The sequence below is a fragment of the Miscanthus floridulus genome, chromosome 16 (genome assembly GCF_019320115.1).
Source record: "Miscanthus floridulus cultivar M001 chromosome 16, ASM1932011v1, whole genome shotgun sequence".
NCBI classification, from domain to species: Eukaryota; Viridiplantae; Streptophyta; class Magnoliopsida; order Poales; family Poaceae; genus Miscanthus; species Miscanthus floridulus.
Window position 1 is genome coordinate 95,120,156 of NC_089595.1, and position 72,089 is coordinate 95,192,244.

The following is a 72,089-nucleotide window of genomic DNA, read 5'->3' on the forward strand; positions in this document are numbered from 1 at the left end:
GAAACCATGGGCTAGGCGAATTTGAAAGGTAGGGCGCGGTGCCCAGGCTGAGGCCACGTCGTGGGGAAAAGCATGCGGATGAGCTCGAGCGGTAGGGTGTGTTAAAGCGGGGCTCCGGTCGGCGGTGGCAGAGCGAGCTCATGCACAAAGGTGACGAGACCAGGCGGCTTGGCGTGACGTTCATAGCAACAAGCTGCAAGACCCAAGCGAGATTGCCTGTGTCGGCTAGCGGGCAAAACAGGGCAGGGAAGCGTCCCATCGCCGCTGCGTCTGGCCCTCGACTCATCACGACGGCAAGGTTCTAGCTTAAGGACTAGGCGGGATAGGTAGGACGAGGGATGGGGCGAGCACCATGTCGATCGCGTGATGCAGCCGCAACCACGGCGTGACCCAGCAGCCAGTCGTGCGAGCGCGGTGCGTGTGCAACAGCGGGACCAACCGCAGCTAGCTGGGAATGGCCGTCGCACAGGGCAAGGCCGCGCGGTGTCTGCCAGCCGTAAGCTGGCTAGAGGTAGTGGCCCGGCCATAGTTGGAACTCGGTAGCGGCAACGCTCGTGCTCGGATGGTGACCGTGCCCATGAGACCAACGGTGCTAAGCACGGTTTTTAAAGCGAGCCAAAAACTGCTAACGATCCCGGATGAAGTTCAACTAATTTCCCTATCCTACAGCCAGCAGCGCCAACTATCTGGTGAAGCAATCACCAAAAGCAGGGAGCAACTAGAGGAGAAGATAGATGTATGCCAACATGGGCTCGTCGCTCTGAACGTCCGTTCATGAACGGAGCGCCAACAACACTATTCAGACACGTTTTAACGAAGTTAGAGCAAATTTACGAGGGTATCGTAACACCCAACACCACTACAACCTAAGCCATGCTCAAGTCCACACTCAGGGACAACCAATAGTACCACTACTACAGATTTGATATCTTGTCCCGGTTGGGAACTGGTTTTAGTCCCGGTTTTCCAACCGGGACTAGCGATCCGAGACTAAACTGTTGTTCTTTAGTCCCGGTTTGCCACAACCGGGACTAAAGATCCTCTCAGCTTTAAAAAAAATACCTCCCACCGCTGCGCCCCCTGAGATTCGAACCCAAGACCTCATGCACTGCCTCGCGCGGAGCTTACCACCCCACCTACACAACACATCTAACAATGGATGGGATGCTTTCCTTTTGAACTAACCCATCGGAGGACCTTTAGTCCCGGTTGGTGTTACCAACCGGGACTAAAGGGTCCTTTAGTCCGGGTTGGTGTTACCAACCGGGACTAAAGGGTCTCCCTTTAGTCTGGGTTGGTATTATCAACCGGGACTAAAGGTTGGAGGACTTTTTAGTCCCTGTTGGTGGCTCCAACTGGGAATAAAAGAACATTTAGTCCCGGTTGGTATTACTAACCGGGATTAAAGGTCCTTTAGTCCCGGGGGCAAAAAATGTCGAGGCTAATGCTAAATTGAGACATCGTTCTAAAGTCTGTTCTCTAGTAGTGTACAAGAATGTGAAGTTGGTGCCTAACAATTTTTGTTAGAATTTGGATGTCAAAACGGCATTGTCTATTTCCTTTTTCCGACTTTGAAAAGTTGAAAGCTTCGATTGGAGCTAAGCAACTTTTAACACTTTTGCCCTAATTTCTAAAAGGCCTAACCCTATTGAAAGGTCCTAATGGCTAGAGGGGGTGAATAGCCTAATAAAATTTCTACAACAACACTTAACAAAATGGTTAGACAATTATGAGGCGAAGCAAGTGTTGCGCTAGCCTACTCAAAATGCAAGTCACCTACCACAATTCTAGTTTAGATAGTATCTATTCAAACAATAGCTATGACACTACCCTATGTTAGTGTGCTCTCAAAGGCTAACTAAAGAGCCACACTAACCAAGCAAGCAAGCTCTCACAACTAGCTACACTAAAGAGCTTGACAACTAGTTTGCGGTAATATAAAGCGAGTGATCAAGAAGGTTATACCATTGTGTAGATGAAGGAACCAATCAATCATAAGGATGAATAACAATGAAGATCAATCACCTTGGAATCAATGATGAACACAATGATTTTTTACCGAGGTTCACTTGCTTGCCGGCAAGCTAGTCCTCGTTATGGCGATTCACTCACTTGGAGGTTCACGCGCTAATTGGATTCACACGCCAAACCCTCAATAGGGTGCTGCACAACCAACACAAGATGAGGATCACACAAGCCACGAGCAATCCACTAGAGTACCTTTTGGCTCTCCGCCGGGGAAAGGTCAAGAACCCCTCACAATCACCACGATCGAAGCCAAAGACAATCACCACCCTCTGCTCGACGATCCTCGCTGCTCTAAGCCGTCTAGGTGGCGGCAACCACCAAGAGTAACAAGTGAATCCCGTAGCGAAACACGAACACCAAGTGTCTCTAGATGCAATCACTCAAGCAATGCACTTGGATTCTCTCTCAATCTCACAAAGATGATGAATCAATGATGGAGATGAGTGGGAGGGCTTTGGCTAAGCTCACAAGGTTGCTATGTCAATGCAAATGGCCAAGAGGGTGAGCTTGAACTGGCCATGGTGCTTAAATAGAAGCCCCCACGAAATAGAGCCATTGTACCCCTTCACTGGGCACAACACGGGCTGACCGGACGCTCTGGTCATGTTGACCGGACGCTGGACCTCAGCGTCCGGTCGTTCGACAACAGCCACATGTCTCGATCTCAACGGTCACTTGAGTTGACCAGATGTTGCGCTATAACTGACCGGACGCTGAGCCACCAACGTCCGGTCGTTTCCAGTAAGGTTCCAGAAATGCATTTTGCCCATCGGACGTGTTCGGTCATGCATGACTGGACCCTGCCAGCGTCCGGTCAGAGACCCTAGCCTCTGTGCGTTGCTCGACAATAGGACTGGACCTTGTTTCCAGCGTCCGGTCACTGAGCGACCCAGCGTCCGGTCATGAGATCGAAACGCACACCCTCTGCTGCCACTGACCGGACGCGCCGGTCCAACCGAGACCAGCGTCCGGTCACTTACAGTGACCTCCGTCTTTTCTGTCTAGGGCGCTGGTGGCACCGTCGGACTATCCGCACTCTACGGGCGGACACTCCGCCGATGAAGTTCCTAACCCTTTCTCAAATGTGCCAACCACCAAGTGTATCACCTTGTGCACATGTGTTAGCATATTTTCACAAACATTTTCAAGGGTGTTAGCACTCCATTAGATCCTAAATGCATATGCAATGAGTTAGAGCATCTAGTGGCACTTTGATAACTGCATTTCAATACGAGTTTCACCCCTCTTAATAGTACGGCTATCAAACCTAAATGTGATCACACTCTCTAAGTGTCTTGATCACCAAAACAAAATAACTCCTACCATTTATACCTTTGCCTTGAGCTTTTTGTTTTTCTCTTTCTTCTTTCCAAGTCCAAGCACTTGATCATCGTCATGGCATCATCATCATCATGCTATGATCTTCATTTGCTTCACCACTTGGAATGTGCTACCTATCTCATGATCACTTGATAAACTAGGTTAGCACTTAGGGTTTCATCAATTCACCAAAACCAAACTAGAGCTTTCACCTATTAACCTCGACCAACCCGTACTCCCTGCAATAGCCCATACTTCCTACTAACCCATAGGAGCAAAACATCTTAGCACCTTTTAACTATTTTACTCAATTTAATTCGTCAAAAATGATATTTTAAACACAATCCAAATTCTTGCCGATTCAACGAAAGTTCCCGTTAAATCATGGATTCGATGTTTGAGCTCCCAAAAACCCTAGTTACAATATTCACTTCCGAAAATTACAGTTGCATTCTTATCTACCCTATTCGCTCATCATTTTACACAAACACTATACACAAGTTATATCTTGTTTTGTTTACCGAGATCGCTTTCCCGTTTCATAGGTGTTCTAACTTGTTAAAAATTTGAAAACCTGTTCGGCTTGATTTCTCCGAGACGTTAACTTAGGTGCTAAGTTAGCTCGTAACACCCGAGGTGTTACAGCTAGATGGTTGCGGCATGGTGAGGGTGAGGGACAGGACGCAAGCGAGGTGGAGAGTGCTGATGGGGTGGTAGACGAAGATGAAGAATTTGGGGAAAGTAAAGTCATGAGTGCGGCCGCGAAATATTGAACCCCTCCCATGGGCTTTCTTTCTGTAGCCGCGCGTAGCACGCTTCCTCTGTTGTGTGGGCCAGATGCCTGCTTGCAGCGCGCGAACAAAGCCATAATTGATGGTCAAACTCCCCGTGACAGCGCCAACAGACGGGAGGGACTTTTCCTGACGGGATTTTAGTGCACGCGAGGGATGGTCGTGAGCCCCTGATAGAAGACGCAGAGTCGAAGGGGAAGGTACCTACCGACGGGAGAAAACCAGTCTGGTAGATTTGCAAACTCATCACAAAAATCTTCTTGATTGGTTGATTTGCAAACTAGTTTGGTAGATTTTCCTGACGGGATTTTTCTAAACTCATCACAAAAATCTTGATTGGTTGATCCAAATATGATGTCATCAACATAGATTTACAACACAAACAAATCTTTTCCAATTTTCTTGATGAAAAGAGTGGTGTCAACCTTGCCCATTGTGAATCCTTTAGAGAGTAGAAAATCCCTCAATCCCTTATACCATGCTCTAGGCGCTTGTTTCAATCCATACAAAGTCTTCTTCAACTTATATACATGGTTGGGCTTCTTGTCATCTTCAAAACCGGGAGGTTGCTCAACATATACTTCTTCATTGATGTAGCCATTTATAAATACACTCTTAACATCCATTTGATAGAGCTTGATGTTGTGGGCACAAGCATAGGCTAGCAAGATTCTAATTGCTTTCAATCTAGCAACCGGGACATATGTTTCTCCAAAGTCAAGACCTTCAACTTATGTATATCCTTGTGCTACCAATCTTGCTTTGTTCCTTACTACTATCCCATCTTGATCTTGCTTGTTTCTAAAGACCCATTTGGTTCAAATCACATTGTGTCTCTTTGGTCTTTCTACCAACTCCCATACTTGATTTCTTGTAAAGTTATTCAATTCTTCATGCATAGCATTTACCCAATCAACATTCTTCAATGCTTCATCTATCTTCTTTGGTTCAATGGATGACACAAATAAGAAATGCTCACAAAATGAAGCCAATCTTGATCTAGTTTGCACACCTCTTGAAATATCACCAATGATAGTGTCCAATGGGTGATCCCTTGCAATATTGGTTAGTTGGAGGATTGAAACTTGATTGCTTGCACTTGCTTGATCATTGGGTTGAGATGATGTACTAGCCACTTGATCTTGTTCATTATCATGAGATCCACTTGCACTAATTTGATTTGTATCATCTTGTACATTTGAGTTAGAGAGCACTTGCACTTGATCATCTTCATCATCATTCACTTGCCTAGACCTCAATTTACTAATATCCATGTTCTTCATGGCATTTGAAAGTTGAATGCCTCTAACATCTTCCAAGTTCTCATTCTCTACTTGTGAACCCTTGGTTTCATCAAATTCAATATCATGAACTTCCTCAAGAGTACCACTATCCAAATTCCAAACTCTATATGCTTTGCTTATAGTGGAATAACCAAGTAGGAATCCTTCATCACATTTCTTGTCAAACTTGCCCAATCTACACTACTGGATTAAGGCGCTTTGCCGGGTGCCGAATGCACCCGGCAAAGCCTTTGCCCGGTGCAGCACTCGGCAAAGAGCCTCCGGCAAAAAATTAGTCGGCAAAGATTTCTTTGCCGGGTGCTTTTTATCGGGCACTCGGCAAAGACTTTGCCGAGTACAAACCCGGCACCCGGCAAAGAAAAGTGGTCGTTACGGCGCCGGCTCCGTCATCCCTTGCTTTGCCGGGTGCCATGTCAGAGGCACCCGGCAAAGATTTTTTTAATTTTTTTTTCAAATTTTCTTTGCCGGGTGCCGTGCTGGGAGGCACCCGGCAAACAATTTTTTATTTTTTTTAATAATTTCTTTGCCGGGTGTCGCACCGCGGGGGCACCCGGCAAAGAGTTTTTTATTTTTTTCGTAATTTCTTTGCCGGGTGCCAGATCATAGGGCACCCGGCAAAGAATTTTTTTTTTTGAAAAAACTTTGCCGGGTGCCCTGGCCCTGGCACTCGGCAAAGCTGGGAATTCCTTTCAGAGAATTCCCAGCTTTGCCGAGTGCCAGGGCCAGGGCACCCGGCAAAGCCTCAAAAATTAATTTTTTTTATTTTGTTTTTTGATTCTATAATCACAAACACAGCATATAAAAGATATATATCACATCTGAAGCATCACAAAGACAATATAGCATATATATATCACATCCATCTCATCACAAACTCAATACCACACATATATATCACATCGCGAATACAATACCTCACATACACGACATCACAAACATAATAGGTCCAATTACCATCGAAACAAGTCGATAGTGGATCACAGTGCATCACATGTCCATCAAGCGGTGAAAAAGAGATACAAACTAAAGGTGGGGAGGAAACTGAGTGCCTGGTGAAGGAAACTCGGCACCGCCTGCTTGCGCCTGAGATGGGTCATTCGAACCCGCCGACGGAGGCTGCATAAAGGACAAGATATTCAGGCGGTTAGAGTGGGTCATCTAATGAAAGCACTAGTCGAAGCAATATGGATTCATACTCACTGGACTAGCTACAACTGGCGGCGGCGCTGGAGCGAACATCGGCACAGGTACACCGTTCACTTGCCCAAAGTTCTGCAGGAACATCGTAATCTCCGCCAGCTGCTTGGCCTGTCTCTCCCGCTCGGCCCGCTCGGCTTGTCTTTCCCGCTCGGCCACCTCGGTCCTCGCCGCCAGGTCCCGCAGCTCCTGAGCCATCCTTTCGTTATCGGCCTGCAACATTTCAATCGAATGTTTTAGTAATGTAAAGGTAACTAAGTTATGTAAAGATCAATGTACGAAGAGTTAAACTGGACTAACCTGGAGTGCGTCGACCCGCTGCTGTGAAGGGGACGGCCGTTGGCGTATGGCCGGGCCTCCGCTCGGGGTACTTGCTCGGATCTGGGAGAGGGAGGGAACAGAGACGGACTCGAGGGTGCCATCGCCAAGCCAGTACCGCCCATGCTTCTTGCCCTGTCCGATCCTCATGACAGTCGTGCCATCAATGTCGTCGGTGATCACATGTGGAGATGTCTGGGTTTTAGGCAGCCGACGTCGCAACTTACTCGAAACTTTCTCAATTTTTAACCAGGGCCTCCACATGTGATAACAAGACACATCGACAAGTTTCGTGATTTTCGGACATCGTTTGGATTTTATATAATTTAAATAAACTTCCCCCGCGAGTACATCGTCATGTTACGACAACATGATGCGCGACATTTCATGCCACTTCCTGCATACGGCCTCAACATAGCCTAAATATCATGAATACTATTTTTTGAATGATGAAATTCTATTATTTCATGTACCTGCAGTTCAAATTTGGAATAGTCGGAAAAATTCAATGCAACGGAAAAAATTAAGGAAATATTGTTAAAGAACTCATAATTGTCCCAAATTTTGAAACAGGGATATATTTACTGTAGCAAGTCCCCACAAAAAAAATGGGGTAAAAAAAAACAAAAAAATAATAATAATTTGCCGGGTGCCACCCAGGGCACCCGGCAAAGAATTTTTTTAATTTTTTTTAAAATTTCTTTGCCGGGTGCCACGCCGTTAGGCACCCGGCAAAGAATTTTTTTAATTTTTTTTTAAATTTCTTTGCCGGGTGCCCCATGACCTGGCACCCGGCAAAGGATTCTTTGCCGGGTGCCCCGGGTGGCACCCGGCAAATTATTATTATTTTTTTGTTTTTTTGACCCCATTTTTTTTGTGGGGACTTGCTACAGTAAATATATCCCTGTTTCAAAATTTGGGACAATTATGAGTTCTTTAACAATATTTCCTTAATTTTTTCCGTTGCATTGAATTTTTCCGACTATTCCAAATTTGAACTGCAGGTACATGAAATAATGGAATTTCATCATTCAAAAAATAGTATTCATGATATTTAGGCTATGTTGAGGCCGTATGCAGGAAGTGGCATGAAATGTCGCGCATCATGTTGTCGTAACATGACGATGTACTCGCGGGGGAAGTTTATTTAAATTATATAAAATCCAAACGATGTCCGAAAATCACGAAACTTGTCGATGTGTCTTGTTATCACATGTGGAGGCCCTGGTTAAAAATTGAGAAAGTTTCAAGTAAGTTGCGACGTCGGCTGCCTAAAACCCAGACATCTCCACATGTGATCACCGACGACATTGATGGCACGACTGTCATGAGGATCGGACAGGGCAAGAAGCATGGGCGGTACTGGCTTGGCGATGGCACCCTCGAGTCCGGCTCTGTTCCCTCCCTCTCCCAGATCCGAGCAAGTACCCCGAGCGGAGGCCCGGCCATACGCCAACGGCCGTCCCCTTCACAGCAGCGGGTCGACGCACTCCAGGTTAGTCCAGTTTAACTCTTCGTACATTGATCTTTACATAACTTAGTTACCTTTACATTACTAAAACATTCGATTGAAATGTTGCAGGCCGATAACGAAAGGATGGCTCAGGAGCTGCGGGACCTGGCGGCGAGGACCGAGGTGGCCGAGCGGGAAAGACAAGCCGAGCGGGCCGAGCGGGAGAGACAGGCCAAGCAGCTGGCGGAGATTACGATGTTCCTGCAGAACTTTGGGCAAGTGAACGGTGTACCTGTGCCGATGTTCGCTCCAGCGCCGCCGCCAGTTGTAGCTAGTCCAGTGAGTATGAATCCATATTGCTTCGACTAGTGCTTTCATTAGATGACCCACTCTAACCGCCTGAATATCTTGTCCTTTATGCAGCCTCCGTCGGCGGGTTCGAATGACCCATCTCAGGCGCAAGCAGGCGGTGCCGAGTTTCCTTCACCAGGCACTCAGTTTCCTCCCCACCTTTAGTTTGTATCTCTTTTTCACCGCTTGATGGACATGTGATGCACTGTGATCCACTATCGACTTGTTTCGATGGTAATTGGACCTATTATGTTTGTGATGTCGTGTATGTGAGGTATTGTATTCGCGATGTGATATATATGTGTGGTATTGAGTTTGTGATGAGATGGATGTGATATATATATGCTATATTGTCTTTGTGATGCTTCAGATGTGATATATATCTTTTATATGCTGTGTTTGTGATTATAGAATCAAAAAACAAAATAAAAAAATTAATTTTTGAGGCTTTGCCGGGTGCCCTGGCCCTGGCACTCGGCAAAGCTGGGAATTCTCTGAAAGGAATTCCCAGCTTTGCCGAGTGCCAGGGCCAGGGCACCCGGCAAAGTTTTTTCAAAAAAAAAAAATTCTTTGCCGGGTGCCCTATGATCTGGCACCCGGCAAAGAAATTACGAAAAAAATAAAAAACTCTTTGCCGGGTGCCCCCGCGGTGCGACACCCGGCAAAGAAATTATTAAAAAAAAATAAAAAAATGTTTGCCAGGTGCCTCCCGGCACGGCACCCGGCAAAGAAAATTTGAAAAAAAAATTAAAAAAATCTTTGCTGGGTGCCTCTGACATGGCACCCGGCAAAGCAAGGGATGACGGAGCCGGCGCCGTAACGACCACTTTTCTTTGCCGGGTGCCGGGTTTGCACTCGGCAAAGTCTTTGCCGAGTGCCCGATAAAAAGCACCCGGCAAAGAAATCTTTGCCGACTAATTTTTTGCCGGAGGCTCTTTGCCGAGTGCTGCACCGGGCAAAGGCTTTGCCGAGTGCAAAGTAGGCTTTGCCGGGTGCATTCGGCACCCGGCAAAGCGCCTTAATCCAGTAGTGCCAGCAGTAATAATCCACGATCGTTTCAGCCGAAACGAGTAGTATAGTAGAATTGACACCACAGGGATGAACGTGCTAACGTGCAGGTACCAGGCAACAATGCAGCCAACCACTAAGAGCGATGGGTACAGTTTCGGCGTGGTGCTGCTAGAGGTGGTCACAGGGAGGCTTCCTATCTTGCACAGCCCTCAGCCCACCAGCGTCATCCAGTGGACACGGCAGCACCTGGTGGCACGCGGCGACATCGAGGGCGTGGTGGACGCGTCCATGGGAGGCGACCATGATGTCAACAGCGTGTGGAAAGCCACGGAGATCGCGCTCCAGTGCACCGAGCAGGCGTCGGCGCAGCGCCCCACCATGACCGACGTGGTGGCGCAGCTCCTGGAGTGCCTCGACCTCGAGAAGGGGCGCACAGGCAGCGACGCCAACAAAAGCTTCTTCTCCAACCGAGACAGCGGCGACAAGACCTTGGGTTACAATGCGCACGTTGCTAACCAATCCACTGACGTTAGCCAGAGCAGTGCATTTGAAATGGTGCCAATGATGGCTACATGTCCTGCCACGAGGTAAAGACTAGTTGCCTGTTTCACCAAGGCACATGGAAATGTTCAGGCATTTTTTATGAAGAACTTTTCGTTCAATGTAGTGTGAAATAAGAAAATCCCTGCAACCACATATATACCAAGCTAGTACATATATAGCCATTAGCCCATTACATATGAAATTAAAAGGACCAAAAAGAAAAGAAACGAGGAGGACCAATTGATATATATGCACGAAGCCATACCGAATCATATGCCAAAGCATGCGGAAACATGTTCAGACAGTTGGAGTGTCTTCGATTTACAAATTTTCATTGTAAGACCATGTAATCGATGTATTTGTCTTGAATTTGCTTTTCACGGTGAGACACTTCCCCTTTTGTTCTTTAGTGATAAATATCCTGTTGCTCGCTGGATCTAGATCTCTTTGTTGGAATTAGCTGATCCAAATGTTTTTTTTGGCAAAATCCATGAAACCAGGGGAGGAGCTTTCAAATGGCAAGGTATGGTGCTCACCGTACCGTTCCTAGCAACTCCCTTTTTGCTATCACGAACGCTTCCATATATAAAGGGTCTGTTTGGTAGAGTTCTAGCTTTGAAAATAGTTCTAGAGCATCAGCTCCATCATTGAGCAACTGTACGGTGGAGTTGGAATTCCACTAATGTGTTTGGTAGAGCTCAAGCTCCAACATTTCTCACCCTGTCTCACTGCCACCCTAGGCCCGTGCGTCAGTCTCTTCATTCCCTTCCTCCAGTTTGGAGCATAGTAGGAGGGGCTAGGCCAGACGCGCCCGCGCCAATGACGGTGAGGCGGAGGCTAGGCGGCATCAAGGGACGTCAGGGCAGGGAGGGAGGGCAGCAGCCTTATGGTGGTGGAGCTGGGTCGCATAGCGGCATGTCATTCGCACGCCAGGGCTCTCGAGCACTCGTGGATCTGATAGGATGTGAGGCAGCAGGTCCTGGTGTAAGAAAAATGGCACCTAGCATGGGCCATGGATGATTTTGGTGGTTGATTGATACCATGATCAAATGGACTAATGTCGGCTGCTAGTATATAAGGTTTAGTTCATTTGGATGCAAGGATGGATTGGACCCAAGCGACGTGAAGATCAAGTGATCAACACCTCAAGGAAGACTATGGAGCAGTTCAGAAAATCATACAAAACATGCTAGAAGTCCAAGACATCAAGTAGAAGAAGCCCGAACACGAAGCCACGAAGAAACTCATTGAAGGGGGTTCACAGAGTGCACCGAGTAACTCTGGTGCTGCTGTGCAGGCATCGAAGAAAGAGGTGCAGTACATAAGATTCAGCGGCTCCAGAATCACCGGATAACTCTTGTGCATCGAAGACATCAACATCAGAGCTTAGGGCATCAGGCTACAGAAGGGTTTTACAGCCACCGCAAAACTCTGGTGGTACCAGGGGCAAAGTACTAGAGGAAGCGTGCATCCCCGACAGTTTTGCAGAAGTTTCTATGCTCACCGGAAAGATCCAGTGGCATCAAGAGGGCTCACTGGATAAAGGGTGATCCAAAAGTTGGTAGAAGATCCAACGGCAGCTAACTCCTACCACACGGTACTTCTCGCTACCTCTATCAAGTGGTGCTCCAAACTGTGTTCTGTTGAGCGGTGGCTCCTATTGTCGGTGACGAACATGACTAGGAAAACCTTGTAAAGACCATAGTGTAATTTCTATTTTCGTGAATGATGTCTTTGTGAGGAATCCAATGTAACTGATTTATATGTATCGATGTAATAATAATCGATAATACTCTTGTCAGGGCATCCGTCCAAGCATCTCCGTTTGGACGCCCCATTCTAGGCCTGAGCAGCCATCGGGGCCCAACATCAATAAATTTGCGGCCTCTTCAAGTCTTCAACTGATTCCACTCCCTAACTCATCTGTCTGAGCGTGGTGCAGAACACTACCCACTCCCTAACCATCGCGGCTGCTTTCACAGTGTCGTCCGCCCGCAACGGCCGCGTTCACCGCGCACTCCGCCCGTAGCGGCCGCATCCACGTGCCATCTGCCCGCCGTGTCCGCGATGCGCCTCTGCTCGCCCCACTCTACCTCGCCAGCTGCAGCCATCTCCTACCGTGCCCCATCCCGAGGTCATGCCTGTCTCAATCTTGTGCCGCGCCATGCGGGCGTCCCTCACCGCTCCCCCATCCACCTGAGGCGTGTGGGTGTCCCTCGCCTCGCCACGGCGTGCACCGTGCCACCACCACCCCAGTGCCACTAGGAGGAGGTCGCCGCTGGTTCCAAGTTCTCCACACATGTAAGCCGTGACTGCGAGGGCGTATGTTGTGTTTCAAGCGTTCACCAAGATCTACTTTTGAAACATTCAAATGAAACATTTGAAACAAACGTCTGAAAAACAATTGAAACATAGGCTTGCAATATGCGTATATTGCCATTGCAACATATGCAACATCCCATATAGACTTTTGCAACATCCAGATAAAACACTTGAACAAAAGTATGAAACGCTTGAAACACAACATACGCCCTCGCGGTCACGGCTTACATGTGTGGAGAACTTGGAACCAGCGGCGACCTCCTCCTAGTGGCGCTGGGGTGGTGGTGGCACGGTGCACGCCGTGGCGAGGCGAGGGACACCCACACGCCTCAGGTGGATGGGGGAGCGGTGAGGGACGCCCGCATGGCGCGGCACAAGATTGAGACAGGCATGACCTCGGGATGGGGCACGGTAGGAGATGGCTGCAGCTGGCGAGGTAGAGTGGGGCGAGCAGAGGCGCATCGCGGACACGGCGGGCAGATGGCACGTGGATGCGGCCGCTACGGGCGGAGTGCGCGGTGAACGCGGCCGCTGCGGGCGGACGACACTGTGAAAGCAGCCGCGATGGTTAGGGAGTGGGTAGTGTTCTGCACCACGCTCAGACAGATGAGTTAGGGAGTGGAATCAGTTGAAGACTTGAAGAGGCCGCAAATTTATTGATGTTGGGCCCCGATGGCTGCTCAGGCCTAGAATGGGGCGTCCAAACGGAGATGCTCGGACGGATGCCCTGACAAGAGTATTATCGATTATTATTACATCGATACATATAAATCAGTTACATTGGATTCCTCACAAAGACATCATTCACGAAAATAGAAATTACACTATGGTCTTTACAAGGTTTTCCTAGTCATGTTCGTCACCGACAATAGGAGCCACCGCTCAACAGAACACAGTTTGGAGCACCACTTGATAGAGGTAGCGAGAAGTACCGTGTGGTAGGAGTTAGCTGCCGTTGGATCTTCTACCAACTTTTGGATCACCCTTTATCCAGTGAGCCCTCTTGATGCCACTGGATCTTTCCGGTGAGCATAGAAACTTCTGCAAAACTGTCGAGGATGCACGCTTCCTCTAGTACTTTGCCCCTGGTACCACCAGAGTTTTGCGGTGGCTGTAAAACCCTTCTGCAGCCTGATGCCCTAAGCTCTGATGTTGATGTCTTCGATGCACAAGAGTTATCCAGTGATTCTGGAGCCGCTGAATCTTATGTACTGCACCTCTTTCTTCGATGCCTGCACAGCAGCACCAGAGTTACTCGGTGCACTCTGTGAACCCCCTTCAATGAGTTTCTTCGTGGCTTCGTGTTCGGGCTTCTTCTACTTGATGTCTTGGACTTCTAGCATGTTTTGTATGATTTTCTGAACTGCTCCATAGTCTTCCTTGAGGTGTTGATCACTTGATCTTCACGTCGCCTGGGTCCAATCCATCCTTGCATCCAAATGAACTAAACCTTATATACTAGCAGCCGACATTAGTCCATTTGATCATGGTATCAATCAACCACCAAAATCATCCATGGCCCATGCTAGGTGCCATTTTTCTTACACCAGGACCTGCTGCCTCACATCCTATCAGATCCACGAGTGCTCGAGAGCCCTGGCGTGCGAATGACATGCCGCTATGCGACCCAGCTCCACCACCATGAGGCTGCTGCCCTCCCTCCCTGCCCTGACGTCCCTTGATGCCGCCTAGCCTCCGCCTCACCGTCATTGGCGCGGGCGCGTCTGGCCTAGCCCCTCCTACTATGCTCCAAACTGGAGGAAGGGAATGAAGAGACCGACGCACGGGCCTAGGGTGGCAGTGAGACAGGGTGAGAAATGTTGGAGCTTGAGCTCTACCAAACACATTAGTGGAATTCCAACTCCACCGTACAGTTGCTCAATGATGGAGCTGATGCTCTAGAACTATTTTCAAAGCTAGAACTCTACCAAACAGACCCTTTATATATGGAAGCGTTCGTGATAGCAAAAAGGGAGTTGCTAGGAACGGTACGGTGAGCACCATACCTTGCCATTTGAAAGCTCCTCCCCTGGTTTCATGGATTTTGCCAAAAAAAACATTTGGATCAGCTAATTCCAACAAAGAGATCTAGATCCAGCGAGCAACAGGATATTTATCACTAAAGAACAAAAGGGGAAGTGTCTCACCGTGAAAAGCAAATTCAAGACAAATACATCGATTACATGGTCTTACAATGAAAATTTGTAAATCGAAGACACTCCAACTGTCTGAACATGTTTCCGCATGCTTTGGCATATGATTCGGTATGGCTTCGTGCATATATATCAATTGGTCCTCCTCGTTTCTTTTCTTTTTGGTCCTTTTAATTTCATATGTAATGGGCTAATGGCTATATATGTACTAGCTTGGTATATATGTGGTTGCAGGGATTTTCTTATTTCACACTACATTGAACGAAAAGTTCTTCATAAAAAATGCCTGAACATTTCCATGTGCCTTGGTGAAACAGGCAACTAGTCTTTACCTCGTGGCAGGACATGTAGCCATCATTGGCACCATTTCAAATGCACTGCTCTGGCTAACGTCAGTGGATTGGTTAGCAACGTGCGCATTGTAACCCAAGGTCTTGTCGCCGCTGTCTCGGTTGGAGAAGAAGCTTTTGTTGGCGTCGCTGCCTGTGCGCCCCTTCTCGAGGTCGAGGCACTCCAGGAGCTGCGCCACCACGTCGGTCATGGTGGGGCGCTGCGCCGACGCCTGCTCGGTGCACTGGAGCGCGATCTCCGTGGCTTTCCACACGCTGTTGACATCATGGTCGCCTCCCATGGACGCGTCCACCACGCCCTCGATGTCGCCGCGTGCCACCAGGTGCTGCCGTGTCCACTGGATGACGCTGGTGGGCTGAGGGCTGTGCAAGATAGGAAGCCTCCCTGTGACCACCTCTAGCAGCACCACGCCGAAACTGTACCCATCGCTCTTAGTGGTTGGCTGCATTGTTGCCTGGTACCTGCACGTTAGCACGTTCATCCCTGTGGTGTCAATTCTACTGTACTACTCGTTTCGGCTGAAACGATCGTGGATTATTACTGCTGGCACTACTGGATTAAGGCGCTTTGCCGGGTGCCGAATGCACCCGGCAAAGCCTACTTTGCACTCGGCAAAGCCTTTGCCCGGTGCAGCACTCGGCAAAGAGCCTCCGGCAAAAAATTAGTCGGCAAAGATTTCTTTGCCGGGTGCTTTTTATCGGGCACTCGGCAAAGACTTTGCCGAGTGCAAACCCGGCACCCGGCAAAGAAAAGTGGTCGTTACGGCGCTGGCTCCGTCATCCCTTGCTTTGCCGGGTGCCATGTCAGAGGCACCCGGCAAAGATTTTTTTAATTTTTTTTTCAAATTTTCTTTGCCGGGTGCCGTGCCGGGAGGCACCCGGCAAACAATTTTTTATTTTTTTTAATAATTTCTTTGCCGGGTGTCGCACCGCGGGGGCACCCGGCAAAGAGTTTTTTATTTTTTTCGTAATTTCTTTGCCGGGTGCCAGATCATAGGGCACCCGGCAAAGAATTTTTTTTTTTTGAAAAACTTTGCCGGGTGCCCTGGCTCTGGCACTCGGCAAAGCTGGGAATTCTCTGAAAGAATTCCCAGCTTTGCCGAGTGCCAGGGCCAGGGCACCCGGCAAAGCCTCAAAAATTAATTTTTTTTATTTTGTTTTTTGATTCTATAATCACAAACACAGCATATAAAAGATATATATCACATCTGAAGCATCACAAAGACAATATAGCATATATATATCACATCCATCTCATCACAAACTCAATACCACACATATATATCACATCGCGAATACAATACCTCACATACACGACATCACAAACATAATAGGTCCAATTACCATCGAAACAAGTCGATAGTGGATCACAGTGCATCACATGTCCATCAAGCGGTGAAAAAGAGATACAAACTAAAGGTGGGGAGGAAACTGAGTGCCTGGTGAAGAAAACTCGGCACCGCCTGCTTGCGCCTGAGATGGGTCATTCGAACCCGTCGACGGAGGCTGCATAAAGGACACGATATTCAGGCGGTTAGAGTGGGTCATCTAATGAAAGCACTAGTCGAAGCAATATGGATTCATACTCACTGGACTAGCTACAACTGGCGGCGGCGCTGGAGCGAACATCGGCACAGGTACACCGTTCACTTGCCCAAAGTTCTGCAGGAACATCGTAATCTCCGCCAGCTGCTTGGCCTGTCTCTCCCGCTCGGCCCGCTCGGCTTGTCTTTCCCGCTCGGCCACCTCGGTCCTCGCCGCCAGGTCCCGCAGCTCCTGAGCCATCCTTTCGTTATCGGCCTGCAACATTTCAATCGAATGTTTTAGTAATGTAAAGGTAACTAAGTTATGTAAAGATCAATGTACGAAGAGTTAAACTGGACTAACCTGGAGTGCGTCGACCCGCTGCTGTGAAGGGGACGGCCGTTGGCGTATGGCCGGGCCTCCGCTCGGGGTACTTGCTCGGATCTGGGAGAGGGAGGGAACAGAGCCGGACTCGAGGGTGCCATCGCCAAGCCAGTACCGCCCATGCTTCTTGCCCTGTCCGATCCTCATGACAGTCGTGCCATCAATGTCGTCGGTGATCACATGTGGAGATGTCTGGGTTTTAGGCAGCCGACGTCGCAACTTACTCGAAACTTTCTCAATTTTTAACCAGGGCCTCCACATGTGATAACAAGACACATCGACAAGTTTCGTGATTTTTGGACATCGTTTGGATTTTATATAATTTAAATAAACTTCCCCCGCGAGTACATCGTCATGTTACGACAACATGATGCGCGACATTTCATGCCACTTCCTGCATACGGCCTCAACATAGCCTAAATATCATGAATACTATTTTTTGAATGATGAAATTCCATTATTTCATGTACCTGCAGTTCAAATTTGGAATAGTCGGAAAAATTCAATGCAACGGAAAAAATTAAGGAAATATTGTTAAAGAACTCATAATTGTCCCAAATTTTGAAACAGGGATATATTTACTGTAGCAAGTCCCCACAAAAAAAATGGGGTCAAAAAAACAAAAAAATAATAATAATTTGCCGGGTGCCAGGTCATGGGGCACCCGGCAAAGAAATTTAAAAAAAAATTAAAAAAATTCTTTGCCGGGTGCCTAACGGCGTGGCACCCGGCAAAGGCTGACGGCCGCTGGCCGCCGTCAAGCCGGCCACCTTTGCCGGCGGCCATATTTTGCCGAGTGGCCGGCACCCGGCAAAGACTAATTTTTGCCGACGGCTGGAATTTGCCGAGTGCCCGGCTCCCGGCAAAGGTTGATTTGCCGGAGGCCTTTCTTTGCCGGGTGTCTCCAGGCCTGGCACCCGGCAAAGAATTCCTTTGCCGGGTGCCCGATAAAAAGCACCCGGCAAATATTTTTGCTCCCGGCAAATCAGCCGTTTCCTGTAGTGCTAGTGCAATTCTTTAAGATATAATATTTGCAACCAAAGACCCGAAAATATGCAATGTTGGGCTTTCTACCATTCAAGAGCTCATATGGTGTCTTCTCTTTCAATGGGTGACAATAGAGGCGGTTGCTACAATAGCAAGCCGTGTTGATAGCTTCGGCCCGAAAAGATTGACTCACATTGTACTCACTAAGCATAGACCTTGCCATATCAATAAGTGTTCTATTCTTCCTCTCAACAAGGTCATTTGATTGTGGAGTGTATTTGGCCGAGAATTGATGTCTTATTCTAAATTCATCACACAACTCATCAATTCTAGTGTTCTTGAACTCACTTCCATTGTCACTTCTAACTCTCTTGATGGTTGTTTCAAACTCATTGTGTATGCCTTTTGTCCACACGACTTCTATTTTAGGACATAGGAGTATTGTTTTGCTATTCTTTTGCCTGATTTACATATTATGTAAAATAATTTCTAGAGGTGGCTGAATTTTGACTCGCCTCTAGTAATCGGTCTCTAGGGGGTGTGTGGCTTGGTTCAGCCCGTTCTTAAAGATGGATTCTCGGAAGATGGAAAAGTAGAGGTGGCCAGAGCACACAGCCGCCTCTATAACTATTATAGCCGTCTCTAAAAAAGCTTTACTTACCAGCGACTGTTTTTTACAATAGTGTCTGATCACATTCATACTCTCTCCGTCGTCCACAAATCAAATATAAGGAGATCGATTTATTTCTGTAGTTTCTTAGGACAGATTAAGAGAGAGAAAATGACCGGCCTGGCCCTCCATCAAACCCCACCCACCGAGACCAGCGTGTGATTGATCCCTGAAATGAGAAAATAATTAAATGCGTGGGATTGGATCTGGTCGGTACTTTGAAATCCTTAATCAAACGTCAAGTGCATATGCCAAGCTACTAACTCTTGCCGCGTGAATCTGCTTGCCTGCTTGGAAACTCGGTATGCACTATATGATAATAATCCCTGAATGCGCTACCGTACCACCCGGGTCCCAAGGATAAATCTACCTGATGATCTGGAATGCATCTGCCGACATCGTGGGCAACGAAGACGACTAGCTATACGAATACGAATATCTGTGCATAGACACAGAAATACTGTCTTCTTCATCTTTCTTCAACTCTGAGGCATTGGCCATCAATGGAGGAGAAAGCGATGCCTTTGTGAAGTCGAGAACCTGCGAACCACTGCTGCTTGAGCTGGGCTCATTATCCCGGAACAAGGTGTCGCACGTATGCTCGTTGATCAGGGTGACCAAAAAAAGTGGAGGGTAGCTGTTGCTTTGCTGCTGCACGTATTTCTTTGCTGGGCACTTGTGGTCATCGCTGTAACCGCACTTGTAGTATAACCTGCAAATTAGCAACCGATCGACAGTATGAACATATATAAATCTTGAAATAAACTTCTTTTTTCCGAGTGAGAAAATTAAAGCATGCCAATAATAAGTTAGAAGTAGAGATTGTTGACAGGCTGATAGATAACGACATTTTATGTACATGTCAACTCTCCGAATCCGAATGGGTGCACGTATTACGACTATTTATTCTTTCAGCGGAGGTGTCATGCTCTCAATAGTAAAGGCACCTAGGTGAGTTTGTTAAATCTCAACATCTACGGGCAGATGGAAATGAATGAAATCCTAATTATTTGAATCTATATATTCGTTAAAACTTATAATATGAACATCTATATTCGTTTTTATTTCTACTATAGATACTAAATGGATGTGTATAAATCTATTTTATATCATTTTTCTCCATGCAATTCTAGATACATAATGAAAAGAATGGATGGATTTCCGATACAGGTGAAACTATCTAAAAGTTATTCATGTGACTAATGACTATATATTTATATTCATTTTATTATATTATTAATATGTACCAATTGAAACTATTTAAAAGTAATGGCTAACAATATTAATAACAATATATAAAAAGAATTTAATCAAATCTATATAACTAATGTCTGTAGTTTAATATGATTAATTATGGTAATTTCAATTATATGACAAAGATGAGCTACCTGATCAGTTGTATTCCCTTCATATTCATCCTCAACAAAAGAAATTATAGTAAATAGTGACATTTCTATTCGATTCAATGCGTATCTGACCATTTCCACATTCCACCCCTAGCCAGCATAGTGTCTTTTAGAAATGCTCATAGAGATGAACTATATTTGTGTGTGCATTGTCGGCATGCATGCATGTATATATGTGAATGCATGCATCTATACCATGTTTAAAATAAATTTCATAATTCTATGCATTTAAATATGCTTTCTCAAAGGATAATCTAGCTTGTGATTCCTCGAGAGGATAACCTATTACATTAGGCTAACTTCTGTCTTTCTTTAGGCCTTGCTTGGATGTAGTCTCGGATTCGCATCAATCCATATGTGTTGGAGTTGATTGGAGTGGAACTTGAACTAAATTCCACCTCAAATCCACTCCAAGGATTGAGGTGAATACTATAACATTCAAACAAGACCTTAAGGATAACACATCTTGAACAGTACTGCATCAAACAAGATAGGTCCACTCACAAAAAATAAATGTCCGTCTAGTTTCAAGAACGGAGAGAATATATACCATACTCCTTTAATTTCTAAACTTTTTTTACTAGAAGATAACTACAATAATATATTCGCAGAAATCTAAACATGCATGACTCACAACGGATAATTGGAAACAGTATAAATAAATGTACACTACTTGATGGAAACATTGTGCACGGGTTACAGCTTGCAATGATGTTACAGAAGTATACAAGCTGCAATCTACAATCTACAAGTTGAAACAAATTTAACAAGGCCTTAGTTTAGCTATATTGCCCAAGTCCAGCTATAATATTGGAACCATAATAAGCTCCTACTACTCCATAGTCCACACAAGATGAGTTATCCTTATTAAGGGAGCAGAAGCTAGCTAGCTCCCCGGCCAAATAGAATAAGTAATTGTTGGGTCTGAATTAAAAAAAAACTCGTGCAAGGATAGAAGCTAAAATCCAATGTACCAAAGATATGCTTATCTGAAAAGTTGCTTTTTTTAGAGAAGCAAAGACCCAAAAAAACGTGTAAGCAGAAGGAAGCTGACCGAGCTATAGTATTTGTACTTTGTAAAAGGTGTCATGATGGATTAGAAAACGGATGAATGATCATAATTTTTGATGACGAATTAATCTGCTAATATGGTGACTTAGCTAGAGTACGTTGGTGATGCATTATGAAGTTCCATCAAAGATACATACCTTGGATATTCAGCATAGAGGATATTCTTCTCACCATATTTCGTCCAGTGGAAACGATCGTTTGCTGGTGCCTCAGTCAGTATCTGCTTGCTGAATAACATGGATGGAGGAGAAAGAGAATGTAATTTCACTGCATGACTTTTTACAAACTTTCCTACCTATATAACCATGAAATATTGATCCTCGAATAAAATTAAAAATTAAGCGCACAGAGACACCTAACTAATATATTCTTCCTTTTTGTAAATTGTAATGTAGATATGGAAATCTCTAGGCCTAAACTATTAAGTACGTTCCATTTTTCTTAACGCGTCGCTCTCAAAAGCGAGTTATTAATTAACTATAATGGAGCAAGGAAGTAAACAGTAGTAAACTGTGACGTGAATTAGTTACCTTAAGCCCAAATAAGTTTATAACAGATCTGCAAATTAACTCATTTTCCCATATGCAGATCCACATAAAGTTATATGCAACTATGCAAGTTATAGAGGAAAATTCACCAGCGGTCCACGAAGTTGGCACAAGGTGTCACTTAGGTCCTCGAACTTTCAAAGTGATATCTGTAGGTCCCTAAAGTTGGCAGAGAGTGTCATCTAGGTCCCAAACTTTCAAAGTGATCACCGGAGGTCCCTAAACTTGGCAGAGGGTGTCATCCAGGTCCCAAACTTTCAAAGTGATCACCGCAGGTCCCTAAACTTGGCAAAGGGTGTCATCCAGGTCCCAAATACTGTAGCGATTCGGCACAGAATTTTAAAAAAAGAAATCTAAATTTTGGTAATGTAGCTACATTATGCAGAAAATTCTAAAAATTGTATCTTTTTAATACGATCTCGCACGAAGATGATTTTTATATAAAAATTGTAGCTCTCGACGGGATCTACAACTTTCTAGTTTTGAGTTTTTTAATTTGAGGTCGCTAATACACTCAAAAAAAATTAAATAAATTTTCAGTAGTATATTAATCGTGTACGGACGCTTGTCGCCTTGAAAAAAAAACGAATCTTCTTTATATGTCATCTGATAGAGATAATTTCTATATAAAAATTATAGCGCTCGATGAAACCTACAACTTTCTAATTATGAGTTTTTAATTTAAGGTCGGTAAGATGCTAAAAAAGTTAAAATGCTGATTTCAGTTCATGTATAGTGGTTTTGCATTTTAAATTTTTTTGAACATCTTAAAGACTTCAAATTGAAAAACTCAAAATTAGAATGTTGTAGATCTCATCGAGCGCTACATCTTTCATATAAAAAGTATCTCCATTTGATAGCATATAAGAAAGATATGTTTTTTTCAAGGCGACAAGCGTTCGTACACGATTAATATACTGCTAAAAATTTATTTAATTTTTTTTAGTGTATTAGCGACCTCAAATTAAAAAACTCAAAACTAGAAAGTTGTAGATCCCGTCGAGAGCTACAACTTTTATATAAAAATCATCTTCGTGCGAGATCGTATTAAAAAGATACAATTTTTAGAATTTTCTGCAAAATGTAGCTACATTACCAAAATTTAGATTTCTTTTTTTAAAATTCTGTGCCGAATCGCTACAGTATTTGGGACCTGGATGACACCCTATGCCAAGTTTAGGGACCTGCGGTGATCACTTTGAAAGTTTGGGACCTGGATGACACCCTCTGCCAAGTTTAGGGACCTCCGGTGATCACTTTGAAAGTTTGGGACCTAGATGACACCCTCTGCCAACTTTAGGGACCTACAGATATCACTTTGAAAGTTCGGGGACCTAAGTGACACCTTATGCCAACTTCGTGGATCGCTGGTGAATTTTCCTCCAAGTTAGATGTCTTAATAACACACTTACTGTAGTAGCTTGTAGGCTTGTAGCTAAGGATGAAAACGGACGGAATCGAACGGAGAACTCCTTAACCATTTTCTACTTTTACATTTGAATACGAAAACGAAAACGAAAGCGGACAAAACGAACACGAAAACGAACACGAACTTACGGAATATCGAGAATTTCGAAAACGAAACAATTCGAGCGGAATTATATCGAACACGGTCGGTATACGAAAACTCAATACGGAATACCGACCCATAGACCAAGTGCATGACTAAGTGCATACATGATCAAGTTCAAGTGCATATAATAATTAACAAGTGCATATTATAGAAACATAAACTCGAACTGAGTCAGAATAATTTTATTAATCTTTTTAGAATAGATGTAGTATTTTATTTTAAAGATTTGTTCAGATTTTTCTTTTGAGTAACAAAGATTTATTCAACTGATGCAAAAACTATCAAATGATTGACTTTACAGGTGGGGGTTAAACCGATGAGCTTGATGGGCTATGGCCCAGGTGGGCTTTCGTGTAGATGCTGCCAGGTTTCTGACATTTAGCACCATCTCATGAGGTGAAGAGAGACGAGGTTGAACGCCGTCTATAAGAGAGGGCAGCTGGCCACCAGTAGAAAGAACACAGCTGCGTGGTGAACAACCTGTAATTGGGCTGTATGACCTGTGCAGTTGGCCAAATTCGGTTTAAACCGAATTTTCAATTCGGAATATTTCAAATTAAAAGTAGAAAAGTAGAAAACGGTCGGAAAAATGTCTAAACCGTTTTCTACTTTTACATTTGAAATACGAAACATCTGAAATGCGAAAGCGAAAACGGTAAAGTCGGACAAGAAAATGCGGATTCGATCGAATTAAATATAAAAAAACGATACGGTTCGGTTCGAGATATTTCCGTTCCGTTTTCATCCTTACTTGTAGCATGCAAGACGCAGTAAAAATCATAGGTTTGTAGTACTCACATCGGGAGTTCAGCTCCAGCTCTGCCTCGGCGGTGCCTCACCCTTCTTGTACGAGGCACGGGACCGTTTCTGTCCCGCCTGCTGGTGCCTCCGTCGGAGTAGGCTGTGGGCGCAGCCATGACCTCGGAGACGAAGGGGTGCTCCATCTCAGACTGGAGAATGGAGAGCGACGACTCCATAGCCATGGATATTTGGCCCACGTTGACCACTGCAGCGTGACGGCGGTTAGGCTCCGGGATGAGCTCTACCTGCTGCCTGAGCAGCTCCGCCAGCTGGGTACCCCTCCTGAGCTCCTGGATCGCTGCGTGCCTCGGGCTGGAGGAGGGCGGCGGCTGCGGTGGCGACAGAGTCATGGAGTTGGAGCGCGTCGACAAAGGGGGGACACTCTTCAAAAGGTGAAGAAGGAAAAATGTGAAAGCTCCGGGCTGGGACTGGGAGCCGGCGGGGTCAGAAGTTTGGACAGGAGCTTGTTGTGTGTAATGCAACCTTAATTAGAGGAAAGCTAAGGGCTCAACCATTGACCATAGAGATAGGCAGATAGCGCAACAACTAATAAGAGTATGTACGGGCCGGACTGCGGACTTGTTATTTTAATTCTGGCTATTGATTAAACAAATCATATCCGTCGATTTAAGAGTATTAATTGCGTGTTTAGGTGCAAGTGTACGTTACAACCGTGTATGTCTCCGATTCTGGTGTCCCTGAGAATATATACAACTAACCATGCATACTTGCATCAAAAACACTTGCCAGTTGCCACCATATTATATATTATTTGTATTAGCCTATTAGGCATGGTAATCCATGCATCAAAACAAAATGTTCAAGTCTGTCAATCCTAGCTAGCGCAGAACACTGACCAGATTCATAGGGGTGAGTGTGTGCATTGTGAGTGTCTGCATTGTGCTATGTAATCACAAAAAAAAAAGAACACTAGCCAGATTATCATAAAGCATAAATTTAGGGTTGGCAAAGGGGGCGTTCAATATGTTAGATAATAGGTATTTTCATATTTAATTTAATCCAGAAAAAAACAGTAACAAATATTTTTGATGACATGTATGTACATGTGTAATTACTACTACTCGCAATAGAAGTAACGGTGGCATACAAGCAAAACAACATACTTATCAAAGCAAAAACCTTACATGAATACAAACATAGTAAGAATAGAAATATACCCTGCGGTAGTGCCAGAGGCACTGCGATGCCATTCGCACTAGTCGACATAGTGCGTTGTTTAAAGTAGTGGACCACAGGTGATGCAGGTAGATGCTCACAGTACAGTTCCACAAATGGCCACTAGGAAGACGATGTATAGCTAATAGAAGGTATTGGTTGTTGGGAAGAAGACATGGCAGAAGAGAAGCAATCACACAAGGTCATTGTGCTCCCTAAAAACCTAATTCGCCCGCACACCCAAGCAAGTGTCGTAGGTGGGCGTCGGTTCTAGAGGCCTGCCATCCAATTACTGTTTGTGCAGAAGACTAGATTGGGGAAAACTTGGAGCAACTCGACAGAGAAGAGAGGGTGTGGTATCTGTGTCTGGTGCAAGGATTCTAGTTATCTCTCGTACTTATGCCCGAGCGGAGGAAGCCGGAGCGTCAAGAGGATGCACCTGGACAGTAGCGAAATTAGTGAGAATAGACGGAGCGCAAGGCTTCTAGTTACCTCTCATACTTATGCCCGAGCAGAGGAAGCCAAAGCGTCAGGAGGATGCACATGGACAGCGGCGATGTTACTAGAAATGGATGCACAGAGTAATCATGGAGGAAGCCAGAGCATCGAGTGGATGCACATGGATGATTGTGAAGTTACCAAAAATAGACGGACAGAGTAATCACAGAGAATTACAATAAAAACTCTCGCACATCGACTACTCCGTAATTGTCAAATGGAAGGAGGCAAAGTTACTGGAAATGGATGGACCGAGTAATTACGGAGGAAGCCAGAGCGTCGAGAGGATGCATATGGATGGCGGCGAAGTTACCGGTTATAGACAAACTGTTGTGCACTGAGTAATCACTGAGGAAGCCGGAGCGTCGGGAGTAATCAAGGAGGAAGCTGGAGCATCGAAAGGATATGCACATGGATGACCACAAAGTTACCGGAAATAGACGAACGAAGTAATCACGAAGGACAGATCGAGTAATCATGGAGGAAGCCGGAGCATCAGAAGGATATGCACATGGACGACAACAAAGTTACCGAAAACAGACGGACGACGAAGAAGCACACTGGCACATCGAGAGGATACACATGGACAGTGACAAAGTTACCGGAAATGGAAGGAAGGAGTAATCTTGGAGAATATGGAGACTAGGTAACTGCTGAGTTGATGACTCCATCAACCAAGCTCAAGTGGAAAAACCAAGGCCCGACTTGCACCGCATCATGCTGTGGAGCGGTGCAGCACAAGCGGTGCGGCACAAGCTCGTGCAAGTCACATGCTCATGCTCACTACACCTCGGAGGCGGCGGATGCATGTGGCACGTCCTTAGTCTCTCTCAACTTCTCAATAGGAGCACACATAGTCCACCTATTTAAGTTAAGTCAATGTTTAGTCAAAATTCCATACATAACTAAAACTATATAATTGCACCTTAGCATTTAATATGTGCCTAAGGGATTTATTTGACTTAATTGAGTTAAAATTGGGCCAAGCCCAAATTAAATCCAACACAACAAACATATATTGGGCAAGAGGGTTTATGGATTGGTTCAACATCCTCTATGAGGATCCTTGTATGCCTAGCGAACTTGGCATTTGTAAGGCACAAATTCAACATTGTGTTGTGGACAGCCGGCTACAAAGTGGCGCACTAATGCAAGGGAACGATTATTGAAGAGTTCAAGTGTCAGTGTAGAAAGTGACCAACATGTAAATATTTGTAGTTTTGCCGTACGTTATGATCGGAGGTGGCCTAGCACTCATGACACAGGGTTTATACTGGTTCAGGCAACGTGCCCTACGTCCAGTTTGTGTCAGTCGGTGACTTTATTCCTGAGCCCAGGTGCTCGAAGTTTGCAGTGGGGTTACAAACGAGAAGGAGAAAGATGGAGGGTACAAGAGGCCGGTCGGACTCTGGTCAGAGGGACCAAGAGTGACGGAAGCTCCGCTATGTGCTAAGTGTTCGAGCGTGTGCTCGTGGTTTGAACCTGGTGGTTCTGTTGTTGTGTACTAGTAAACTGATCGATCTGAATCAACTTATCTGTTGGGAGAGAGCGCATCCCCTTTTATAGATGAAGGGGATGGCCTTACAAGTGAGAGGGAGAAAGTATGTATGCTACTAAGTCTTGTTGCCCACGCCGACGGGTACAGGATGATGGTAGGCGCCCACAATACTGTTGAATATCATATGCACATGGGAGGTTGTGTTGTCTTCTTCGGGTATGGCAGACGTCGGTGCCTGCCACACTGTTGATACCCGGAGGCATGCCAGGGGTTTTACCATGTTCGCCTGGTACGGTAAATGCTGGCACCCACAACACTATCGATGCCCAGAGGCATGTGGGAGGAGCCTTACCGTATTTGTCTAGTATGGGATTTAATGGCGCCCACAACACTGTAGGGGAAAATGTCGGCGCCTACAACATTGCTTGAGTTCTGTCGTGCCAGGAGGGCCGCAAGGTATGCCTGGCAGGTGCACAGGGTACGGTCCTTGGTATTACGGTTTGACTTATGCACCCTGCCTTACTTTCTCCGTCCATTTCCTGGTCCTTACCGAGCGGGCGTCCCCGGTCAGTTGGCCCCAGTCGGCACTGACTGCGCCAGTTGGAAAGGAGCTTGTAAGCAGGGGTTCGGCGTATCCCCAGTGGGAGACGCGGGTCGGAGTCAGAAGCGGTGTTTGGCCAGGCCTTTCGGTCAGAGAGTTCATGCGGAGGTGGGCTAGAGACCGAAGCGAGTGCTCTGGTCAGAGAGGCGGGCCAGAGTCGGAAGCGGGCGCCGTTCCTCCTCGGCCAGGCCTTTCAATTGGAGATTGGATCACCCTTCTAGCCTGTCGTTTAAGTACTTGGGTCAGCCTAAGAGTTGCGCGTTGCTCGCAACGTTGTCTGTTGGGCCCAGCCTTTGTTGGAAAGCTGGTCCATGAGGGACCTCGGGTTTATGAACCCGACAGGAGTCCCCGAGCCTCCGGGCGATTCAGGTAGAATCGCCTGGGGGATTTTTGTCTTGATGGTGGGTGCACGCGAGCGCACCCACGGGTGTAGCCCCCGAGCCCTCGTGCGATTCGGTCAAAATCTTCTAGGGGTTTTTCGTGTCACCAGCGGGAGAGGTTTTGATTCATCAGCGAGTGCGCGCGAGCGCACCCATGGTTGTAGCCCCCGAGCCCCCGGGCGATTCGGGTAGGATCGCCTAGGGGGTTTTGTTAGCGGGCGCGTGTGCGTATTTTTTAGTCGAGGTGGAGTTGTCAACCAAGGCGTTGTTGTGTGGCCGAGGCGGTTAGTTTAGGGATCAGGCGAGACGGAGTTGTTAACCAAGGCATCGTTGCGCGGCTGAGGTGGTTAGTTAGGGATCGGGCGAGGCGGAGCTCGTGGATCCTGGCGTCAGTGTAGCCCGTGCAGCCGAGGCAGTTAGTTAGGGATCAGGCGAGGCAGAGCTCGTGGATCCTAGCATCGGTGCAGCCCACGCAGGCGAGGCAGTTAGTTTAGGGATCGGACGAGGCGGAGTTTGTGGATCCTAGCGTCGGTGCAGCCCGCGCAGCTGAGGCAGTTAGTTAGGGATCGAGCGAGTCAGAGCTCGCGGATCCTGGCGTCAGTGCAGCCCGCGCAGCCGACGTAGTTAGTTAGGGATTAGGTGAGATGGAGCTCGCGGATCCTAGCGTCGGTGTAGCCCGCATAGCCGAGGCAGTTAGTTAGGGATCAAGCGAGACAGGGCTCATGGATCCTAGCGCTGGTACAACCCGCATAGCCAAGGTAGTTAGTTTTAGGTGTCTTGAGCCCTTGAGCCCCATTGGGGTCGGTAGGGGTCGGTTTGAGTTTTGTGCTTTACCCCGTCCTCAGTTTCTCACAACCGAAGGGGCTGAGCTTTGTCGCTTGCCTCGATCACTTGGGATCGAGTGACGCGCTCGGTGAGCTCTCTAATGGGTATGATCGAGTGGAATCCAGGTCCGTCGTTCGTGACGGGGTCGGCATAGCCCTCTTGTGACATTCCACTGCTCCTTTACCTGCAACCCGGTAGATGCCTGGGTCATTCCAGAGACAGACCCGGGTGGCCCACTGGCCTACCCTTCGATGGAGATTCTGTGGGTTTGGCAGAGGTTTATGATCAAACGAGAAGATTGAGATGACCATGTCTGCTTTGGGGCAGACTGGGCGAGGGCCGCACAGGGCTCATCTACATTTTCTCCCCTGGCTTTGTTTGACGTGAGGCGGCCTCGAGCCCTTCGTGGGTCGGCCTTCGAACCCTGGTCGGTCATTGCTCATGTTGAATGAGGCAACTACCACTTCATGACGCAACATGGAGCATTGTGATGCATTTAGCCGCATGTGTGATGCCTTTAGTTCCTGAGCCCCCGGGCGATTCAGGGTAGAATCGTCTGGGGGGCACGGGCGTATGGAATGAATGCATGTATGGATGTATGAATGATTTATATAAAGAAAGAGTGAGGGTCAATAATGTTACCTTGATGACTCGAGTGATGGGGTTTGAGGAGCTTCAATCGGAAATGTCCGACCGAGATTCGTGCTCATCGTTCATGATGGAGTCAGCATGGTGGGCGTTCCTTTGCTCCTTACCTATCTCTCAACATTCGTCTGAGCCATTCGATCAGACTCAGGAAGCTCGTTGGTCTGTCCTGTCGGAGATCCCTTTGTTTGGGTCTTTACAAGTCCTGCCTGGGAAGACAGAGAGCCGCCTATGCGTAGTGGTGCTTTGTTTTTCACACCCGGTCGTGTGGTAGTGGTGGGCCATACCTAGGCCACGTCCCGTCTGATCAGGTGCTGTTCCGTCGGGCAGGGTGCGTCTCATCGGTCAGGGTGCGTCCCATCATATCCCATCTGCATTAAATGGGGAAGGGAGAGAGTTGTTTGCTCTGATCCTTTGCCCTTCTTCAGCTGCCGCATTTCCTCCTTAAATAGGGGAAGGGAGAGGGCTTCTCATCACAGTCCTTTGCCTGTTCTCCAACTATTGTCTCTCCTCCTTCCTTCTCACCAAGAGTGCCTGTAAGCCACGGCGGTTCCTAAGTGAGAGAGAGGGTAAGCGAGGGGGAGAAGTCACAGATCTCTTCATGAATCCAGAGCACAATGTTGAGCTAGAGGCTGCTCGAGGCGGTGCTGACCGTCTTTGCCTGAGAAGGGGTGGCTTCCACCGAAGGAGGTGGCGCGCTGGATTCATCTGCGAGGCCTTTTTTGGGATGGAGCCGTGTGTGGACTCTTTCCGATGGATCTTCACTGGGCAAGCCTTGTTGGAGGGTAAGTTGCCTAGGATCGTGCTGGTGGAGGGTTCCATGCCTACAGCTGCTCAGGTTGGCTAGTTCATAAAGTTTGATGAGATATCTTCCAGCCACGGTCGCCAAACCTCAGTGGGCAGCGTCCCTGCCTTGGAGCTACCTTGACTGCATGAGAAGGTCATAGGCTCCATGCTCTTCTGCTGAGCATCTATGGGGGAGACGCCCTTGAGGTACCTATTTTGCTCGCTGAAGTCAAGGGAGCGGAACCAGGCGGGGTCCTTAAGGTACCCGTTGCGCTCACCGAAGTCGAGGGAGCGAAACCGGGTGGGGTCCTTGAGGTACCCATTGTGCTCGCCAAAGTCAAGGGAGTGGAACCGGGCGGGGCCTGTGACTTCTTTGGCATCAGCTGATGCCGCTGAGCGGCCACAGTAGTATTTGGAGTAGAAGTAGTCAGGAAATGTAATCGTTAAGTTTGCGGGGGAGCCCCCGTGTGAACAATTTTTGTATCAATGAATACACCGGTTTTGTTTTTGTGATGGAATCACTATCCGTTCTTTGTTTTTTATCCTAGCACAGCTTTGTTTTTATCCTTTGTTTTTCGCACCTACCCATTTGTTCCGTAGGCTGCATCTTTTAAGAACCTGGGCATGGCCCGCGGGGCTCGGCTGCTCATAACCGTAGGTCGTGGCAGGGTGCGTTCGGTTGGGACTAAGAACAAAGTCACGTAGGGTAATCAAAGGAATGGATTGCCCTTTTGTTCAGGTAAAAAGTTTTTACCATGCGATAGTAAAAAAGAGAGGTAGTATTTAGTATTGTACCCTCATGGAGCCCCCGAGCGACCTGGGCTAAAAATGTTCAGGCTGGGGTGCTTTACAAGAGCAAGTGTTGACTAAAAGCAGTAAGACCAAATTTAAGGGAAAAATGACGTAGTTGTTCAATGTTCCAAGTGTTGGTGAGAACGTTGCCGTTGTCGTCCTCTAGTCGGTAGGCACCGGTCGGATCACTTCGATTACCGTATAGGGTCCTTCCCATGGTGGAGAGAGTTTGTGTTTTTCCTTCGTTGATTGGGTCCTCAGGAGCATGAGATCACCGACTTTGAGGATCCTTCCCCTGATCTTCCTTTATTGGTACCTGCGGAGAGTTTGTTGGTAGCGAGTAGAGTGGATGACGGTTGTCTCGCGAGCCTCCTCGAGTAGGTCGACTGTGTCTTGCTGAGCCTCCATGGCTCGGTCGTGGTCGAAAGCCTTCACTCTTGGGGCACCATGGTTGAGGTCGGGGGGCAGCACTGCTTCAGCTCCGTAGGCCAGAAGGAAGGGTGTGAACCCTATGGATCGGTTTGGGGTCATTCTCAGGCTCTAGAGGATCGCTGGGACTACTTGTTGAGTCGGTCAAAGATGCATGGCTTAAGTCCTTGGAGGACCATGCCATTGGCACGCTCGACCTGACCGTTAGTACGTGGGTGTCCGACCGAGGCCCAGTCGATTCTGATGCCGTATCCATCATTGAAGTCTAGGAACTTCTTCCTAGTGAAGTTACTCCTATGGTTAGTGATGATGCAGTTGGGAACACCGAACCGGTAGATGATGTTGAGGAAGAATTTGACCGCCTCTTCTAAGCGGATGTTGGTGATGGGCTTGGCCTCTATCCACTTGGTAAACTTGTCGACTGCTACAAGTAGGTGAGTGAAGCCGCCCGGGCCCTTTTTGAGGTGTCCTACCATGTCGAGGCCCCAGACCACGAATGGCCAGGTGATGGGGATGGTTTGAAGCTCCTGTGCTGGCAAATGAGTTTGCCGAGCATAGAATTGGCATCCCTCGCACCTATAGACGACCTTCTCTGCATCTCGTAGTGCTATGGGCCAGTAAAAACATTGGTGAAAGGCTTTTCCGACCAGCAACCTCGATGCCACGTGATGTCCGCAGATCCCAGCATGGACCTCAAGGAGGAGCTATTTCCCCTGGTTGGTGGGGATGCACTTCTGAGCACCCCCGATGGACTCCATTTGTAGAGTTCGTCATCGAGTGCGATGAAGGTCTTGGTGTGTCGAGCGATCCATCGGGCTTCAGTGTAACACCCCGGGTGTTTAAATATTAAAAACAGGACATGTCATCATATGCATTGCAAGGCATTTGGTCATATTGCAAACTTTGATATGCATTCACTAAAACAAGTTTACATTTGTGTTATGAGTGTTGAATTGAATTGTTTAAATCAAGTAAAAATTTGGTTTGGATTTGAATTTTCCAGAAAACCCTGATTTTCAGTATTTAAATCCTACCCTGAAAACTCATTTCAAAATCTAAGCATATTTTGAGGTTGAGCCCAAAAGCAAAAGTGTAGAGCTTGTCAAGTTATACAAAGTTTGTTTTTGGAGTTTTCAAAGTTGTTATGAAAAATTTGGAGTAATTCGAAAAGGCGTAATTCGTTAAATTTCCCCTATTTGAATTCAAAAGTTCATTTCAAAATGTAAGCCGAATTAGGGGTCGGTCATAAAAGCAAAGTTGTAGAACTTTGAATTTTGAACAACTTTTATTTTTGGAGATTTTTGAGTTGTTACACAAATTTGGGAGTAATTTGAATTTGAAAATGAAGGGCAATTCTATAAATTCTATGAACAGTGTTCACCGCCTAAGCTACACCGCCGGCGACCTTCGATTTGCTTCCAGGCGTGGTCGTGGCCATCTTTGGCGTCGCGCTGGCGCGGTGAAGGCCACAGCGTAGCTTCCTTGCGCTTCTGAGCCGCTCTATTTAGCCTTGGCCGTCGCCGTTTGCCTACGCTCTCTTGCTCTGTTTTCCCGACGCCACGGCCATAACTTCGGTGAGCTCTCACCGTCGCTTTAACGCACTCCAGCCACTGCAAAGCTTGTCACAGCTCTGCCTGCTACTTGCGCACCCAACCAACCTGCTTTTGTCGCTTGTCTTCACCAGAAACTCGCGGTGTGCGCTCTTCTTCCTCGCGGCCGGCAACCTCACCCGCGATCCCGTTTCGTCGTGGTCAGCACGTTGCGGTGAGTCTCTGTCCTTGCCGAGCCATGATTCAGTTTCACCACGATGCCGTGGTACTCTATGACCCATTGATTTCTCATTTTGACCACCACAGCTACCGGAGCATCGCCACCGACGACGGTCTGCTCCGCCGTGCCTGCTCGAAACGTCGACCCACCTCTCCGTTGCTCCTCCGGTCTCGGTCTTTGCTCCAACATATTTGGGGTGAGCTGCTGATGCTTCCTGGGCCATCTGTTTAAGCTTTACAAGTCTCACGTTGCCAGCGTAGCATAGCCGCGCCGTCGTGGCCGCCATGGCCGGCGTAGTGCTTGGTCTAGGCCGTAGCTGGTCCAGCTTGTGCCCCAAATCGATGCGTCTAGTCGAGGGTAGTGTTTTGGTACCTTGGTCGTCACCGTTGGTCTCGCCGTCGGCGAGATATCGCCGGTCAGCGCGCGTGTCGCCGGAGTCAAAGCCTGAGGTTGAAGATGACATGTGGGGTCGGGATGTCAGTGACTCAGCATTCAAATGGAATTTTTCTATTTTTAGATTTAAATGAATAGTGATGTAATTTGTTATTTTTGTGTAGATTTATTTAGAGCTCCAAAAATTATGAAATATTTTTGTGTGACCTCTTTGTGATGTATATTATTTAAGAAAAAATATGAAATAATGTTTTCAGTACTTTTTGAATGTGATGAAAATTGCTTAATTAATTAATAAATGGATTTCCATGATTTTTCTAGGCTTATTTATTTATCCAAAAATTATAAAAAATTATTTTGCCACTTAGTTATCATGTGATGAACATTTACAAAAATTTTTAGGTCAATTGGAACAAGTTGATTTATTTCATAATTCTTAATTAATTAATTAATTCATAAAAGCAAATAGTAACCTTTAGTGATTTAGGTTTTGTTTGAATTTTTGATTAAGTGATGTCCTTGGGTCATTAGTTGGTAATGATCTTTGGCAATTGGTGTTAGTATTCTGGAAAGGTTTAGTTAGTTTAACTTGTAACTGTACCGCGAAGGAAAGTTGTATTCAAGTTGTTAATTTTTGCATCCATCATCGAGCATCATGTTTCGTATTCCGCATCATGTTAAACATGGCATTGTTACTACGTGTAGTGAACGAAGGTGAACACGTGGTAGTTAATCAAGTTACGGAGGAGGTTATTCCGTCTGTTGAGGTCGGATCGAATACTTGTGGAACGTCGCAGGAACCGGACTTTTCCGTCAACGAAGGCAAGCCCCAGATGCATACAACCCTACCTTGTGTTTTACAAATTAATTTCTCTTTTGCTTTTCTTTACTACATCAAGTGATTAAGAGTCAAGTAAAAGCCTAATTGATGCATTACCAACATTGTTTTTCCGTATATACCTTGTTACCAGTTTTACGTCGTAAATATCTAGTTATGCTTAGCCATGCTTAGACAGATCAAAGTTGGGTGATTACCTGTCATCTGCAAGTTTTAAATAGAACTTTGGTTACTTATGTTATCATGTGATACAAGCATGTGGAGTAATAAATCTAGACTGGACGAACTCGGTGTGTGTGAGCCACAAGACACGGAGGTCTTGTGAGTGGATTCTTTCCATCTGTGTCGGTTAAGGTCCGTACCGTTGTTGAACTGTGTGCGGTGAGACTTTGTAGTACTAACCACATACTCTGGTAAGCCTTAACTTGGCTATTCTATTACGAGAATGGCTACTCGCGCACTGGGAGTGGAGAGATGGCGGAAATAGCGTGTACCCACGTGGCAATGGGCTGGATTGTTGGAGTATTGTATTCTCGGGTGGTGCGGACCCGTTCTTGTTTAGAGGATCCGAGGGTAGGTTGGTATATGTAGGTCGGGGACCTACATATGTCGTGTGGTCTGGAATTCCCAGCTGGGTTTTTAATCGGTTCAAATCGTTGTTGCTCCTCGGTTATGGAGACTCACTTGTCTGTTCATCATCGTAGTTTAATAAACTAAACTTGAGAAAGTGTTGGATATGAAGTTTCATGGTCTCAATACAGATCGTGTCATCTTTGTATGAGTTTATGAAGTTTTAAATGTTGAGATAAAGAATTTTGTTAAAGAGCTTTTACGCAAAAATAACTTTGATCATTGCTAAAGCTATACCTTGAATCCCTGAGCCTGCATTCCTGATTTTATCAGTTCTTATTTCGGTTAAGTCTCGTTGAGTACTTTTGTACTCAGGGTTCGTTGACCCTTGTTGTAGGTGAGCCTCATGAGCAGATCTATTTTGGATCGTGCTGCATGACCATTGTTCGATCTGACGATGAGAAGTAAATGTGTGGCCCTTGGGCAGGGCAGTTTCATTGTGTGTTTTGTATTATATTATAATGCCTCTCCACTATTTCGTTTTGTAATAATCATCGAACTTAGTTGTGAGGTTTGAAACTACTATTTTGTAAATTAAGTTATTGTAAGACTTCTACTGTTTTTACTCTAGTGTAGATATTTGAATAAATGTTGTAATACTGCAATGACTCTGTAATGTGATCCTGCTCAGAAATCGTGGATGATTCGGGGTTCCCCGAGGACACCCGACAGTCTTCTTAAGTTTCTGGGAACATATGCATAGATGTCAAAGGTCGTTGGACAGTGACAGGTGCATGTGGGCCCTAGAATTTAGGAGGTTCTGCCACAAAATGGTATCGGAGCGCTCGTTACAAAGTCTTTGTCATATTGGTTTACAAAAACTTCAAAATGATTTGGGATGACTAAACTTAACTTGTTAATTTGGTCCAAATTACTTCTGACTTATCTTATTTCTTTCTCACCATTCCTTATTTGATTAAAAAGGTTTTGTGTGGTGGAGTAGTAATCTTACTAAGCCCTATATAAAAACAAATGTTGTTTATGTGTATTATAAGTTTTGATGATTTTGTTCGTAAGAACGATTCATGCATCATGATTAATTCACTAGTTACTTCCTTCACCTCTGAGTCTGGAGTTGAGTAGTGAGTCTAGTTTGAGTAATGTAATCTATTCTACCTGCTCTTTAGACTTTGATCAAGTGGTCTTACTTGGATTAAATTGGCTTCCTACAGTATGGCTCGTACCAAGATGACGTCCCGTAAGTCCACTGGACCCAACGGAGTTCCTCGTCACCAACTTGCCCCTAGGAATGACGGTGCTAGCAGTAGCAGCTCTAGGCCTGATCCCCATGCATAGTTACAAAGGATTTCTACAGAGTTAGCACAAGCTACTAGAGATAGGGCTTTGGATGCTATACAGGTAGGAGAATTACAGGATCAATTGAGGCGTCTCACCACCGCGCACAGGAACTACGAAAGCATGTTAGTTCATATGGTGGAGGGAAGGAATGAAGCTTAGCATAGGGAAAATGTAGCTAGAGCTAGAACTCATGAGCTAGAATTCTATGTAGAAAATTTAGAAGAACATAATACCTATCTACATAAGGAAGTTCATAGGCTAAGCAATCTCCTAGATCCAAATCATGAACCCCAAGCTAATGCCATGGATCCCAGTGTCATCTTTGCCGATGATGACAAGTCAGAAGAAGAAGAAGAAGATCCTAAAGAATTAGTAATGATCGATGAAAGTGATAATGAAGGCGGTAATATTTCTGGAATGGATACCGAGCCGGAAGTTTGAAGTGATCAAGGAAAGGAGTAGAGTTGTATAATAGTTAGTTCTAGTTAAGTTATGTAGTCTTGTTTTGGTACTTACAGGTTCTGGTGTTTATATTAGTAAACTCTATGTAATGTGTCTGGAGTAAGCTTTTGTGCAATTCAATAAAGACTTGTGAATAAAGTTTGGTTTGTTATGAGCAGATGCGTCGTACGCGGGGTTCGTATATTTCGGGAACTTCATAAGATGAGGACGGTATTCCAGATCTGCCACCAGTTCCAACAAATCTGGCTGATGCTATAACCGCACTTGTCAATGTGACTGCCGAAAATTCTCGTTTGCTTCATGAGATAGCTCAAAGTAATCAGAATCAGATGCAAGGAAACCGTGGTCGTCATCATAACAGGCAGGAGGCTACATATGTTGATTTTACAGACACAAGGCCATCGATGTTCACCAAGGCAGATGAACCATTGGAGGCTAACGATTGGCTTCAAACCATGGAGCAGAAATTTGATCTCATTCCATGCACGGAGTTTCAGAAACCAGTCTTTGCTGCCCAGCAACTTAGAGGTGCAGCCAGTGCTTGGTATGCAAATCTTATGGTCATGCAACCCGCAGGTGTTCCATTAACTTGGATAGAGTTTCGTACTGCTTTCAGAGCCCATTATATCCCAGAGGGAGTTATGGCTATGAAGCTGGATGAATTCCTTGCTTTGAAGTAAGGAGATCAAACAGTGATGCAGTATGTGGGAAGATTCAATCACCTATCATAATATGCACCTGAACATGTCAATACTGATGCCAAGAAGAAGAGGTGGTTTATGAGAGGCCTGAATACCAAGTTGTAGACCATGATGACAACTTGTACTAATGTTACTTATCATGAGGCAGTAAATATTGCAATTGCTTTAGAGTTAAAGTATCGGCAGCATAAGGAGCTCAAAAAGAAAAAGAGTATGCCGTCTGGATCTTTTGGGGGAAATCAGAAGAGGCAGAGGGTGATTTATCATCCAGTACATCATAATCGTCCTCCTTATCGTCCGCCACAGTTCCAAACCGGGCAATAGTCAAATGTCAACCAAATCCACAGCAGACCAATACTCCTAGTGGCAGTGCTCCAACATCCCAGGGTCATAATTATCCGTGTTACAATTGTGGAAGGACCGGTCATTTCTCCAGGGAATGTCCATATCCCAGGTAGGCTAATCAAAATTATCAGAAGGCCCCTGCCATTCAACAACAGGGTCAGGCACCAAACAAGAACCCCAATCGGAATGCTCAGAAAGGCAAAGATGAGAGGAAGATAGGACGGGTGTTCTATATTCAAGCTGGAGAAATTCCGGAAGGGGAGCCAGTGATGATGGGTATGTTTCCTATTGCTAATCACCCTACAGTTATACTTTTTGATTTGGGTGCATCTCATTCATTCATCAATAGAACATTTGTGGTAAAGCATGAAATTTCAATTGGGGCAACAAAGGAAAATTTCTTTATACAGTCGCCCGGGGGACGTCTGTGTACTAAGGAAATGGTATACCAGGTACCCGTAAACCTGGGTGGGCATATTTTCCCACTACCATGATTATCCTTAAGGATCAGGATATAGATGTAATCTTGGGAATGAATTGGATGTATCAGCATAAGGCTGTTATAGATGCTTTGAATAGGACACTAAGGGTGAGTTTGCCTGATAGTAATTCTCAACTTCTCATCCAACTTCCAACCTTAAGAATTTCAGTGGGCAAGATTTGTGCAACTGCTGTCAAAGAGATTAGAGATATCCTGATAGTGTGTGAATTTCCGGATGTGTTTCCTGAAGATTTACCCGGTCTACCACCTAATAGGGATGTACAGTTTAACATAGAGTTGCAACCTAGAACAGCTTTGATTTCTTAGAGAGCTTATAGGATGCCACCCAAGGAATTGGATGAGTTGAAGACTCAGTTACAAGAATTGATTGAGAAGGGGTTTATCCAACCTAGTTCCTCACCTTGGGGATGTCCGGCAATTTTTGTGAAAAAGAAAGATGAGACCCTGAGGTTATGTGTTGACTACCGTCCATTGAATGAAGTGACCATCAAGAATAAGTATCCTTTACCTCGGATAGATTTACTTTTTGATCAATTGGCCGGAGCAAAAGTTTTCTCCAAGATAGATTTGAGGTCAGGATATTACCAAATCAAGATAAAGCCTGAAGATATTCCCAAAACGGCATTTATCACAAGATATGGATTATATGAATACTTGGTAATGTCTTTTGGTTTGACAAATGCTCCAGCTCATTTCATGTATTTGATGAATTCAGTATTCATGCCTGAGCTAGATAAGTTTGTAGTAGTGTTTATTGATGGCATTCTAGTATATTCCAAGAATAAGAAAGAACATGCGGAACATCTTAGAATTGTTCTGACCCGCTTGAGAGAACATCAACTATATGCCAAGTTCAGCAAGTGTGATTTCTGGCTTAAGGAAATACATTTTCTTGGACACATCTTGTCAGTTGAAGGCGTTGCAGTTGATCCAAGCAAAGTGAAGGATGTGCTTGATTGGAAACCACCAACCATAGTTCATCAAGTTCAGAGTTTTCTAGGATTGGCGGGGTATTACCGTCGGTTTATTCTAGATTTCTCTAAAGTATCAAAGTCCATAACAAAATTGTTGAAAAACCAAGTCAAGTTTGTCTGGTCATCTGATTGTGAAGAGGCTTTCCAGACCTTGAAGAGACTATTGATCACTGCACCAGTATTAGCCCAACCTGATATCGAGAAGCCGTTTGATGTTTATTGTGATGCTTCAGGTATTGGTATTGGATGTGTGTTGATGCAAGAAGGCCGAGTCATTGCCTATGCATCCAGGCAACTTAAGCAACATGAAGAACACTATCCAACTCATGATCTGGAGTTAGCAGCGGTGGTCCATGCTCTGAAGATTTGGCGGCATTACCTGCTTGGTAATATGTGCCATATTTATACAGACCACAAGAGCTTAAAGTATATCTTTACTTAGTCAGAGTTGAACATGCGACAAAGAAGATGGTTAGAACTGATTAAAGATTATGACTTGGAAGTACATTATCACCCCAGAAAAGCAAATGTGGTTGCAGATGCACTCAGTCGCAAAAGTTATTGCAATTGTCTGGCAGTAAGAACAATGGGTTTGACTTTATGTCAAGAAATGGAGAAATTGAATGTAGAAGTAATTCAACAAGGTAGCTTGACCAACATAATTGTTGAAGCCACTATTCGAGATCAAGTTATTGCTGCTCAGAAGGAAAACAAGGGTATAGCCCATATCAAAGAAAGGGTCAGGAATGGAAAAGCAGAATGCTTTAGCATAGATGATGAAGGTGTGTTATGGTTCAAGGATCGCCTGGTGGTACCAAAGGTTCCTGAGTTGCGGTAGTCAATTCTGGAAGAGGCACATGCTACTAGGTTATCTATCCATCCAGGAAGTAACAAGATGTACCATGACTTGAAGCAAAGATTTTGGTGGACTAAAATGAAAATAGAGATTGCTAGATACATAGCAAAGTGTGATACTTGTCAAAAGGTGAAAGCAATACATTTGAGGTCTGCTGGTGAATTACAACCATTACCTATTCCATCTTGGAAGTGGGAGGACATAAGTATGGATTTTATTGTTGGTCTACCCAAGACATCAAAGGGATTTGACTCAATATGGGTTATTGTAGATTGACTAACCAAATCAGCACATTTTCTTCCAGTTCAGAATACATATCCCACTCTATGGTATGCCAAGATGTATTTAGAGTGAATTGTAAGTCTCCATGGAGTACCCAAGACTATTGTGTTAGATAGGGGTACACAGTTTGTCTCCAGCTTTTGGAAACACTTGCATTCTTCATTGGGTACCAAGCTCCTGTACAGTACAGCTTATCATCCGCAGACTGATGGATAAACTGAAAGAGTCAATCAAGTGCTTGAAGATATGTGTAAGGTGTTGTGTCCTTAACTATTCCAATAAGTGGGATGAATGCTTACCTTTGGCTGAGTTCTCATATAATAATAGTTATCAGGAAAGCATTAGAATGGCTCCATTTGAAGCACTCTATGGTCGTAGATGCAGAACATCGCTGAGTTGGTCTAAGCCTGGAGAAAGAAGATTCTTTGAAGTTGACCTTGTGAAAGAAACAGAAGACAAGGTTAGACAAATACATAGTAATTTGAAGATAGCTCAGTCCCGTCAAAAGAGTTATGCGGATAGACGACGGAGACCATTGGTATTTAACAAAGGAGATTTTGTATATCTGAAAGTATCACCAATGAAGGGAGTTACCCGTTTTGGTGTTAAAGGAAAGTTAGCACCTCGATATATTGGACCATTTCAAATTTTGGAGAGGTATGGAAAAGTGGCATATCGCTTGAAATTACCAGAACATCTCGTAGCTGTGCATGATGTATTCCATGTTTCTCAATTGAAGAAGTGTCTCTGAGTGCCTGAGCAGAATGTTGAGGTTGAAGGAGTGGAACTTGAACCAGATCTGACTTATTCCGAATATCCTATCCGAGTTTTGGATCAGAAAGATCGTGTTACTCGAAGAAGGACAATCAAGTTCTACAAGATACAATGGAATCAACATTCAGAAGAAGAAGCTACTTGGGAATCAGAAGATTACTTATTAGAAAAATTTCTAGAGTTTCTTGCGTCAATATAGAATAGAGTAATGATAGTTGAGCTCGGTTGTACAAGTTGTGTTTTGTAAAGGGACCTCAGTTGTTTTATGGGCAAGTTTTGGATGTTTTTGGACTGACACATTTCCTTTTCCATTACTTACCCTATGGCTTTGAATCTCGGGGCGAGATTTCTTTTAGGGAGAAGGATTGTAACACCCCGGGTGTTTAAATATTAAAAACAGGACATATCATCATATGCATTGCAAGACAATTGGTCATATTGCAAACTTTGATATGCATTCACTAAAACAAGTTTACATTTGTGTTATGAGTGTTGAATTGAATTGTTTGAATCAAGTAAAAATTTGGTTTGGATTTGAATTTTCCAGAAAATCCTGATTTTCAGTATTTAAATCCTACCCTGAAAACTCATTTCAAAATCTAAGCATATTTTGGGGTTGAGCCCAAAAGCAAAAGTGTATAGCTTGTCAAGTTATACAAAGTTTGTTTTTGGAGTTTTCAAAGTTGTTATGAAAAATTTGGAGTAATTCGAAAAGGCGTAATTCATTAAATTTCCCCTATTTGAATTCAAAAGTTCATTTCAAAATGTTGGCTGAATTAGGGGTTGGTCATAAAAGCAAAGTTGTAGAACTTTGAATTTTGAACAACTTTTATTTTTGGAGATTTTTGAGTTGTTACACAAATTTTTGAGTAATTTGAATTTGAAAACGAAGGGCAATTCTATAAATTCTGTGAACAGTGTTCACCGCCTAAGCTACACCGCCGGCGACCTTCGGTTTGCTTCTAGGCGCGGTCGTGGCCGTCTTTGGCGTCGTGCTGGTGTGGTGATGGCCACATCGCAGCTTCCTTGCGCTTCTGAGCCGTTCTATTTAGCCTTGGCCGTCGCCGTTTGCCCCCGCTCTCTTGCTCTATTCTCCCGACGCCACGGCCATAACTCTGGCAAGCTCTCACCGTCGCTTTAACGCACTCCAGCTGCTGCAAAGCTTGTCACAGCTCCACCTGCTACTTGCGCACCCAACCAACCTGCTTTTGTCGCTTGTCTTCACCGGAAACTCGTGGTGCGCGCTCTTCTTCTTCGCGGCCGGCAACCTCACCCACGATCCCGTTTCGTCGTGGTCAGCACGTTGCGGTGAGTCTCTGTCCTTGCCGAGCCATGATTCAGTTTCGCCATGATGTCGTGGTACTCTATGACCCATTGATTTCTCATTTTAACCACCACAGCTACCGGAGCATCGCCACCGACGATGGTCTGCTCCGCCGTGCCTGCTCGGAACGTCGACCCTCCTCTCCGTTGCTCCTTCGGTCTCGGTCTTTGCTCCAACATATTTGGGGTGAGCTGCTGATGCTTCCTGGGCCATCTGTTTAAGCTTTATAAGTCTCACGTCGCCAGCGTAGCATAGCCACGCCGTCGTGGCCGCCATGGGCGGCGTAGTGCTCGGTCCAGTCCGTAGCTGGTCCAGCTTGTGCCCCAAATCGATGCGTCAGTCGAGGGTAGTGTTTTGGTACCTTGGTCGTCACCGTTGGTCTCGCCATCAGCGAGATATCGCCGGTCAGCGCGCATGTCGCCGGAGTCAAAGCCTGAGGTTGAAGATGACATGTGGGGTCGGGATGTCAGTGACTCAGCGTTCAAATGGATTTTTTCTATTTTCAGATTTAAATGAATAGTGATGTAATTTGTTATTTTTGTGTAGATTTATTTATAGCTCGAAAAATTATGAAACTTTTTGTGTGACCTCTCTGCGATGTATATTATTTAAGAAAAATATGAAATAATGTTTTTCATTACTTTTTGAATGTGATGAAAATTGCTCAATTAATTAATAAATGGATTTCCATGATTTTTCTATGCTTATTTATTTATCCAAAAATTAGAAAAAATTATTTTGCCACTTAGTTATCATGTGATGAACATTTACAAAAATTGTGAGGTCAATTGGAACAAGTTGATTTATTTCATAATTCTTATTTAATTAATTAATTCATAAAAGCAAATAGTAACCTTTAGTGATTTAGGTTTTGTTTGAATTTTTGATTGAGTGATGTCCTTGGGTCATTAGTTGGTAATGATCTTTGGCAATTGGTGTTAGTATTCCGGAAAGGTTTAGTTAGTTTAACTTGTAACTGTACCGCGAAGGAAAGTTGTATTCAAGTTGTTAATTTTTGCATCCATCATCGAGCATCATGTTTCGTATTCCGCATCATGTTAAACATGGCATTGTTACTATGTGTAGTGAACGAAGGTGAACACGTGGTAGTTAATCAAGTTACGGAGGAGGTTATTCCGTCTGTTGAGGTCAGATCGAATACTTGTGGAACGTCGCAGAAACCGGACTTTTCTGTCAACAAAGGCAAGCCCCGGATGCATACAACCCTACCTTGTGTTTTACAAATTAATTTCGCTTTTGCTTTTCTTTACTGCATCAAGTGATTAAGAGTCAAGTAAAAGCCTAATTGATGCATTACCAACATTGTTTTTTCGTATATACCTTGTTACCAGTTTTACGTCGTAAATGTCTAGTTATGCTTAGCCATGCTTAGACATATCAAAGTTGGGTGATTACCTGTCATCTGCAAGTTTTAAATAGAACTTTGGTTACTTATGTTATCATGTGCTACGAGCATGTGGAGTAATAAATCTAGACTGGACGGACTCGGTGTGTGTGAGCCACAAGACACGGAGGTCTTGTGAGCGGATTCTTTCTGTCTGTGTCGGTTAAGGTCCGTATCGTTGTTGAACTGTGTGCGGTGAGACTTTGTAGTACTAACCACATACTCTGGTAAGTCTTAACTTGGCTATTCTATTACGAGAATGGCTACTCACGCACTGGGAGTGGAGAGATGGCAGAAATAGCGTGTACCCACATGGTAATGGGCTAGATTGGTGGAGTACTGTATTCTCGGGTGGCGCGGACCTGTTCTTGTTTAGAGGATCCAAGGGTAGGTTGGTATATGTGGGTCGGGGACCTGCATATGTCATGTGGTCTGGAATTTCTAGCTGGGTTTTTAATCGGTTCGAATCGTCGTTGCTCCTCGATTATGGAGACTCACTTCTCTGTTCATCATCGTAGTTTAATAAACTGAACTTGAGAAAGTGTTGGATATGAAGTTTCATGGTCTCAATACGGATCGTGTCATCTTTGTATATGAGTTTATGAAGTTTTAAATGTTGAGATAAAGAATTTTGTTAAAGAGCTTTTACGCAAAAATAACTTTGATCATTGCTAAAGCTATACCTTGAATCCCTGAGCCTGCATTCCTGAGTTTATCAGTTGTTATTTCGGTTAAGTCTCGTTGAGTACTTTTGTACTCAGGGTTCATTGACCCTTGTCGCAGGTGAGCCTTATGAGCAGATCTATTTTGGATCGTGCTGCATGACCATTGTTCGATTTGATGATGAGAAGTAAATGTGTGGCCCTTGGGCAGGGCAGTTTCGTTGTGTGTTTTGTATTATATTATAATGCCTCTCCACTATTTCATTTTGTAATAATCATCGAACTTAGTTGTGAGGTTTGAAACTACTGTTTTGTAAATTAAGTTATTGTAAGACTTCCGTTGTTTTTACTCTGGTGTAGATATTTGAATAAATGTTATAATACTGCAATGACTCTGTAATGTGATCTTGCTCGGAAATCATGGATGATTCAGGGTTCCCTGAGGACACCCGACAGTCTTCTTAAGTTTCTGGGAACATATGCATAGATGTCAAAGGTCGTTGGACAGTGATAGGTGCATGTGGGCCCTAGAATTTAGGAGGTTCTGCCACATTCAGTCCTTTCTAGCGGGAGAATCTCCTTGAGGAGGTAGGCAAGTAGCGGCGCTCGCCAGTTGGTTTGATCGAGTGTCAATACGACAGCGTCAGTGGGTGATGTCATCATAGAGGCACTGGGGTCGGAGCCCCTAGTGCCGGCTTGTCGTCGAGGTCGGAGCCCCCGGGCACCGACTTGGTGTCGGGGTGTGTCTGGATCGGACCTTCCAGGACGCGGGCGGATGGCTCGTGGAGATCGTTGATGAAGATCCTGCTCGAAGACAGATCTCGCTTGGCGGCCAATTTTGCGAGAAAATTGGCAGCATCGTTGTCCTTTCGGGGGATGTGATGCAGCTCGATCCCCTGGAATTTGTCCTCTTGGTAGTATGCTATCATGAGGGGGCTTTTGTAGGAGGACTCCTTCATGACCTGGTCAACGACCAACTCTGAGTCGTCGCGAACGTAGAGTCACGTTGCGTCGAGCTCGATGGCGATATGCAGCCTGTTGATGTGGGCCTCATATTCTATGGCGTTGTTTGAGGTTGAGAAATGGAGGCGGATGGCGTAGCGGAGCCTACTCCCATCTGGGGAGATCAGAACCACTACAGCCCCTGAGCCAAGCACCATTACGGATCCATCGAAGTACATTGTCCAGTACTCGTGGGTGATGTCCGGGGTCGGTAGCTGCACCTCCGTCCATTCGGTGAGAAAATCCACGAGAACCTGAGATTTAATAGCGGTACGGGGGATATACCTGATGTCGTGGCCCATGAGTTTGAGTGCCCACTTGGAGATCCATCCCATGGTGTCGCGGTTGCGGATGATGTCCCTGAGCGGGTATGAAGTGATGACCGCAACTTCATGGTCAGTGAAGTAGTGCAGGAGCTTCTGGGTCACCATCAGTATGGCGTATAGGAGTTTCTGCACCTAGGGGTACTGGACCTTGGGGTCGGTGAGTACCTCCCCGATGAAGTATATGGGCCACTAGACCTTAAGGTGGTGTCCTGGCTCCTCCCTTTTGACGACCAGGGTAGCGCTTACCACATGGTTGTTGGCCGCAACGTAGAGGAGGAGGGGTCTCCCCATTCGGGAGCAACAAGGATTAGGGCCGACGTTAGGGATGCTTTGAGGCTCTCTAGAGCCTGCTGAGCTTCCTTAGTCCAGATGGAGGTTCAATCTGCTGTTGAACCTTTGGAGGTTCACGAACGTTGAGGCCAAGTTTGCGATTAGGTCGTAGGCTTGAGCTATTTTTACCACTATATCATCAACATAGATGGCAATTGTTGGTTTCAGCCACTCGGCTTGATCAGGCTCATCGAGCGGGTCGATTTGGTCAGCGAAGCATTGCTGCATGCACCTTTGGTAGGTGGTGCTAGGGTTCTTTAGGCCGAAAGGCATGGCTATGTAGCAGTATGAACCATATGGGGTGATGAACGAGGTCGTGAGCTGATCGGACTCTTTCATCATGATTTGGTGATAGCCCGAGTAGGCATCTAGAAAGGAGAGGATCTCACAACCCGAGGTGGAGTCGACTATTTGGTATATGCATGGAAAAGGAAAATGATCCTTTGGACATGCCTTGTTTAGGCCAGTATAATCAACGCACATTCTCCATTTCCCGGTCTTCTTTTTAACAAGAGCGGGATTAGCAAGCCAGTCAGAGTGGAATACCTCTCTAACGAATCTGGCTGCCAGGAGTTTGGCGATCTCTTCGCCTATGGCCCTACCCCTCTCATCGTCGAAGCGGCATAGGTGCTGCTTAGTGGGCTTCGAGCCCGGAATGAGGCATAGTGCATGCTCGGCGATGTCCCGTGGTATGCGTGGCATGTCAGATGGCTTCCATGCAATGACATCATGATTGGCATGTAGGAAGTCAACGAGCTCGCATTCCTATTTGGCCGGGAGCTAGGTCCCGATCTGCACCATCTTAGTTGGGTTGGTGGGATCGATTCCCGCAGCCTTGGTTTCCTCGAGCGGGCGGAAGGCCATCGAGAAGGTTGGTTTGTTGCAGTCTGGGACTGCTGGAGTCGATGACTCCCCAAGCCGTAGGAGCTCGGATGAGTTGATGACCATGGTGGCGAGCTCAAAATGCTCGTGATCCCATGTGAAGGTGTGCGAGAAGGCTCTGCTCACGGTGATGACGCTGTTCGGTCTCGGCATCTTCAGCTTGAGGTAGGTGTAGTTGGGGATTTCCATGAATTTGGCATAACTTGGCCACTCCAAGATGGCTTGGTAGGACCCTAGGGAGTCCACCACTTCGAAGGTGAGGACCTCCAAGCAGAAGTTGGCTCAGTTGCCAAATGTGACGGGTAGGTCGATCTGCCTGAGTGGGTAAGCCTATGCTCCTGGGATCACCTCGTGGAAGGGAGAGCCCACTAGGCGGAGTTCCAACCAGGGGATGCGCATGGCATCGAGGGTGTCAATGTAGAGGATGTTGAGGACGCTGCCTCTGTCAATCAGCACCTTGGTGAGGTGCTTCTTGCGAACGATGGGGTCAACAACGAGCAGGTAGCGTCCTGGCCTTGCGACGTGGGAGGGATGGTCCCTTTGATCGAAGGTGATCGAAGATTCCGACCAGCTGAGGAAGGAGAGGACGGCTGTCTCAGTGGTGCATGCCTCCCTATAGCGCACCTTGTGTTGGCGTTTGGACCAGATGGTGTCGGAGCCACCAAAAATCATGATGCATTCCTCAGGGTCGGGGAAGTTGTCTCCGTCGTTGCCCGCTGTGCCCCCTTTCTTGGCTGCCGCCTCTTAGCCATCTCCCTCTTTCGGCCCACTGGCCTATCGGAGGAAATGTTTGAGGAGCTCATAGTCTTTGTAGAGGTGTTTGACAAGGTAGGCGTGGTTGGTGCATGGGCTATCCATGAGCTTGTTGAAGTGGTCGGGTTGGCCTTGTTGGGGCTGCTTGCCTGTGTGATCAGCTACAGCGACCAACACGGTGTTGTCCAATCAGCGCCGATCCTTTTTGTTCTTCTTGCCCCTCTACGTGGAGGGGCCCTCATCTTGGTCCATGCGCTTGGCCTTGCCTTTGTCCTGGCCTTCGTTGAAGACCGCTCCGACCGCCTCCTCACCGGAGGCGTGGTTAGTGGCGACATCGAGCAGGTCATGGGTGGTACGGGGCTTTAGGTAGCCAAGTTTGTGGATCAAGGACTCGTAGGTCATCCCAAAGAGGAATGCACTGATGATGTCCGTGTTGACAACATCAGGGAGGGAGTTGCATCGTTGAGAGAACCTGTGGATGTAATACCGTAGGGACTCGCTAGGCTCCTGCTGGCAGCTCTTGAGGTCCCAGGAGTTACCAGGGCGGACATACGTCCTGATGAGGACATGACCTCCATACATATTACCATGCTTGGAGAACTATATGGAGACCAAGGAGATCAGCGAGGGTGTCCTAACCAAGAAGGAGGCCCGGAGCTCATCCGGTTCGAGTCCCCAAGGTGGAGACCCAAATCAAGTTCGAGTCCGGCTCGGGCTCTAGGACTAGTCTGCCTTAAACTGGTCACCCAGGACGCAGCCGAACTCCGTTTTCAATGATCCACATATGGTTGGAAAGCTAATTTGATAAGGAAGCCAATCCAAGTAGTTTCACATTAAAATACCTTTGGAATCAACAGGAATTGTCGAAACAAGTCAGCATCTAGAATCTGCCAGGGTGCTGCGACACCGTCTTTTGGTCCGTTGGAGCGTGTATCGTGTTTGGGCCCATTAAGGGGCGCGTCCAGGGGGGTGATGCCCAAGACTCTATAAATAGTATCCGTCGCTCTCCTTAGGGTTTGGGTTTTGTTTAGTTCTTGATTTCCTCGTGAAACAGACGTCGTTTTGCTGCAACTATCGCCGCCAAGGCCGCTTGCTGTGAACCAGGGCCCTAGTTCTTGATCTTGTTCGCCTACGGTGATTAGTCCTTTTGAATAAAGACTTGAACTCCTTCTCATTATCATAAGCCTCATATTTATTTACAATTTCATATTGCGTTCATCCCGTTCTAGCTTGTGTTCTCGATTCGCTTGTAGGAAAGCCTTCTCGGCGAGGTCAATCGCATTCGCGTGGTTGATAACCAACGGAGCAGTGGTGTAACGGTTGCAGGGGTCCAAATCAGTCTTGGTTCGAAGCCTAGATTGTGAACGTCGAGTCTCCACCAATCGATGCTATCATACCTTTTGAAAGATCGGGCCTAGTCTACATCAAGTGGTATCAGAGCACTTGTTGCCCGTTAGGTATAACTTTGTTTTTCCCTTTAGATTGTTACTGTTTTTGCATTACCTATAGTCCACAAAAAGCCAAAAAATATACATCGTCACATATTCCTTGTCCTATAGCCTTATTGTGCCATGCAATTTCGTCTCCGTTTCGCGTTGTTGAGTTTGTGGCCTAGGTCAAGTTTTGGTTGCTGGTTTTAGATCGTTTTTGAGTTCAGTTTGTGTTTTCCCCTTTGTTTTTCATCATAATCCGTGAACATCTCCAAGTCTTTTTGAGTTTCCTTTGTATCCATCAAACCCTAGTCCACGCCATCTAATTTCCTCCACTTGTCTTCACTATTTCTATCAAATTCTTGCTGCCGTGACCAATTTTGCACGAATTATTCTCGTTTTGTCCTCTAATTCGGAGTGCGTTCGTAAAACTGGTCTAGTTTTCGCTTACGAACTCGGATTTCGATGTTCCATATATCAAAATTGATCAGAAAATTTTTTTGGATCCGTCCATCCCCGTCTTGTCAGGGTCAGAGATTTTTATTTTGGTCAAAAAGTGGTCACAAGATCCTCTTTTCGTGGTCACAAGGTTTTTGTCGATTTCGAGCACATGTTCTGAAAATTCCATAGGCTACGTCTTTCACTTGTTTAAGCTTATATTTTTGTGATTACTTCTTTTGTGCTCCTAAGTGAAGAAAAAATATCAAAAAAATAAAAAGAAAAAGTCAAAATTTCTCAAAAAAACAACGATAGCCCCAAAAAAATAGAAAAAAGAGAGGGGCAAAAGAGGAACAATATCTAGAGGAGCACATAGAGAGCGCCATTTGAGCTGTATTTGCGTGTGCTGATTTCTACCATGTTCCTAATCATATTCTTGCTATTCACATCACTTAATTCATCTGATACTTGGAACGTGAGTAGGCCAGCAACTAAGACAAGTACTTGGGATACTTATTCAGCTTTGTCATTCAGTTACGAATTTTGCTATTGCTTGCTACTATATTGTGCCTGTCCAAGCTCCACTTTCTTCTAACCAAGTACAGGTTCACCTTGCAACTGTTACACTCAAGCTACAACGGTATCACAGTCACCGACCGATTGCACCGCATGTTGCTTTGGTAAGAACACTTGTAAGACCGTGGTAAGACGCTTGAGAGTGTGTGACTTTACTCCTTGACCACATCCTATAGTAGTTCATTGGAAAATACATACTTGTGTGTTTTCTTGTTTGATTCTAACAATGACAGGTTGTTCATATCCACCAACTTATGATGGTATAGGTGCTGATGAGTACATGGAGTGGAAAAGTGCCATAGATAACATATTTGCTACTCGCTTTATGTGTCCAAGGAGGAAGGTAAAAAATACATCTAGTGTTTTGCGACATTCTGCTTTATCTTGGTGGGAGTCTTTAGATCCTTCTGATAAACCTCAAACTTAGAATGACATGAAAGATCTTATGAGAGAAAATTTTGTTAATCCATCTCTTGTAATTAATTCAAATGATGAGGTGCATGAACTAGATCAATCTCTTGTTATTCCTCCTGCTATGCCTAACGTTTTGTAGGACAATGTACAAAAGAGCGAGGATGATGTGACAGAAAATGAGATGCTCACAGTCTCATGTGACAATTCAGAACCATCAACTATTACTCCTGCTGATCATGAGAGCAAAGGTAAAGCCCACGATGCTAAACTCACGGAAGGTGAGAGTTCTCTTGATGTGCTGAATTTTTCCACCAATCATGCTATGATAGAGCAAATTTTAGTGGAGCCTTCGCTTGATTTACCTTTGTCACAAGATGATTTGCTTGATGTTTTTGTGACGAAGATGACTTGCATGATGATATTTATGTTATACCCATGCAATCATTGAAGAATGATCATGCTATATGTGTGCTGAAATCGAGCACTTGTGCTGAAAATAGACTTGTTATTCATAATGCTAGTGAAGTTGACGAGCCGAAATTGTTGTCTTCTTTAAATACTTTGGGTTACATTGAATTTGATGTTCCATGTAATCTTAGTTCTTTAGAGGAGAAACTTTATGCATATGCTAATTTACCATGGTTCTCTAGACATACATATCATGTTTTTGGTAAATATAACAACCAAGGGCAATATTTGATACAACGAGTTTACATTTGTACAAATCCAAATTCTCCTTTTGTTGTGCAAAGTAATGATCAACTAGAGGATAGTAAAATCAACACTGTTGTTATGTCATATTCCTCTAGTTTTGCTTTTTCGAACACAAGTGGAATTCAAAGAAAGGGAGCATATGTTTCTTGTTAGTACTAATCTTTTGCAGGATAGTATTGGCAAAGATCGTGTGTATTTCAATCGAGTAGACTACATGTCTATAGGACAAGACATGATACAAACCTAGACATGTGGTCATATTCTTTCTCACAACATTGTCCATTTTCATTATTTTGGAAACCTCGATTGTCCTCATGTTGTGCAGGATCGACTTCAAACAAAATCGATGCCGAGGACGGCTTTTCGTCAAGAAAGGGAGGATGATGAGGACATGACCTCCATACATATGACCATGCTTGGAGAACCATATGGAGACCAAGGAGATCAGCGAGGGTGTCCTAACCGAGAAGGAGGCCCGAAGCTCATCCGGTTCGAGTCCCCAAGGTGGAGACCCAAATCAAGTTCGAGTCCGGCTCGGGCTCTAGGACCAGTCTGCCTTAAACTGGTCACCTAGGACGCATTCGGACTCCGTTTTCGATGATCTACATATGGTTGGAAAGCTAATTTGATAAGGAAGCCAATACAAGTAGTTTCACGTTAAAAGACCTTCGGAATCAACAGGAATCGTCGAAACAAGTCAGCGTCTAGAATCTGCCACGGTGCTATGACACCGTCTTTTGGTCCGTTGGATCATGTATCGTGTTTGGGCCCATTAAGCGGTGCGTCTAGGGGGGGTGATGCTCAAGACTCTATAAATAGTAGCTATCACTCTCCTTAGGGTTTGGGTTTTATTTAGTTCTTGATTTCCTCATGAAACAGACGTTATTTTGCAGCAACTATTGCCGCCAAGGCCACTTGCTGTGAACCAGGGCCCCAGTTCTTGATCTTGTTCGCCTGTGGTGATTAGTGATTTCGAATAAAGACTTGAACTCCTTCTCGTTATCATAAGCCTCATGTTTATTTGCAATTTCAGATTGCGTTCATCCCGTTCTTACTTGTGTTCTTGATTCGCTTGCAGGAAAGCCTTCTCGGCGAGGTCAATCGTGTTCGTGTGGTTGATAACCAATGGAGCAGTGGTGTAATAGTTGCGGGGGTCCAAATCAGTCTTGGTTCGAAGCCTAGATCATAAACGTTGAGTCTCCACCAATTGATGCTATCATACCTTTCAGAAGATCAGGCCTAGTCTACATCACGTCCCCTGGAAATTTCCGACGAATACCCTCTTGAGGTCCGCCCAATCACGGATGCTGTCTTGCGGGAGGAATTTGAGCCACGCCTGAACATGTTCCCCCATGCAGATAGAGAGATATTGAATGATGAAAAGGTCATCATCCACCCCTCTGGCTCGGTAGACAAGCCAGAAATCTTCGAGCCAAATACTAGGGTTCGTCTCCCCGATGTACTTGGCGATGTTGGTGGGTGGTTGGAAGCTCTGTGGGAACGGTGCTCTTTGGATATGTTGGCCAAAGGCCCATGGTCCTAGGCCCTCAGGGCTAGGACTCTAGTTGTCTAGCCGGTGACCATGCCTGGGGCGTGTTTCACCGCTCCCCTCGATGGTTCGGCTAGGATCCATGTCGCCTGTCCTCATTGCCGCTCGGTGGACATCATCATCATGCTAAGCCTGATGCCGGTTGCTGATGACGCTACGAGCATCTTGGTGCGGACCGGGCCGTTCGTGTACCAGTGGTTGGTGTAGAGCAGGCGCTAGGTCAGACCACAGCGCAGCCGCTGCCTCCTGAGCCACGCTCGGCGGCTATAGCGGTGAGCGGATGGAGCAATGCATCTGGTGCGTCCCCACTCCCCTAGTGGGGAGAGAGGGCACGTGTCAGAGTTATGATGCAGAGCTTTCCGCCTATTGAACGGTGGCAGCTTCTACCAGCGCCCGGAGGTTTTGATAGACCACCCGCTCCTAGGCATCGACGGCCTCGGGGACGCCGTGTAGAAGCATTGCCGCAGCGGCGATGTTCTAGCTAGCCCGAGCGAACCGTGGGGGGTCATTCCCCTCGTTCATGATGTCGCGCTGGATCTAGCGGGCACGACCCCGGGCACTGCCCGCCGAGTCATGCACATGGGGCACAACGTGCTTCACCGAGCGCGCCGACGTAGGCGGCGGCTGGTTCTACCGCCATTGTCGTAGCTCCTCGACGTGCCCTTGCGCGAGCATGAGGGCCCCCGCACGCAGGTCCGGAGGGGTGTGAGTTTGTGCAGACTCCGCAACCACCGGTGGCTATCCCGGAGCATCCACCATAGCGCACTTTCGGGACGGATGGTGGCTAGGTGCCACATCGCCAATGCTGGAGCCATCGCTCTCGACCTTGTTATCCAGGAGTTCATGGAAGGTGGCGGGAGCATAGCTCGCCATTCCCACAAATTTAGATGTGAGAGGGGTGGTCCCAGCATCCCTTGGAGCCCCCGAGCGAACACGTCCGCGGGGGACGCGTAGCCACAGGGGAACCGTTCGTACGGTGTTTGTGGTGTGAACAATACGGTCCCTCTGGATAATCGACGGGAGATAGTAAATAGAGAGTAAATAACAGTATGTACATTACTCACAACTAGGTTTGAGCAGAGAGTTTGCTCGGAATGAAGCGCATGTGCCTCATCGTTGAAGCCGTCGTGCGTCCCGGAGCCAATGAAGGGCGCCCCTCCGACGGGCGCTGGAAAAAGTGCCTCCTTGCGGGAGGTGTAGTACGTTGAGCCGGTCGGCGACGAAGTCTAGGCTTCCAAAGAGGAAGGCCTGGGACAGCTCAAAGACGGGTGGGACCCTCATCCTAACAGGTGGGAGTGTAGGAAACTCCAGTGAGCCAAAGTGAGTCGTATCGCTTGAGCCCGCCACTATGAAGGTGGTGGAAAAGTGGGCCATCCGATGACCAAAAAGTGTTGAACGTATAACGTCTTCCCCACGGACGGCGCCAACTGTCGGTGCAAAAAGTGATGAACACGTAAATATTTGTAGTTTTGCCATACGTTGTGATTGGAGGTGGCCTAGCACTCAATGACACAGGGTTTATGCTGGTTCAGGCAACGTGCCCTACGTCCAGTTTGAGTCAGTCGGTGACTTTATTCCTGAGCCTAGGTGCTCGAAGTTTACAGTGGGGTTACAAACAAGAAGGAGAAAGATGGAGGGTACAAAAGGTCTGGTCAGACTCTAGTCAGAGGGACTGAGAGTGATGGAAGCTCCGCTATGTGCTAAGTGTTCGATCGTGTGCTCGAGGTTTGAACCTGGTGGTTCTGTTGTTGTGTACTAGTAAACTGATCGATATGAATCAACTTATCTATTGGGAGAGAGCGCATCCCCTTTTATAGATGAAGGGGGTGGCCTTACAAGTGAGAGGGAGAGAGTACGTATTCTACTAAGTCTTGTTGCCCACGCCGGCGGGTACTGGATGATGGTAGACGCCCATAATACTGTTGAATGTTAGATGCATGTGGGAGGTTGTGTTGTCTTCTTCGGGTATGGCAGACGTCGGTGCCTGCCACACTGTTGATACCTAGAGGCATGCTAGGGGTTTTACCATGTTCGCCTGGTATGGTAAATGCCGGCGCCCACAACACTGTCAATGCCTAGAGGCATGTGGGAGGAGCCTTACCGTATTTGTCTGGTATGGGAGTTAATGACGCCCACAACACTGTAGGGGAAAATGTCAGCACCTACAACACTGCTTAAGTTCTGTTGTGCTAGGAGGGCTGCAGGGTACTACCTGGCAGATGCATAGGGTATGGTCCTTGGTATTGCGGTTTGACTTGTGCACCCTGCCTTACTTTCTTCGTCCATTTCCTAGTCCTTACCGAGCGGGCGTCCCCGGTCGGTTGGCCCCAGTCGGTACTGACTGTGCCAGTTGGAAAGGAACTTGTAAGCATGGGTTTGGCGTATCCCCTATGGGAGACATGGGTCAGAGTCAGAAGCGGTGTTTGGCCAGGCCTTCCGGTCGGAGAGTTCACCCGGAGGTGGGCTGGAGACCGAAGCGAGTGCTCCGGTCGGATAGGTGGGCCGGAGTCAGAAGTGGGCGCCGTTCCTCCTCGGCCAGGCCTTTCGATTGGACATTGGATCTCCCTTCTGGCCTATCATTTAGGTACTTGGGCCGACCCAAGAGTTGCGCGTTGCTTGCAATGTTGTCTGTTGGACCGAGCCTTTGTTGGAAAGCCAGTCCATGAGGGACCCTAGGTTATTGAACCTGACATCAAGTATCACAAGCTTGGATACACATACACATTGACATGGTGGCATTTTGTATTAACAAAAGGGACTAGCTAGTGGTTCTTTAACTTACACCCATTTGGTTTCATAGATAAAGTCTAACCATATGCTTTCACCTATAGACCTCTTAATGATTTGTCAGCTGCAACTACTTCACATAACCCACTTAGGCTTAATGGTATTACAGCTTCTAAAATAGCAATGCACCATGAATTTTGTTTATGGCGTAGTCAATGGAGCGCCTACAAGTGCAATGGTTGATGGTACAACTCATCATCCTCCCTTGGACATAGGGCGCCGCCGATGCTATCAAGAGCAAAATCAAAGGGGTAAAAACCGTAATACGAAGAGGAAGAGGCGTAGAACTATGTTCAGATATGTGGAAGATCATCATAAGACATTTACATAATGTCATTACCTTTTCAGGTTGACGATTTAGGCAATTCCCAAGGTCCAAACTGTCCTTCGTCTGATGGATAGTAAGGTTTCCACCTTCATTAGTGCCATGGATGTATCCTGCTAATATTGTTGCAGCCACTTTAGTTTTTGCAGTATTTAGTGCAAACATCTACACATCTGAAGCAGTCGCATTCAGTTGTAAGCTTATAGCACAGTTTTCTATGCAAGTAACATGATGGGAAAAATATATTTTCTATCAGGGTAATGCACATTTTGTGTTCTCCCTGTTCTTGATAATTATTATAACCATGTGCATAGCTACACCTAACCAACTACCCACGGCAAAGCACGGGATACTTACTAGTATATTACTATGGTTCTAGTACTACTCAGTATTCACTACCTCCATCTCCCTTTGTTTTTTCTCAGTCAGTCATGCATTCTGCCTTATTCCTTCTTGTGTACCTCCTCTACTCTCTGCATGCTCCTACCTGTTCTACAACAACAGATTCCATTTTAGCCGGTGAAGCGCTCATTGGGGGTGCCAAGCTTGTCTCCAGCAACGATAGGTATGCGCTTGGCTTCTTCCATCCAGGCAGTAAATCCTCTATTCGGCACGCTCCCAAGCACTGGTACCTAGGAATATGGTTCGACAAGGTCTCCCTGTTAACTCCAATATGGGTAGCAAATAGGGAGAGCCTAGCTATAGGTCATCACAGAATGACAAAGCTCGCTATCTTTGAGGACGGCAACCTTGCCATCTTCAACCAAGCCACCAAATCGGTGGTTTGGTCGACCCATGCAAGTATAACAGTCAAGAACTCTACGGCCGTGCTCCTGGACAATGGAAACCTTGTCTTAAGGGACACAACCAACCCCTCCAACATCTTATGGTAGAGCTTTGACTACCCTATAGATATCATGCCCCCTGGTGCAAAGTTTGGCATAGACAAGACCACCGGTCTGAACCGGCGTGTTGTTTCCAAGTGGAGCATGATTGACCCATCTCGCGGCCGCTATTGTCAGGAATTAGATCCTACTGGTGCTCCCCAATTTGTCTTCAAACTATGTAACATGTCCATAGTGTATTGGTCTACTAGGGAATGGAACGGCCAATACTTCAACGCAATGCCCGAAATGTCAGGGCGCACTCTGTTTGACTACAGGTTTATCAACAACGACAAAGCGGAGTACTTCCAATCCATATTGCTAGAGAAAGACTTAATATCTATTAGTATTTTGGACATATCTAGTCAGAACAAAACGCTCATATGGCTTGAGGACAAGCAAGAATGGACAACAATATACACCCAACCTAAAGATTTATGTGATATATATGCTACTTGTGGACCATTCACTATTTGCCACAACAATGCACCTTCTCCATGTGATTGCATGAGGGGATTCTCAGTAAGGTCACCTGAGGACTGGGAGCAAGAGGATCATACCGGTGGTTGCACAAGAAATACGCCATTGGATTGCAGCACCAGAAACCATAGTGGAGCTAAAACGACAGATAAGTTCTACCCATTGCCTTATGCAACACTGCCTACATAAGGTGACATTATTGGTTCTATTGGGAGCATAGAACAATGCGAACAAGCATGCCTGGATAACTGCTCTTGCTCTGCATATGCCTATTCTAGTGGTGAAAGATGCTCCCTATGGTATGACGATTTGTTAAACATAAGAAGCTATACCAATGGAACCACTGATGATGGGGGAATTCTATACCTTTGCATTGCTGCCAAAGATGCATATAATTGGAGAAATAGTAAGAGATCAAAAAGAAAGATCATTGGGGCTATCATCGCTGCAAGTGTTGTAGTTCTGAGCATGTTATCAGCTTTTTTCATGTGGATGACCTTGAGGGAACAATCTTTTCGCATATTGAATGATGTTCAAGGTGGAAATGGAATTATTTCTTTTAGGTACATTAATCTTCAAAATGCAACTAAAAATTTCTCTAAGAGAATAGGGAGTGGTGGTTTTGGATCTGTGTTCAAAGGGCTTTTAACTGACTCGACTGCTGTTGCAGTGAAGAGGCTTGCTTGATGGTGTCCGACAAGGAGAGAAGCAATTTAGAGTTGAAGTGAGTTTCATAGGAATCATCCAACACATCAATTTGATCAAGCTAATTGGCTTCTATTGTGAAAGGGATAGGAGGCTGCTTGTGTATGAGCACATGCCAAATTGCTCCCTTGATGCACATATTTTTGATAGCCATACATCGGTCCTAAATTGGAGTACCCGTTACCAGATAGCTCTTGGAGTAGCAAGAGGGTCGGCCTATTTGCATGAGAGTAGCCGGGGTTGCATCATACACTGTGATGTTAAGCCAGAGAACATACTTCTTGATGCATCATTCATACCTAAAATCATAGACTTTGGGATGTCAAAATTTTTAGGAAGGGAATTCAGCAGGGTTATAACTACTATGAGAGGAACTGCAGGGTATCTCGCACTTGAATGGATCAGTGGAGTGGCAATTACATCAAAAGTGGATGTCTATAGCTATGGGATGTTGCTGATTGACATTATATCAGGGAGGAGAAAGAGAAACACATGTGAAGAAAATACTAGTGATGATGTCCATGTTGCATGTTTCCCAGTGGAGGTTGCAAGTAAACTCCTGTATGGAGATATTGGGAGTTTGTTGGATGTCTAGTTATCTGGTCATGCTAACTTGGATGAGGCTAAGAGAGTCTGCAAGGTGGTTTGCTAGTGTACCCAGGAAGAGGAGTCAGATCGGCCAACCATGGGTGAAGTAGTACAAATTCTTGATGGTTTGTTGGAAATTGATATACCACCAATGCCAAGATTTCTTCAAGCTATCATAGGAAGGTCACACTAGATATGCTCATAGAGCACCTAGTCCTTTATGAAGGCAAGGGTTACCTCATGTTTGGTTAAAATAAGCTTTTGTGCTCGATGAAAAGCTTCTGAGGCTTTATGTGATGTAGTAATATATGCAAAGCAAGACTCAGCAAGCAAATAATTTAAGTACAAGTTCAGCAGCGTTTACACTGTAATTGTGATGATGCATATACTTCTAGCTCGGACGAAGAGGTCAAGGAGGTAGGAATTCATAATAGGTAATAAGAGTTCTTAATTTCACAGGAGCTTGGAGCTAGGCTAACATTCCAACAAAGGCTAATGGAAACGAGATGCAATGGTCAACATCTTTAGACATCAGAGCTGAAATTTGTCTATAAGAAGAACTAAAACCATAGATTCCATTGCAGTCGACAAATCTGGCTATGGAACATGGAAGCAAAGTGAAGTCAGAAATCTTCTGCATTTTTGTTTACTTGTTATCTGTGGCCTCAATAGTCAGTAGTCAGTACACGACCAAGCCCCACCCCTCTGTCGTCTTCTTCCTGTTTCCTCGGCTGCAACCTCGGGGTTTGCTGGATGGGAGCGAAGCCTCCCGTCGGCAACAGCAATGTGCCAAACATACCTCTCTTATGCCGGCACGGCAGCGCATCAGACAGCACCGCTATTCGGTGGACATTCACCAGATTTTTGTATGGCGAACGATTGGACAGCTCCCACTGGATTTCATTTCAAGAAAAAAATTAGATCCATTTATTTCCCCTTTTGGCATGCAGCATTCGGTTTCTGTCTGTTTGCACGCGGCCAGATGTGTGCTGGTGTCGAGCGGAATGCTCTTTTTCTCTTTGGGCTGCTGATGCCATATGATGTAACCCTAAAAAAATAAAACATTTATTTGAAAATGCTATAACTTCTGAACGGTGTATCAATTTTCAATTTCATCTGCACCGGTGTATTAACTTATAATATATAACTTATACATAAAAGTTATGAAACCTAACTTATATATATAAGTTATGAAACAAAATGAACGAATTAACTTATAACTTGTGCTAAAAACTTGGAAACACAAAGGAATGAATTAACTTATAACTTATGCCAAAACTTGAAAACACAAAAGCTATGAAAACATAACTTATGTACTAAAGTTATAAAACACAACTTATGTTCATAAGTTATTCTACAATTTATGTAGGTAAGTTATTCTATACAACTTGCCAACGATACCCAATAAGTTCTGATAAAAAGTTGTGCTAATAAGTTCTGCTCTACAAAATGTTATATTGTAAAAGTTGTGATATATAAGTTGTGACAATAAGTTATGCATAAAAGTTATGCGTATAACTTAGAAACTTTTGAAAAAAAGAAAAGTTACGTGTATGCTCGTAAAAAAGAGGAAAGTTATGTGTATAACTTGTTTGTACTCCCTCCGTCCAAAAAATATGCAATTCTAACACAGTGTCATGGTTTAGTATCCTAAGTTTAATTAATTATAGATAAAAAAATTATTAATATTTATGATATCAAATAAATACCATTAGATTAATTACGAAATATATTTTCTTAATAAATTAATTTGGAGTCATAAATATAAATAGTATTCACTAGAAATTTGGTCAAACATAAACTACTTATGTCGGCACGCAACTTGTTATTGCATGTTTTCTTGGACAAAGGGAGTATAACTTAGATATATAACTTAATGAACGACTTAGATGTAAAGTTGGACATATAAGTTATATTCAATAACTTAGATGTATAAATTAACATCATAATGTATTAGCAGAAATGTGAAACTGTGTATGAAATAACTTATATAAAAAATAAAAAGGTAAAAGAAAAAAGTAAAAAATAAAAAATAAAAAAGGAGAAAGATGGACGCACCTACAGTTAACATGCTAACGCATGTCCGACTCGAAACATGCCAACTCTACGTAATTGAATCAGGCGAGGGAAAACTGTAGACTTCTCCATACGGCTGACGCACGTAGGATCGTTCGCTGCACCAAGAACGAATGAACATTCGTGAAAATGGAATTGGACGCATCGGACCAGCAGACGCTACTCAGCCTTCAGCGCATGCACTGGCATGGCTACCCGCCTCCGCGTCCACGTCGGCATGGCGCGCTAATGGGCTAATGGCGGCGCAGCTCGCCCGCTGTGCGCCTGCCGGCCGAATTTTTTACAATTTGGCCCTTTTTTGAAAGTTTCTCACAAATAGACCCCTAGCAGAAAATAATTTAGGAAATGGACCCTTAGCTCGGTGCCATTGGTGCTGGCGCCGAGCTCCTGGGCACGGGGCAATGACCTACCAGGGGGCTCGGCGCCAGAGTGACTGGCGCCGAGCTTGGCGCCGTAGATCTTGGTGCCAAGCTCGGCGCCAGTCACTCTAGCACCGAGCCCCCTGCATTTAACCCTAGGCCAACCTTCTTCCCCGAGCGTTCTTCCTCTTCTTTCTCCTCCCTCTCGGGTTTTTTCTCTCCCCACTTCACCCTACCTCACGAATCGACATATTGGACCTTGAAAACCTTGATTTGATCCGTAGATCTTCGAGAGCAAGGTATACTCGCTCACCTCCTTTTTTTGCATTGATTCGGTATATATTAGTCGGATTTTTGAACCTAAGAATCGTCATCACTTAGGGTTTCATTGTATCCCTCAATATATGTATTATACAACCGTAGGTTGATTCCAAGGCGTGGAAAATGCTAGCAAACCAAGCCGCATGTAGTTATGTTATGGGTTCATTGTTGTGGATGAAATGAGAAACCCTAGGTTTAGGGTATAATGTTAAATGCTTTCGGTTCTTAGAACGAAATTGGTTGTATTGTATTTATGTTTCTCATTGATATTTTTTCTGTGATGTTTCTAGTAGAGGCGGGCATATAGGCGCAGGAGGCTGAGGACAACATTGGTAGACTGAGCGATCTCATCGCTCTAGCAGAGGCGGGCATTCAGGCGCATGAGGCTGACGACGACATAGGCAGACTGAGCGAGCTCATCGCTCTAGCAGAGGTGGGCTTACAGGCAGAGGAGGATGACGATGCATTCTTCACTCAGGGCGTAGCGGCCGCAGATGAAGCGGAGGCCGCTTACTACAAGCGACAGGCAGGTCAAAGCAATGCAGTTGAGCCTAGCCACAACAACAGGGTTGTAGTAGGGGACTGGTACTCGGATGATGAGTTGCTTACTCAGTACATTTCAGACTGAGGATTTGGAAGTACATTTGCCCCTATGTCTACTGTCGGCATGTAGTTGTAGTATTAATATATTGTGTAATGTGGCATAGTATCGAACTTTTCATTATGTGGTTGTTTTCATTATCTATGGTCTTAATATTCCGCTTAATGATATGGACGTATTTAAATTTGAACACGTGCTGCAAAAACACTTAACGACGTACGACATTATATAAATCAACACACGAAACACATTAAATGGCATGTGACTACATGTACCGAACCTAGGTACAGAGTTTTCTTTGACTAAACCTAACATGCCTTAGATAATTAAACCATGCCTTAGGTAATTAAACCTAACATGCCTTAGGTAATTAAACCTGGGTACATGTGAAAAAGATAAAGTCATCCTAGTAGTGTGGCCACATAGCAAATTGTGTTGCACCTTCTCCATAGTAGCCTCCCGTTGTTGGTGGTGGTGGTGGCGGGGGTGACAGGGGAGGCCCCTTCTTCTTGTGGTTAGGGCAGGTGCAATATGGATCATTGCAGAGTGCCTCCTGTGAATCGGCACCATTGTTGTTGTCGTCCTGTTCATCGTCCTTGTAACCACTGCTAACTTCCCTTTCTAGATCGAAGATACGGTCCTGTAGGTAGCAGATGTACTCCGCATGCGGATAAATAGGTCGAGGATCGACCCACCTACTGAACCCATAGTTTTCTTCGGCCAAGGAAGACTACAATAAGTATGTCGTGTAAGTGATATACAAGACAAATATATTGAAAAAACAAATAGTAATAGCAATTACCCATGCTCGCGGGCATTTGAAGAAACGACGACCTCCATCTATTCCCTCAGTGAACATCTACACTAGGCAGTCCTCACCATGCATGCATTTTGGCCACTCTTCTTTCCTTTCATCATATCCTCTCAGTGGTGTCTCTTTGGTGAAATCACTTTTGCTCTCAACTAGGAATCTCTCATAAAGAGCTTCCTCAAAGAAATCGAGACCAAGAGGACCCTCCCACCCCAGGTAGTTTCCTTCCCCTTTCCTCTCCCTCTAGACGACCCTCCAGACATTGGTACTGCAATGAAAGCAAATGCTGAGGAGTGTTCTTCTTCCTTGTTGTTTGTGTGAATGAGAGGGAGTGAGTGGTTATTTATAGGTTGAGAGGAGGAATGGAGGCCTCTCAATGTGCCATGTCAGCGATCCGTATGCCTCTTCACCTCAGCCCTTGGATCAAATAGTCATAAGATGGATGGTGGAGATAGAGTGGAGTTGTGCTTCCTTGCATGCCAATACTATATCAGTGATGTGATAATTCGATGCTATCCGTGTATCTGAAAAGTCTATGTTTATTGTCTGAAAAGCATAGATTCGTTCACTGTTGCTTGGTAATCCTAGATTCATCTACAAAGCATATGTACAATATTTCCTGGAGTATACACGTTGTAATAAATTTATAGTTAATCTGTGTACTACATTTGTGCCTTTGTACAAGTGTAGTATGATTAAAGGTTCACGCAAAAAATTCGCAAGATACGATCTTGTATTAGGAGCATCCACAGTTACAAACAGAGATATCAATATATATTCCAAACATTTAATCATTCAACGAGCATAATGCAACCACAACGAATATCACAACCAACATAATATGTCATGCAAAGTCCTAATAGTCCACAATATCCATACAGTCCCGAATAGTTATAGAAAAGTAAATACAAAATTCACAATAGTTCATAGTAACACCTACCACGTCCCTCACTACCTCCTACTCTTGCCCCTACCCTTGTCACCCAGAGCGCTGGTGCCTAGAGTGTAAGGGTCACGCGGACGGCGTCGCCTAGTGCCTAGAGGCGGTGTAGGATGAGTCGATGGAGTGTCATGGAGCTGAGAGGGCCCAAGCTCATCGTGCCTCTTGTCCATGTCATCGTCGTCGTCGTCCTCCTCCTCATCCTTGTCCCCATCCCCTGTAGCTGCTTGACTAGAGGAACCCAAGGCTCCTCTTCCTGCGGAAGGAACATACACGTCTTGCGTCAAGTCTGTCCTGCAACCACAATGACCAGCCGCACAGCGTAGACGACGTGACAGCCTCTATTGTACAAAACTATGTTAACTAAAAGAATATAACATATTAATGATATGTTTGAAAGAATATTTTAAATCTTACGTCTAGGAAGCCAAGTATGTAGTCATCAGTGACTCTTGGCCGAACACGCTCGATCTCTTCAACTGAGCATTTCAGTGTATTGCCCTGCAACAAAGTTCTCAATAATAAGACTTCTGAACAGATATCATTTAGTTTTCTTTTCTTTTGTACAAGAATGTAACTAATTATAAGGGTTATACAGCTCGAAGGTTGCAATAACTACAATAGATAACTCCTAATGTTGGTCCAAGAACGCCTAATGTATTGTTATGTAACTCGACGTAACAAAATAAGGCGATTGGCTTACCACTCTGTCCAAGATCGGTCCTACCTCCACCTGCCTTCCTGCACGAGTCAATTGGTCGTATGTCGTGTCTTCATCGTTGGAGGACTCGATGTCGGTGTAGTCAGTTTCGGTCCACTGTAGCCTCAGCCTGCACCGTGTCGAATGCTGGTACCAAGCTTGGTACCGCCTAAACTCACGGTTCGTGTGTAGCTCGTTGTTGTCGTCCACGTTGTCGTGCATCTCCTCCCATTCCTCAATGTAGGACTGGTGGTGCCTCTCCTAGTCAAAAATCTTCTTGTTCCTCTGACGATCCAACCTGCACGTATGTCATCGTTACATTAATCCACATACGTGGCACCATATTATAAAAAATGGACCATCATCATGAGACATTTGAAATATCAAAACACTTACTTGTGTAAGTCAACGCCAGTCGAGAACAGAGGCATTGGCCAAAGTTGTCTCACTCCAAATTGGCGTGCAACCCTATCTGGCAGGTGGTACTCGATAGCATAGAAGCAGATTAGAGGGCACCTCATCCTATAGAAGTAGTCGTCGGCCCCACAGACGTTGCTCAGCATATCTAGCTCATTTGTGTACTCAATGTACTCCTTGTCTATCCTCGTGTGCGGAACCCTAACCTGGTCCCAAAGGTATGCCCATGTCGGCTGGCGACTTGGAGGCTAACCTTGGAACCACTCACGATGAGCCAGAACCTCTGGACGACCAACTAGAGAACGAGCCCACATCCATAGTTGTAACAGGTACACGCATCCACCAAGTGATGGGTTGGACGTAGACCGACGACACCCCTCGCATAGCTGTCGGTATAGAAAACACAAGACTACAGAGCCCCAGCTGTACTGACCTGCCTGGTCCTAGTCATTGAGGCAGTGGATCCACATCCAGGACGCATTGTCACCCGTGGCGTCGGGAAAGAGAACGCAAGCAAAAAGGTGTAGGATCCACGCCCAGCAGTAGTACCCAACCATCTCCTCATCTGCCTCCTCAGGGCACTGTGCGATCTCTACACATAGCCATGAGATGGGAACTCTAGAAGTGCGAGCCCCTTGTTCGCCAAGCTCACGCCCAAGGAAGGCCTCCACTCGTGCTCTCCAGCCCTCTGACCTGCACTGCCCGGTGACTGGGTTCCCATGAATCCTTAGGCCTAGCATCTTCTGACAGTCCTGAAGCGAGACTGTCATCTCCCCAAAAGGTAGGTGGAAGCTGTGAGTCTCCGGCCGCCACCTATATTTAAGACAAAGCAAGATTACTTGTCAAAAAGTCAATCACATGAACAAATGGCCATGAATGGAGGCAATGATTCACTTTAATACCTGTCTACCAATGTAGTTATCGCTGCTGAGTTGAACTTGGGCAACCCACGATGAACTTGAAAGGAGATGACATCCAGGCTAGCTCTTTGCAGGAAAGGAGTGTACCTGTCATCGTACCAAATGTCCAAGAACCCACTGTGGGTCCTAGAACGAAGGTGCGGAAGGTCCTGCATCGAATAAAACATAGTCACATGTTACTTCACGAACACATGTACGAATAAAACTTATAGATTATTACCTGCCCCAGCGCAACGAGACATCCTCGGTGGGTCTCCTCGTACGTCGGGTCGAGCAGGTGGAATTGCTCCATCCTACAAAAAAAGTGAATGAATTAGAATTCCAATGTACAATGAAACATGAACTTATAAATGTATAAGTAATTGACACAAATACAAGCATAAATTGAGACATGCATAATTAAATATATGAATAAGACAAATATAAAATAATACTATAAACCAATAGTCCTACCTCACTAATCTGCCAACGGTAACTTCGTGAGTTGTGGCCAAGTCTACTGCACTTGCCGCACTCGTACTGCTCGGGATCAGTAACAAATGGAGTTCCTCTCCCACGCCTAGTTCTTCTGGGTATCTGATCCATAACCATCATGTGCCTCATCCTCTGCCTTGATCCACGCTTGTTCCAATGGTAAGCTAGATCCGCAATGTACTTCGGCCCATCATATGGAGGCCACTCTCCAAGGTCCCGAAAAGACACGAAGCGGGGGCTCCATGTGTTCACAAGCGTGTTGACACTGAACTCGTGAGGTATCCTCCTCTCAATATTATAGTTGCGATGCCTAGCTGCCGCCACCAAATGAGAACATACAAAGTGGTATTGCCTTGGTTTACCACAAGTGCACTTGAAATCTTGGAGGACAACCACATGTATCCTCGACTCTCAGACCTCACCATCGGACGTTGTACCGCCCCTATGCTCGACCTGATAAGTCCCTGTGGCGTGGTCAAAGCATGCAACCTCATGTGTGCCAGCCCTTTCTCTTGCCTTCTCTAGGTGTGCCTTTGGTTTCGGAGCCCATATCTCTCCATCACTCCTCAACTGCAATCATGGGTGTGTCTATCGTTGAACCAGGCAACAAGCTTATAGAAGGTGAATTGAACAATTGCATTCATGGGCATACCACGTATCCCCAATAGCAACTTATTGAATGACTCTGCCATGTTGCTGCACTGAAACTCGTACCTCCAGCCACCGGCGTCGTGAGCTCTCGTCCATTTCTCCAAATCCCTCATCAAACCTATGAGCCATTGTCTACCTTCTGCATTTGATGCGGTTCTGACTTGCTCCAACTTTTCCCTAAAGTACTTGTCCTCAAGCTACCGAGCAGCCTCCTAGAACAGATCAAAGTTACCCTTGACACCGTCCTTCCGGAGTAGATTCTCGACAAGGTGTTGAGTACACCAACGATGGTGCAAAGGTGCATACCCCTCTAACTGCTCTCGCATGGCATTAAGTATGCCCTGATGCCTATCAGATATGACGCCAACCTCCCTGCCAGGCCCAACCACGTGTATCCGGACTAGCCTCAAGAACCATCCCCAACTGTCATTATTCTCCTTCTCAACCAAAGCAAATGCCAAAGGAACCAACTTGTTGTTCGCGTCATAGGATATGGCTATAAGAAATGTGCCCTGGTATTTGCCAATCAAGAACGTACCATCAATGGAGAAGACAGGACGACAGTGCCTAAAGGCCTCGACACACTGAGGGAAGCACCAGAAGGCATGGAAAAATATCTGCCTCCCATCCTTCCATGCATTAGGTTTTGGAATGTACTCATAATGCATGCCTGGATTCACCGCTTTGATTGCATTGAAAAGAACTGGCAGCTGCTCATACCCATCCTCCTAGTCCCCATATATCATCTTCCACGCTCGCTGTTTAGCCCTCTATGCTTTACCATAAGTTATCACATATCCTCCATACAACGCCTCAACGGTCCTGATAATTGTTCTCACCTTCATTTTGGGTTCTCCCTACAAAATTCTCATCAACTGCTTGGCAATGAGGGTAGATGTTAACTGCTGATGCCTTAGTGTCAGCTCATGGTCAGCATAATTGTGTGGCCCGACAACTTTTGTGATCTTCTATTTTCTGGTCACCTGTTGCTTCCTTGCACAAACCCTCCATGGGCAGCGTTCCTTGTCACACACAACTGTGTAACGGTGCTCCACATATGAATGCAATACCCTATAAGGCCTCTTTCGTATCACTGCAAAATCCTGCAACCACCTCTTCAAAGCAGGGAGGTCATTGAACACCCTCCCCTCCTCAATTACCATGTTAGGACTGGCCTCAGGAGCTTCTAGGAGCTCATCATCACGTCCTTCTGCAAACGCCTGATCAGAATGAGCAAGATCACTGAACTCATGAACTCTAGGATCACGGCGGTCGGGAAAGATACGCCTCATCATCTCAACATCACTCTCCATCAGCTCTCCAATAGGACGATCATTATCAGAATCAAGAGACCTAGCCATCTCATATGGCTCCGAATCATGCATAATTTCAACACTATTGGAGCCATGGAATCCATCTCCAAAGTGCACTTGCACAGCAATACGGGGCACATCCATATTCTCAGGAATGTCTCCTGTAATATCATTACAGAAATGAGGAAAGAATGAAAGAAATAGATGTAAGGAATGGGGTAAGCTCCCAAAAACCATGCGGTTAAGACACTTACTCAGATGATTCTGTGTCAAAGGGATCTCATAAGGAGGATCTGCCACGAAAACATGAGTATGACAACCATCTCCAAATACCGCATTGGGGGTAGATTGAGCATCAGGAACCGTAGGCGCAATCTGCACATGTAGGTAAGGTTCTGGAACAGGTGGGTCGATGTGTGCCTGATGATCCATTGCTGGGGTAAACCCATGAGGGATTGGATCAACTAACACCCGACGCACAACCACGTCCAAACATTGCAGCTGGCTCTTCATAGCCGATCTCACATAGTTCTCCCACTGATCCACACAACCAATTGAGATCATTCGCCTGAAGATGTTCGGAGGACAACCTAGGTGCAATACACCATCAACTGCAATGTCATCATCTCCAAAGCAATACAGCTCCTCCTAAGCCCTTGCAACCATCTCACTAAATGAAGGCCTATCATTGAATAGCACAGGCACGCTTTGCATATCAAGAAACTCAACATATCCATAGCGATCGCTTTCAACCGTGCCTCCATGATATATGGTCACTAGGTTGTCCATCTATTTCAAAAACGTAACGAAACACATGTCCTTTAGTCCAAATTAGACGATAGATAGTACCTAACAAGTACTTTCTAACTACAAACTAAGTAATCAAGATAATAACTACGTATATATTTATAGTGTACTCACTAAATAGCTAGATCATATGTAGTTAACTACAAATATAACTACATATCTAAGTAGCTATCTAACTATATCTATTTACCAATGTATCTATGTTTCTATCTATATATATATATATATATATATATCTCACTAAATCAACTAACTAAGTCATCACAGTAACTAGTAAATAACAAACACAAACTAAATAGGTACATTGCATATTCATAATTTTTACTTTTCTGGGTCGGCGGACGATGGGCGTAGGTCAAGGCGAAGATCTGGGCCCGCGGTGGCGCGGCCGACGACAGAGGTGGCGCGCGGCGGGCGCGGGGTGCCCGGCGCTCCACGCGGCGAGTCTGGCTCGACGGGCGCGGGAGGCACGCCGGCGGTGGACGGCGGCAAGGCGGGGCGTGGCCGGTGGTGGAGGGGGGCAAGGCGGGGCGAGGCCGAGGCCGCCGGTGGAGACCAAGGCGAGGCTAAGGCGAGGATGGCGGTGGAGGGCGTGGCGGCGCGGCGCTGCCGCCAACCACAGGAAATGGCGCGAGGGCACGGCGGCGCGGTGCGGGCTCGGGCAAGGGAGCAGCAGTGGCGGCGCGGCGCGGCGAGGGTGCGGGCTCGGCCACCGGAGCAGCAGCGGCTCCGCTGCTCGGCGAGGGCACGGGGTCGGCGCAGCAGTGGAGCAGGCAAGGGCGGCGGCGACGGCGTGGGCAGGGACGGCTTGGGCGAGAAAGGAAGACGAGGCGCGGGCCAGATAGATATTTTCAAGCTCGGCGCCAGTCACTATGGCGTCGAGCTCAGCGCCAAGATCTACAGCGCCGAGCTCGGCGCCATAGTGACTGGCGTCGAGCTCCCTGGCAGGCCACCCTGCCGTGCCCGCCAGCTCGACGCCAGAGACGCTGGCGCCTAGCTCGACGCCAGAGACGCTGGCGCCTAGCTCGGCGCCTAGCTCGGCGCCAGTCACTCTGGCGCCGAGCTAAGGGTCAATTTCCTAAATTCTTTCCGCCAGGGATCCATTTGTGAGAAACTTTCAAAAAAAGAGCCAAATTGTAAAAAATTTGGGCCTGCTAGCTGGGTTCGTCTTGCCGTATCGCCTCTGGCCCTCTGCTCTAGGCTCGTGCAGCTCCGGTTCGTGTCGCTGGCCCGCCGCTGGCCAGGAAATATGGGCTACGACAAATTGTAAACGCTTGGCCCACGGGCCCAAATAACGGCTCGTCGATATCTATTTGATAGTCCAAGCGTTGGCTCGGTTCGTCCTGGGTTTATTAGAGACGACGGCAAACCAAACAAGTTAGACATGGCAAACGGACGGCCAACGATTTGTGGGTATTTTTTTTGGACAAAATTAAGGTATAGTGAGCGTCACACCTCAGCCATACCAGAAGGTCCGCCCTATGACAAGAACATGCTAAAAACGATCTAACATGAACTTAAGATTAGTCTAGGGATTAGAACAATCATAATAGATGAAAACATAATTAGAAGCATATAGATTTTTAATCAACTCATGAACATGATCAACTTTCTCTAATAAAAAATGTATCATAATATCTCCACCGTGGTCATACCTTAGACTCTAGTGTGAGGCTTCTTCATAGGGTGCTCACATTAGCCAAGAACTAGAACCAGAGCTTCTAGTTTCTAGATAACTTTCCTGACCTTGGCGCTAAGCCTCACGGCACCGATCTATGCCACATAGGGACCACGCTGTAATCTGACCGCGCGCAAAGGTCGGCGCCAAATCCGTTGGCACCGAGACGTTCAACCTCGACGCCAAATGTCATGGCGCCTACCCTGATGTCTATATTCAGAATAAGGTTGTTGAAAGGTACACATGTGATTGTTTTTTTAAATGGCCAAAATGTGAAAAAGTAAGGAGTGGTTCCACCCACTTGTTCGCATGCCCTCACTACCTACTCATCTAGAGTTTGGAGTTTGTGAGCTCGACCACTAGTGTCGCCTGCGCCCTCTGGCTGATGGCTAGGTAGCTGGCGCTATGAATGGCCAGCCCTCACCCATTCCCCACTGGCGTCTGTGTTCTTGGAAGGTGATGGTGCGGTAACGTGCATCACAGTGACATTGCTAATACTAGCTTGACTTCTATTGTCCTCCTTCCAGCGCGCCATTTTAGTTGAACTGCCACGTCGCCTGTGCCAAGGTGACTCACACGTCCTCTCCCCTCCCCTTTAGTTGAACAGCTTGTGGGCGAGCGCCACTACCTCGGCGCCGAACATCAGATGCACACAGCATCACCGCGCCTTACGCGCTGCAGGCCACGTGCGCCAGGGTGTCGTAGAACGCCGCGTTCCCACCGGGCGTCGACCGTGCCATGCTCGTGGACCTCCTGGAGCGCGCCAACTCAATGGAGTCGCGTCCTCCTGCTACTGGACAGCGGTGGCAGCTGGCTCTTCTTGGGCGAAGCCGAGGCCGACGACGCCAATGCCGCCGTGGCGTCAGCGACGGCGCCAACCTCGATG

At 45.9% G+C, this 72,089-nt stretch overlaps 2 protein-coding genes and 2 pseudogenes across 2 annotated transcripts; 2 read left to right on the forward strand and 2 right to left on the reverse strand.

Moving 5' to 3' along the window:
- The first annotated feature begins 9,893 nt into the window (after positions 1 to 9,893).
- Positions 9,894 to 10,364, forward strand: LOC136511051 (receptor-like protein kinase At3g21340). The gene has a single exon (XM_066505283.1). It carries the CDS (start codon positions 9,894 to 9,896, stop codon positions 10,362 to 10,364), a length of 471 nt encoding a protein of 156 aa, XP_066361380.1.
- A 4,755-nt stretch (positions 10,365 to 15,119) lies between these two features.
- On the reverse strand, positions 15,120 to 15,590 carry LOC136511052 (receptor-like protein kinase At3g21340). Its single transcript, XM_066505284.1, has one exon. It carries the CDS (start codon positions 15,588 to 15,590, stop codon positions 15,120 to 15,122), a length of 471 nt encoding a protein of 156 aa, XP_066361381.1.
- Positions 15,591 to 19,072: 3,482 nt separating this feature from the next.
- On the reverse strand, positions 19,073 to 24,455 carry LOC136511053 (WRKY transcription factor 55-like; annotated as a pseudogene).
- A 32,454-nt stretch (positions 24,456 to 56,909) lies between these two features.
- LOC136511055 (G-type lectin S-receptor-like serine/threonine-protein kinase At2g19130) lies at positions 56,910 to 70,522 on the forward strand (annotated as a pseudogene).
- The last annotated feature ends 1,567 nt before the right edge of the window (positions 70,523 to 72,089 follow it).

What these genes read in the sequence shown, in the direction of transcription:
- LOC136511051 (XM_066505283.1), top strand. Translation starts at nt 9,894, where the DNA reads ATGCAGCCAACCACTAAGAGCGATGGGTACAGTTTCGGCGTGGTGCTG.
- LOC136511052 (XM_066505284.1), bottom strand. Translation starts at nt 15,590, where the DNA reads ATGCAGCCAACCACTAAGAGCGATGGGTACAGTTTCGGCGTGGTGCTG.